At 44.8% G+C, this 65,901-nt stretch overlaps 2 protein-coding genes and 1 long non-coding RNA gene across 9 annotated transcripts; all 3 read left to right on the forward strand.

Moving 5' to 3' along the window:
• Positions 1–3,832: 3,832 nt before the first annotated feature.
• Positions 3,833–16,532, forward strand: KLHL38 (kelch like family member 38). Of its 6 annotated transcripts, none has more exons than XR_002862053.2 (4): positions 3,842–6,154; positions 7,506–7,611; positions 9,120–9,679; positions 15,226–16,532. XR_002862053.2 is itself a non-coding variant. In XM_086880379.1 (4 exons), exons 2-4 carry the CDS (start codon positions 4,805–4,807, stop codon positions 15,309–15,311), a joined length of 1,542 nt encoding a protein of 513 aa, XP_086736505.1. In that variant the 5' UTR covers positions 3,870–4,124; positions 4,674–4,804; the 3' UTR covers positions 15,312–16,532. The 6 variants fall into 6 exon arrangements, 4 of the variants coding, with proteins under 4 accessions (XP_086736287.1, XP_023777246.2, XP_086736505.1 ...); XM_086880379.1 differs by lacking the exon at positions 9,120–9,679 and having other exon boundaries at positions 3,870–4,124; positions 4,674–6,154; XM_023921477.2 differs by lacking the exon at positions 15,226–16,532 and having other exon boundaries at positions 3,870–4,124; positions 4,674–6,154; positions 9,120–11,784.
• A 200-nt stretch (positions 16,533–16,732) lies between these two features.
• On the forward strand, positions 16,733–33,809 carry LOC147655307 (uncharacterized). Its single transcript, XR_015284378.1, has 3 exons — positions 16,733–17,347; positions 31,842–32,062; positions 32,680–33,809. It is a non-coding gene; the product is annotated as an uncharacterized LOC147655307 (long non-coding RNA).
• A 5,566-nt stretch (positions 33,810–39,375) lies between these two features.
• On the forward strand, positions 39,376–64,019 carry FBXO32 (F-box protein 32). 2 transcript variants are annotated; one of them, XM_086880620.1, is made up of 9 exons: positions 39,376–40,273; positions 43,309–43,421; positions 45,130–45,179; positions 45,850–45,942; positions 52,820–52,913; positions 53,654–53,838; positions 56,727–56,909; positions 58,106–58,249; positions 58,928–64,019. In XM_086880620.1, exons 1-9 carry the CDS (start codon positions 40,158–40,160, stop codon positions 59,015–59,017), a joined length of 1,068 nt encoding a protein of 355 aa, XP_086736746.1. In that variant the 5' UTR covers positions 39,376–40,157; the 3' UTR covers positions 59,018–64,019. The 2 variants fall into 2 exon arrangements, with proteins under 2 accessions (XP_086736746.1, XP_086736810.1); XM_086880684.1 differs by having other exon boundaries at positions 39,873–40,273; positions 43,248–43,421.
• Positions 64,020–65,901: the final 1,882 nt, after the last annotated feature.

Raw genomic sequence — 65,901 nt, forward strand, 5'->3', positions numbered from 1 at the left:
ATATTAGTTACAGGGGAATGAGGGAGAAGGACCATAACAATATCTGGACTTAGAACAATAGGAAGAAGATCAGATAGCTGGCAAGTAGCAGCAGCAGAAGAAAATTAATAGATTTTTCTGTGTGCAAGAGACAGCATTCACAAATTGCAACAAAAGAAATTCCTATTGGCCATACATAAGCAGGTTGTCCAGAGAGGTTGTGAAATCTACATCCTTCAAGATTTCTAAAGTTCATCTGTACAAGTCCCTGAGCAAGCTAATGTTCTCCCAGCCTAGGTTGGGCTGTCACCCCAACCAGCCACCACTGCTGCTTGGGGCACCTTCTTCTCCTCTGCATGGCATCTGATTAATTTTGATCCCTGTAACTGTCTCTTTATACAATGAGGAATGTTAATCCTGGGTTTTGTTTTCTCTCCCAGTTTTATAAGACCATAATAAGGAATATTTTTTTCTTGCCCCTGTCAATTTAGACTAAAAATTTGGGTAAAGGGATGATTTGTCTCTTGATTACTGTGGGGGCTGATGGTCATTGAGACAGTGTACATATCACTGAATAAGCTCAGTGAAGTCCATGTCCTGAGCAGTCCTTTTTCTTTATCCATATTTGTTCATTTTCACCCGAATTGTAATAGGATCAGTATATGAGTTTTAGAAGTTGCCTGACATCACCAATCTCTGTGCACCTGTCTGCTGCCTGGTCAGATTACAGCTTTTTTTCCACTCTGCTGCTTAGTGCAAGGCATTTCATCATCCCACTGCATTAAAACATAAGAAGACCTGCTCTGGGTCAGATCAAAGGTTCAGTCACCATAATTCCAAAACTGAATGATGCCAAACACTTAAGGAGAAAGAGCAGAAAGAGCAGGGTGAGTGTTACAACAACATGTTCATTCTTCGGTAGATATTTCCATTTTCTATAAATTGGTCATGGATGGAGTTTGTGCAGCAGCAATTCGAGAGGGTCACAGTTTTTAATAGCCCCCAAGGGCTCCAGCCCATCAAGGGCTATGGGGCACCTGCAGCATCCCATCTCAGGGTGCTGCTGGGTCACATACCCTGTGAATAAGCCCACTTTCCCAATTGTGTTCAGACAAGACCATTATCTTTGCAAGATCTCAATCCTATTGTAATGCACTAATTTTGTCTTCCCAAAAGAAAGACCACTCAGGTCTGGTTCAGTCAATAGCATACCTCCCAAGAAAATTTGCCTCAAGAACTCATTTAGAAACAGATTTTACCTGACAATTTAGACTGTCCCGTAGTAGAAACAGCTCTACCCTCTCAGCAGGGCTCATGCCCCACCTCCCCTCCCTCCCCCATAGAGTGGGGGCCATACAGGACATATTGTCTTTGGCAGGATCAGTGATTTCTAGTCTATTTATAAAGAAAATTCTAACTAAGCAGTGCTGGTGTGCCCACTTGGTTGTAGATGTGTCTGAAGCCACAATCTCTGGGAAAAATATGAAGAGAGTTGTAAGGCAGGCAGCAGGAGCTTCATTGCTCAGAAGCCCTGGCCTTAAATTGGCAGGGACCTGTGTGGGGATTCAGCAAGGAGCAACACCACCCTCCCTGAAGCAATAAGCTATTTAAATGGCACAGTCTGTACTCTGGGCTAGCAGGAATTTGTGTAACTGTGCAAAGCCATCAAGCCTGGGACCTTCTAAATAAATGTCACATTTATCAGTATCTGAAGCACAAAAACATCCCACCTAGCCTTCCCCAACCCCATAAAACAGTGTCATTAATGAAGTCAGATAGCATCATTTTTTTCTTTAAGGGTTAAAAGAATAATCCACAGGGACTGCCAGGAAGAGGCAGAACTAAACAGGGAACAAGGAGTTAGAGCCAGAATAGAGATATAAAGCTAAATCAATCATCAGAATGGACTGCAACAAGAGCATATACATACAGAGCAAGAAAGAAAGTGAGAGGGCGTTTTGTTTGGGTAGCTAATGTTCCTTGGACAAGGACAGAGAAAAATTCTTTTTTGGGTTTTTAATGCCACTCTAAATATTTATAGCAAGATCGTGTCCAGTTGGTGAGGCAGTGGCGGCAGGGAATATGGAGGGAGGGCACATTTTCCCCAGCACCCCAACATCATTCTTGGGTCATTTCTTTATTTGAGAAGAGGGAAAAGGCTGCAGATTGCCATGTTTACCCTCAGAGTGACTCATCTGCAAGAGTAAAGTCCAGTGGCTCCTGCTCTTCCTCTCCCTCACCTCACCTCATACACGTGTGCACACACGCAGATTGTGTGGGCAGCCTCCAAAAAGCTGTGCCAGCCTGACTCCAGCCTATCTTTAACATGGGGCTGGGCCTCCAGGGTTTTGATTGGCCTCCAGGCGTTTTACCACTTTGTTACACTGCACTGAAAAGCCTCTCAGAAAGGCCATGTACAGCATGCCCGTGATGTAAAACTGCCATTTTTAGATGAACAGGCTGCCCACATCCCTGTGAACTGCTGCACCATGGACACAGGGGCAGGAAGGTATGGAGAACTGCAAACAGCAGCATGGCATGCGAGTTGACATGAGGCCACTGTGGCTCCCAACGATTTTTGCTCATTCGTCTGCCTCACTGTGACTAAATGCAGACATGACTCACCCATGAGATTTGGCTTTGAAAATATGAGAAGGCTTTTTGCTTTAACCTTGTGTTTCCCTGTCATAGTGATGCTTAGAAACTACATTTGGGATTCAACCCCACCCTAGAACAAAGGGAGAAATCACAGCAGAGATGAGGAGCCCAATCCAGTTACCCAGGCAAGGGCAGCCAATTCTATTTCTCTTGAAACACCCAGGAATCTGGTATAGAGCTGGGACACATCACGCTTGACCTGCTGAAGACCCCAACAGGGCACAGCTGGGGTTCTGGAGGATACTCCCCTGGCACAAGGTGTTTGAATGATCCCAGCCCTGAGGATGGATTTAGGCTCATATCATAGATGCTTACCATGGGAGTGTTAAATATGGGCACCTACATGTGATTGAGGCAGCTGAGCACCTGTGGACACCAGCAGTGCCTGGAGGACTGTTTGACTGCCCAAATACAGGTTGCACATACTGGTGACCTGAATTACTTGGCAGACTCAGTTGTATTGACTAGACCTCACTGCCTGCAAAAGGAGCTTACACATCTTGTTCATGAGCAGCCATCTGCAGTCAGAGACCCCATCAAGGGGTGTGCCCTGGGGAGCTCTGTGCCACCCTGGGAATTGCAACTCTGGAAACTGGTTTCCAGCTTGCTACTCACTGCAGAAACCTGCTCCAGTCCTCCCACCTGTAACACTGCGTTCCCTCAAGCCATCTGATTGAGAAGTTCTTTGCTAGGGGTTTCAGAGAGCTGAGGTTCTTAGACAAAAGGTCACAACCTGGTCTTTTCTGTATGAAATATCAAGCAGCATCATAAAGATAAATTGCTCCGAGAGTGAACTTCACTTTCTGCTTGGTGAAGGAAGTTGGGCTTTCCCTGCTCACCTTGGAGCAGCGTATGGATGCAGGGGTCCCATTGCATCAGCGTCTCCCCCCACACTGCAACAGGCTGATGCTCCCCAGATCTCTCCATAAGGTGGAGACACGGTCCATCCCACCAGAGTCCCTCGAAGCCCTTTTCTCTCCGCCTTTCTCCGCGAAACGACGGTGGCAGCGTAGTGCGAGGCATTGCAGACTGTTTACAGGCTTCTAGAGTTCCCAGGCACTTTAGGACAGCGTCCTGCCGCTGTTTCCAAATGCACAGCCAGGACTTTTATAAGTGAACTTTCCTCTCCGTGTCTATTTATTATACGTAAACATTTGCCAGAAAAACACCAGCCGGGCATGCTCAGAACCAGCCAGGTCATTGCAAAAGGCGGCGGCGGTGTCCCATGTGATAAGAGCGCGGAGCGCTGCGCTCCTATTCTTAGCGCTGGAATGTACACAATGCCCGCCGCCCCTGCGCGCAGCGCCCGGCAGCGGCAAAACTGACTGCGGCACAAACACGGCCAGAAATCACCCTCTATGAATCACCTACCTACTGAGAGAAACCTCCCGTGCGTTTATAGCTTTTTGTCCAGGCTCTAGCTGTGGAAAAAGCCAGCAGAGAATAAACGACAGAGAGTAAGTGCATGCAGTGAAGGACAACAGAAGGTAAACGTTTCTACCCTTCGGTTCCACTGCAGGTTGAGCAGTTAAGCCATGACCGTAGATACTCATCATATTGTTCTGCCTGGCACTTAATTTAGTCATTGTGTGTCTGATTAACATAAAAAAAACCACAGCTAAGCAGAGTTAATAAATAACTTTTAATGCAGATTCCCAGTCTCTAGGGTTCTGTTCGCCCTGCTGCGGAGTTCAGCTCTGCCAGATTTGCATTCTTTGGGAGTGACTAACTCTAAAGGAAAGAGGCACAAGCTACTAAACTGCTAATACTTTAAAATAGTGAAGAAATGTCTAAGTGCGTTTATTCAACATGATGGAAATAGACAAACCAATTGCTTCAGCCCTCCAACTTTAATCCAAAATCAGTGAGATAACTTCAGTGCTTTTGCTTCTTGCCAACGACACAGGCAGTGCTGACCTCAGAGTTGCAACCTATCTGATAACTTTATGAAAGTTTTAAAGGGTCTTGGCGACCTTTTGGCTTCTTTATTATTTTCCCACTGTGCTTAAACCGTGTTCCATTTTTATGTGTAATAGTGAACGGATATTTACAGCAACATCAAAGTCGTGATTTGTTCCCTTGGAGCTGGATATTTCAATAAAAGCTGCTAAGAATTTGGGGGTTTTTTTCCTGCCAAGCCCAGAATTCATCTCTCTTGTATTTTGCTATGGAAGAGGGATCCACTGAAGAGTTTCTCTTCAAAGACCAGGACTTCTCCTCTGAACTGCTGAGGCAGCTGAATGCTCTGCGGCAGAGCAGGATGCTGACTGATGTTACCCTCTGCTCTGGGGGCTTTGAAATCCCCTGCCACCGAAATGTGCTGGCTTCCAGCAGTCCATACTTCAAGGCAATGTTCTGTAACAACTTCAGGGAGAGTCACCAGCCTAAAGTCATTCTGAAGGGCATTGATGCTGATATTTTGGATCAGATTATCCTTTATGTTTACACTGGGGAGATTATGATATCCACTGAGAATGTCTTGTGCCTCTTGGAGACTGCATCCATGCTGCAGTACACTAAGCTGTTTGAGGCCTGCTCTACCTTCCTCCAAGACAAGCTGACTCCTGACAACTGTCTGAGCATGATCAGACTGGCAAAAGCCTTGAACTGCCAAAGCCTGAATAAGAAAGCCAAGGCTATGGCTTTGAAATGTTTTCCTATGGTGGCCTCTTCTGAGGACCTGAAGGACCTCTGTCCCACGGAGCTCCTCGATTACCTTGGGGATGATGAACTCTGTGGGGAGGAGGAGCAGGTCTTTGAGGCATTGATGGTCTGGATCCGGCATGACCTCCAGGCACGACAAGGCTACATCCAAGAGTTGTTCAAGAAGGTCCGACTTCAGTACGTCCATCCAACTTTCCTCTTCCATTTCATTGCCAATGACTCACTCGTTCAGTCCTCACCCACTTGCAGGAGCATCCTGGAGTCAGCCCGGAGACAGATGTTTTCCTTGTACAGCAGCAACACTCCTGACATCAAACCCATGATGCATGTTCCTCGGAGGTACTCCAACCAAGAGTTCCTCATCATCATTGGTGGCAGGAAGGACAGCCAGCAGACAACGAGGGATGTCCTGCTATATGATGACAAGACAAACCAGTGGCTGAGCCTGGCCAAACTTCCCATGCGCCTGTACAAAGCCTCTGCAGTGAGTTTACACAGCAATATTTTTGTGCTCGGAGGGATGCCTATTAGCAATAAGAAAAGTCTGGTCAGTGGTAATATTTACATTTATTCCCTCAAACTCAATCAGTGGAGGTTGATTGAGCACATGCTCGTTCCACGTTATTCCCACAGAAGCCTGGCATATAAAAATTATATTTTATCATTCGGTGGAATTGGTGAAAACCAGGAAATCCTGAATTCTGTGGAAAGATACGATAGTGTCTACAACACCTGTGAGAGAATGGCAAACATGCCTGTTGCCGTCCTTCACCCTGCTGTTGCTGCCAAAGATCAGAGGGTTTACCTCTTGGGGGGAGAAGATATAATGCAAAACCCTGTTCGGCTCATCCAGGTAATGGTCAGTCCTGCTTATCATAGGCAATTTCTTCTAAGGTATTTAGCAGTCCATCACCTTCATGAGAAAATCAAATCACTCAAGTATTTCATTGTGTGTTGTAGCAAGAGGCAGGATAAGTTGATCCAGCGTTGCAACTCTTCCATCTTCCCCTTCTGAATGTTTTTTCAGGCAGCAGCCCTGAGGCACTGCTTTGGGTGTCAGTCAGCTGTGCCACTGGTGGGCACTGGGGCCAGGGCTGCCGCAGATGATGCCACGGCAAGCGGCAGCAGCTCCCCTGCCTGGCATCATGCCTGTAGCCGATCTGACCAAAATCAGTGCTTTCACTTGGCGCTGAGCTGGGGTCTGAGCCGCGCATCTGCTCGCTCACAGCAAACGCAAACACTCGCGATCATTAGAGCGATTAGATACTCACTCATCAAAGGGCCAGAACTTAAACTGACAGTCATTTTGGATAAATAGTTGTGTTAAAAATGTGGATCCTGCCACATGTTGCTGGCTCTCTTCCTTCTTTCAGCCCTTACATGCTTTTAGGAGGAAAAAATATATTACATCTTTTCTTATCTGATTTGATGCTTTAGCAACATTGTAACGTTTCTTTTCCCATGAGTGTTTTTCACTGTTCGAGATCTTTTAACTAAGGATCATTAAGCTGAGATAGCAACCAGGACATAAGCAATTCTTTATAATGGTACTTCATTTTCAGGGGAAGGAAATGTATTTATCAGTTAGTGGGGAGATGCTCTGGTGATATTTCCTATATTAAGAAGCAGATAACTTGACATACAAGTTTGTGTCACCCAGATGCAGATGACTGAAAGCTCATCATCTGGCAACAGCTCTTTTTCTCACATAAATTGATGACTTAGATACCACTCTAAGTCTCTTTGCCATTCTGAGTGCTTGCCAGTCATCAGCATAAATATAGCAGCTGGGCAAATACAGTGGCTGCCAGCAGAGCTAGGTGAACATGATGTTTGTTTGCCCAGGAAATTGCTAAGGCTAATGAGGAATACACAGAATAACTGGAAAATTAAATTAATCATCTTGCCCTTTGGCAGAACTGGTTGCAGTGATTTAATGGCCATGCAAGAAGCCTTCATATGGCAGATACACTGCTTTAGTGCCTGTGCTAGCATCTCCTGAGCAGACAACCTTGGGGAGCCAGAATGCTTTCCAAGGGGACATATTAGGGAAAAAAATGGGTATATTCTCAGATTTCCAGCAGCTTGAGCCAGAGGATTGTATTTATTAGGGCAAAATAAAACCTAGAAGTTCCTCTGTAATTACAGATGTCAGTTAAAATGAAACATAAACAGCTGTGTGAATATCTTTATTTTTTTGTCAGGTTTACCATGTCTCCAGGAATATGTGGTTTCGTATGGAGACCAGAGTAGTGAAGAATGTCTGTGCACCAGCTGTCGTGATTGGAGACCAGATTATCATCGTAGGTGGTAAGGGCTCTGTTTCACCTTCCCTCTTCCTCCTCCTGCCTAGACCCTGTGGGTTTTTGCAGCCTTCCTGTTGGGGGTGCTCCCTCAAAAAGCACCAGGATCTTGGGAAGGAAAGGAGGATTGTTCCCACCCTCCTTACACTTCTTTTATGGAGTTTCATGGCGATTGAAGTGGAGATAAGTTCTCCATGAGGCACTCTCTTGTCCCAGGTAGCAGTACCTGGGTGGAAGAAACTGAGGAAAAGCCAACTCAAGTTACTGCTCTTGGGAGGAAGCCAGAAGCATGGGGATCCTGAACCTCCCCTGCCTTGCAGCCTGGTCCTCCCTGTCTGCTCCACTTGGAAGAATGGAAAGCACTGCTACCACAAGGCCATGGATGGCTTGTCAGGATGGGTGGGCTATAGGTCTATGAGGTCTTGGTTGGTCTTTTAGCTGCCTGCTGGGGGTAATATCCCAAAAGGAGTGTGAAACACTTAGAAAGAGGAAACTTCTCACTGTCTTTTTCAACCTGAGGACCAACCTCTGTCCATGGCAGTTGGGTGTATCATGTCATTGATAATTTGGCCCTCTACAGTCCTTAATACCTCTTCTCTGACCACAGACTGCCAGGAGGAAGCATGTGTTGAATTATTTAAGGCAAAATGAGACACGGAGTATCTTTAGCAAAGCAGAGGATTGAACCCAAACTGCACAGGAATTCAAGGTGGTGTCACCCCTCCCAGAGAGGCCACTGCTATCCTTTGCAGTGAGAAGAGGGGAGAGCTGAGTCCAAAGGTCCAAGACTATCAGGCTTCTATGTGGCAGATTGCCCTCATCTCAGACCCTACTCATGTTTTTCTACATGGGCAAGGTACTGCTGGGTACCAAGCTTCCACACCTCCAGGTGGGGACATATTGCTCCAGGGCAATGTCCCTCTTACCAGCCCTTTCAGCTGATCCAAGGTTATATCACCCCTCAGAGGAAGAGCTGTCCACTGGGTCACTGGCATAGTGGCCAGCACAGATGTGGTGCTGAGGGCTTTAGGAGTGGAGTGAGTACTGGTGGCACCATGCTGTTGCATACCCAGCTGTCAGCAGACAGCCACAACTCAACCCAGCAAGGCCCATCATATGTGCCACTGGTTTCTGTATTTCCAAGTGAAACTCTAGGAGCCTGTTTGGTAAAAAAAATATTTTCAGATGTTTGAAGGCACTTGCAGATAACTGCAAGTTCCAACTGTGTTTGACACATTGATTGCCTGATCTGATGGGCTTTATGGTGCTCATCAAGCCACAGCTGCCAAGGTGCTACGAGACAGGATGAAGACAGACAGGAAAGGAAGATAGACAGACAGGCATTCCTGGGACACATCATCACTTCTGATTTTAGATATCTTAATTCTGCCAAATTATATACTACTATAATAGGTTTTATTGAAGACCAGCATGAAATATACTATTATTATTCCTTCTGCTGGCCATAAGTGCCTAATTCCCATCTGTCTCTTCCACCTCTGGCTTTGCATTCAGGGTACACCCGGAGAATAATTGCTTATGATACAAAAGGCAACAAGTTTGTAAAATGTGCAGACATGAAGGACAGACGAATGCATCATGGGGCCACTGTCATCAAGAACAAGCTGTATGTCACAGGAGGACGATGTCTCACCTCAGACAATGTCATCAAGGACCTGGATTCCTTGGACTGCTATGATCTGGAGACTGACACATGGACACAAAAGGGAAAACTGCCGCACAAACTCTTTGACCATGGGTGCCTTACACTCCAGTGTGTCCCCTGTTCTAACCTTCTTTAAATGACTTTTGGTACTTCCTTGATATTTTGTGCTTTTCTTCCCAGAAAGGACCCACCTCACTCTGCAGAGAGCACATGGGGAATCTTCACAGTGTCATGCAAAGTCCTGACCTTGAAGGTATCAGCAGTGTTAGTCCTTCCCAGACCCTGTGCCAAGAAACGTCATGAGCTTTGCACTCATACTGTATTCACATGGCTGATATTGCGTGTGGTGCTGCTGAGTCCAGTCTGGAGGCCTTAAGCATCTCAAGAGGAAACAGGAAAAAGATACTGGGTAAGAACCCAGTGTGGGATTTGTCCTTGTACAGACTTAAAAAGTAGAGGGATGCTGGTATCTCCAGGGAAAGTAAGATCTTTGCTGTCATGCAAACTCAACTGCCTGCCACAGCCCTGTGCTGCTCATTGCTGACTGAGCTCTCCATTTCCAGTGGTGGGAGTGTTTAGAATAGGATGCCCTAAGCTCCAGTTTTGTAGCCAGCCCAGGAGCAGCTGCCTGAGTTTGCTGTGGTAGTCAGCTCATAAGAAATAAAATTTTAATGTTCCTAACAGCTAATTAGAAATTGGCAAAAGACTGATGCTTTGATCTGAACTCCCAGTGCAACAAGAAGCAGATCTGGCTTTTCTGAGCTAACACTCTTCCACAGTGCAGGGGAGATTTTTTGTTCCATCTGCCTGCCCTCTGAAGGAACAGGAGAAGACAGGAGGGAAATTAAGATTGTCTGCATCTTCTTTTTCAAGGGATGTTATTTTGCAGGGATCTTCCTTCTCCTTATGCATGAGGAATAGCAGTGGGGTTAGTTAGGATGACTTTGGCCGATGGAGTTCCAGAAATGTAGAATAGCAGAGTGGACACATGGAGGAAAGGGGATGTAAAAGAGAAGAGGTATTGGGAGGAACAATTTCTTTTTCCTTTTCTCCTCTCTCCAAACCACTGGAAAAAAGCCCATGAGACAAAGCCAGTGACAGGAAGCCAGCTTTCCAAGAAGAGCAAGTCTAAATCTGCCACTTGGCAAAACAACTCTGGCTCCACCAATATTTTCATGGGGTTCTGCTGCTAAGTGCATACTTTTAAAGGGAGGGGATTAATCATCAGACACTGAAAAGGCTGTGAACTGCTGTTAGGTCACTGGGCTTGGTAAGATTGCTGAGATAGCAAGGAGCTTTACAGATGACCACTATCCAGAGAAAGGATGGCAGAAACAACACCCCTTTTTCTTCATATTTGAGACAAGGTGGGACTTTTCAAAGGGTGCAGGATGACATGAGAAAACCATGCTCAACCTTCCTCTTAACAAAAGGCTGCACAGCCATATAGTCACCACCACATTGAAGAAAACCAGCTCCAGACACTAAGATCCCTTCCCATAAATTGAGCAGAAGAGTGACAGAAATAGTTAACAAAGTAGAGGGCTGGAAGGAAGCATTTAGTATGAACTGCTGGCTGAACAATGCAAAATAAAAGGGCTATTATTGTTTGTATGAGCTTTGTGTTTAGGAGTCCCCATTGTTCCCTCCCTTTGTTGATAAAGGGAATTGTTTTTGCACCAGTGGGTATTGCCAGGGTTTCCCTCTAAGGACCTGAGTAAACCTGCAAAAAATGAGTGGGAACTCAAACTCCTCTCCCAGCTCAGAAGCCTTTGGCTACATTTCTCTTGTGTCTTTCAGTCTATATCATCATCTCCTCCCTGTGCAAAGCAGAACTAAATCATGGCACTTGCCAAATTGAGCTGGAGCAGTGATTCATCCTTGCTTCCTCACAGACCAACTCCAGCTCTCTGGAGAAAGAAGCCTTGTCATGGCCAATTATGGAAAGTCTGCCCCAGGGAGATGTTTATTCCTAACCCTGCAGTGCTGCCTTCCAAAACTCCATCCTGTTGTGACCCCTCTCAGCTCCAAACTCCAGGAGACACCAGTTGCTGCCATGCATTTTAGCTGACACAGATTCCTGCCAGGCTCATGACTGTACCCAAAACTGAGGGGAAAAAAAGTTGAATTGGGGCCATAATCCCATGTTTGCAAACCATTGTCACAGTCATTGGTTTACACTTAGAAGCAAAATTATTTTTTTTAATTCCCATATCATATACCTAGTGATTTTCTCTGTGTTCATGTGGGACTAAGCAGTAACTTGCACAGCTGGGCAGGAAATGGGGAGTGCAAAAAAGAGGAAGGGATACAGCAGGATGGAGCACAGCATCTTTCCCCCATCTCTTGGGGAGCCCTCACTTCACCCCCAGGTCCTTGGAGATGCCAAGGGCTATGCCAAACTCTGCTCTGGCTGCAACCCTGTGCTCCTTCCCTTCACAAGTTTCACACCTTTTGCCCATAATTCAAGGAATTTGGCATTGCTAGGCATTAAATTCAAAACCTGGTTTCTAATAGGCTTTTGTCTTGTGGTGAGTTTTGATGCAAATTCTGACAAAGCATTTGGGGTCCTTTGAAGAAGAGAGGTTGAAATCAGAAAAGAGTGTTGAGCCTTTCCAAGACAGACAAGGGATAGCAAAGTTGCTCAGTCACGGGTAGGGAGCAGCACACAGCTGCAGGATGGGAAACTTAGCTCTGTGTGGGTGCTGTGGGGAGAAGGGATGTTGCCTTTCTAAACAGGTTCTGACCACCACCTGGCCCACCTAGACCAGTACCTAATACTGTCCTCACTGCTTTACAGGTGTAAAAGCACTCCTAGCAAGGGTTGGCCAAGATGCCTCTTTCTCCATTGTCAGGAGGTGACTTTTCAAGCAGGATCTGCAAGGTTGTCACTACCTGATACACTTTTACATGTTTTTTCAGAGGTCTGATAATTTAAACAGTCCAGCAATTGAGTATTCATCTAGATGGGAATCCCCCATGGGAATGCAGTAAGGTTCTTCACAGATAAAATGATGGCCCCATGAAAAGGTGGGAATTTGTTGCTCTTCATTTAATAACCAAGGAAGCCATGGAAAAGAGGCTTTTTTAAAAGATTTCTTCTTGCACTTTCTTGAAGGGTTGAGCACCTGCCACATTTTTTCAAATCAGGGAGTGCTCTAAAAGTTCATCAAAGCTCCAAGGCCTTGTTCCCAGGTGCCCTGACACAGTCAGTAGATCATGGAAACCATAGGACGACATGGCTGAAACCAGTCTGTTCCATGGGACAGTGAGTTACCCAGTCCCTCATGGTACTAGTCCAAAACACTGAAAATCTGCCATGAAATACTCTGATTCCTCCCCAAGTATCATACTTTAGGTGTTATTGACCTTAGAGCTTTTAACACTATCTTCTTTGCTGTACCTTCTGCCACAGAGATAAAGGGCAATTGATTAGCCTTTTAGATACCATATATTTTTTTTTTGTCTTTAGCGTTTATTAGGACATTTCAAAGTCTGTAGACTAAACAAACCCAGCCCTTTCAATCTTTCCTCATAAGGCATGTTTTCTAGACCTCTGATCATTTTTGTTGCTCTCCTCTGGACAATTTTCAGTTTGTCTGTTGGTTGTTTCTTTATTTATTCAAGTGCAGGGCCATGGCTCAGCCTTGCAGTGCTGAGAAGGGCAATAAACCCTTTCTGCATCTTACCTACAGCATTCCTGGTCTCAGAGCCCAGAAGGATTTTGCTTTTCACAACAGCAGCACAATACTGACTGGAGTTCAGCTGTTGTCGCGGTTAAGGAATGTTTGCAAGTTTGGGCAAGGTCATATGGAAAGACTGCAGGACATCCAGAATCTCCCAGGGTTATTCCCTAACTCCATCTTTGCTTTGGCTCATCAGGATCCCAAGCCAGAACCTGGTGAAAACAATGTCTCTCCATGGCTTCAATAAGGAGCTTTGGACATGGCCCTAATTATTGTGTTCTCAGCTGGGTTCATCACTAATTCTATTAATATTAACAGCAAATATTTAATGTTTCAGTGTATATATATATATATATATATATATATATATATATTACTAGGGGAAAAGTTTCAGGCAAAAAAAAAGAAAAGGAAGGGAGGAAATTGCATTTTCTTTTCAACTTTCTTTCCCTTGCCTTGCTGCAAACCCAGAGCTGAGTCCTGCTGCACAGGCAGCCTGTGGCAGAAACTCTGCTTTGATCTCAGCAAAGACTCGTAGGTTAAGCCTGTGTTTTTTCACTGTAATTGTTTATCAAACAATGCAGTCCTTTCCAAGGGCAGTCTTTTTCTTCTGCAGTAATATGTTTATAATTATAATACATTTCCTGCTTCTTTTTGATTAAACACACCTGACAAAGTAGGAAAGATGTCAATGCATAAATAAATGGGCACACCAAGTTCATTGCTTTGTCAGTCCTCTTTTTCCAAATGCCAAGGAGTTCATTGTGAGGTGAATCCTCTAGCTGAGAAGGAAACAATTGGGTAGAGCATACATGAATAGCGTACAGGGTAATTTATCCCTGGCATTGTTCCTTAGCCTGACCTGAGAGCCATTAATAATTGACAGCAGCAAAAACAATCCCTTTTTAAAAATATAAACACCCATACTTTTTTTCCAGTTGCTTGAAAGCTCCCCCGCAGAAGTTGAAGTCATATTCTCCATGGCACAATGAGCATGAATTCCTGAGTGCAAGGTTGCACCTGTAAAGGAGCTGAGATCTGCTAATTAGTGGACTGCTAATAATATTTTCAGTGGCTAAATCAAATGAGTTTTCCCACAGTCCAAATTAAGCAGACCTCCTATGGACAAACTGGTGTCTCAGGCTGCTGGTGCCACCAGTGTCCACAGGGCTCCCCAGGGTTTGTGTTGGAGCCCTGAGAGATTGATCTGGCCTCTTCTGTTTATTGATGTTTCCAAAATAGTAGCAGAGTAGTGAGGAGCCCAACTGCTCTGTCACTCGGCAAGTCACCCACTGGCTCCAGCTGCTGCCTGTCACTTCTCTCCCCAGAGCTCTTTGTTTGCCTGCACTTCTTTCATGTTGCAAGAACCCTTTCCCAGAAAAGCAAGCAGCAGCACATCTCGAGCAGCCCTGGGCCAATAGGCACATGTCTCGTGGCTGCTTTAAACACAAGGCATCCCCACAGCTGTTGGACACTTTTGCCTTAAGAGTCAGGGGTGAGCCATGAGGTAAAACATTGCTGGAGGTGAGAAAAAGAGGAAGAATCTGGTCCACTTCTTCATCTGGTCAGGAAAATGCTTGTAACCATCCTCCTATATCTAATCTTCCCATGTCTAGTTCTCTGAAGTTTGTTTCTTGACCAGGCTGTGCCTTCTGATGAAGCACATAAGCCATGTCCCACCACCCTTCCCTAAAGCAGGCATGATGGGACAAATACAAAGGCATGTTTGCTTCCTCAGATCCCCCAGTGCCACATCTGTAATGACATCCCCTGAGTTTTGCCCTGGTCTTGGCACATTGTTGAGTTTTCTCTCTGCTCTCAGAGACCTTCCTAGGCTCTGCAGTCACCCTGAACCAAAGTTTGGATATGGCAATGATCACCCAGGGCACCAGGAAGTGACACCGAGGACTATCAAGTCCAAATTTTAAAACTGATGGGATGCTTCTGGTCTGGAAAATCAACCCAAATCAATCTGAGCCTTAGAGCAGAGCCCTGGCAGCTCTCTGTAAGACCTGGGGGACCGTACGGGAATGTGTTCAGCCCCAAGGAGCAGAGAACAAACTTAATGGAGAGTGCTGCAATGTGAAACTTGGCTACAAAGCTTCACTGCTGGGAAAGGGCAGTGTTTTATCCAGATCAGCAGCAAGCCCTGGAATTAATAGTCTTGATTAAACTATTTTGATGTGCATGGTATGTGGAGATAAGGGCCCTGTTCCCTTGGGTTTCCAGTGAAAATTAGATGTTAACAGTACGTGACATTCCCTGACAGGAGTAAGGAACACTGCTGGAAGACAAGAAACAAGTACAGACCAAGGGGCAAAAGAGGCACTTCTTCAGAGAGAAAAGTTACCATGAACTTGCTGGATCTGTTTCAATGCTGGAATGACGTGGACCCTGGCACCAGGCAGATCGAAAGCAAGGGAACTATGCCTGCTTTGTGTTGTTATGACACATATATTTCCCTGAAAATGACATTAAAATGTACCAGAGGCTCAAACACTGTTCTGTTTATCTATTCCCTGGGTAGGATCTTAGAGACAGCCTGAGCACGGCAGAATATGGCCTCTGTGAAGTAAACTTGGCCTCTGGCATGAGGCCCATCAGCAAATGTGAAATGGGAAGCCAGCGCGTCAGGGCATCCATGACTATTGCCCACAGCCGCCTGTCAGGGCTGCCTCCCTTGGAGACGCACAAAGGATGAGCCATGGCAGGACACTCCCCTGCCATGCACTGAGGTTTGCCAGAGATGGACAGAATGGTTCCTCCCCATTGCATTGACCCTGGGTTCATCCTGTGCAGAAACATGGAAAGGCTCCTCATCACCCAGGCTGTCAACAGTGCCTCAATGTGTTTCAGGCCACATTTCAGCCCTGGCACTCCCTTGCAGTGGAACTTGCAGCTGAACTACCATTAATTCACAGTGTGGACTAACCCATGTGTGCACACAGAGCCATGGCATCCAACGGAGAAGACTCCCAGCAACTTGACTGAGTGCCAGCTCGAACCTTGACCGAGGAGGAGAGCAGAGAGGTCCTATGGATGTTCTTCAAGAAGCTGTGATATTTAATGGCTAATTCAGACCTTTTAAAACAAAAGAAGTCTTTGGGCTTGGTAGGTTCTGGCTGAAGGCTTCTGGCTGAGAGATCCTGCTTAGCGCCTGCAAGAGTTGTCTGCTCATTATGACTTGGAACACATCAGTAAATAGTGCCTGTTTCTTCTTCCAGGGGGCTCTGGAAACTTTTTCAGGAGAAAAGTAGCAACACACAATGAAAGAATGGTTGCAGACAAACTGAACTACAAATGGCAGGGAAGCCAAAAGCATGTTCCCCCTTCCTGCCTTGAGCATGTTTTTTATGGCATGAAATGTGACATGCACAGTTGATCGCGGATATCAAGCGGAGTCTGTTATTTGTGATGGCAACGTAAAATACACAGGCCCTCACTCCAAAGAGCTTATGAGAAACTGGGAGCTGAGGACAGAAATGGCCTTCAGGTCACCATCAGCTGGACTTTCAAAGCATCCAGCTCATTTATTAGGCAAGAGCAACACCTTATGCCATAGCCTGGATAACCAAAGTAGAAGTGAAATGAAATGAAATGAAATGAAATGAAATGAAATAAAATAAAATAAAATAAAATAAAATAAAATAAAATAAAATAAAATAAAATAAAATAAAATAAAATAAAATAAAATAAAATAAAATAAAATAAAATAAAATAAAATAAAATAAAATAAAATAAAATAAAATAAAATAAAATAAAATAAAATAAAATAAAATAAAATAAAATAAAATAAAATTCAGCTCTTCCCTGTGGCTCCATTATCCACAGATCAGCATAAAAATATGATCAAACAAGTGCCAAGGCCCAGGAAACTTGGTCAAAAGTAGCTGCACCAACCTTTCTATCTCCAGGTGCCTCATAGCTGGAAGAGAGCCATTACCCTTCACCTAAGAGAAGAGTTTTTTCCCCTGATTTTCCATGTCAAGTTTTTTCCCTTCTCTAGGAACGGTAGTGGAAGGGTTGGGACAACTCTAGGAATGGGCACACACCTGGGAAATTGGATCCCTTCTGCTTTTAAAAACAAGTGATTTATAGAATAAGGACAGAACATTCAGACAGCTCAGGGAACTCTGATTTCCAGGAACAAGCTATAAAAGCCATTTAGATTGTCTCAAAATACTTTGACATTTCCCTTTCATATTTCCAATGCGATTTCAAAGGTGAGGTAGTGCAGACCAATCTTCCTAGGACTGCCACCGATGAAGAGAAATGCAGCTGGGGAAATGATTACATGGATCAGTAGGATTTTTATCATATTTGTTTGACTCTAGAACATATTTTCCTCTACTGACTTGTAGCTGTACTACTGCAAATACATGGATTTTCATGTAAGTACAACACACTGTTTTGTGGCTGCAGTATATTGGTGAGTTCAGCTTGATCAGGAGAAAATCCCAGCCCAGGTTTTAGTAGAAATCTTCAGATACACTGATGCTGCCAGGCTCAGTGGGATATGGCACTTGCAAACAGCATGAGTCATTTGCCCTGGAGCTGTAGGAGCAGAGAAGATTTGAAGATCTAGATCAAATTGGTGAATCTGCAGCATCTGACACAGTTTAAGAGGTTAAGCCTATTTATAGACAAATGAGGGTAATTTTCATAGCTGAAGGGATTGTAATTTTTTTTCAATAAATTCATAATAAACTCTAGGGAGGAGAATACTGAGATCTGTACTCAGATAACTCTTGGAGATGAGAGGAAGTTTGTCCAAGACAAGGATGGAGTTGAAGGAGCCAGTAACTCAAGAGTGGATTATCCTCTCCCTGGATTAAATTTTGCTTTCAGGACAGTACAAAGCATCCCTGTGGAGCCAGATCTTGATCTCCCTGCCTGGTGCCTAGGTGGGACCCTCACAAGTGCATTTGAAGGGGGGAAGCAGGGAGAGACAGAATGGATTTGCATCCGCCTGGAAAAAATAGCTTATTTTCAGAGGAATTTCTGTTATCGCTTCTTGTTTTATTTCTTCTTTAGCAAAATATAATGTTTATTATTCAAAGGGGACAGCATTTTGCTCTTTTAGTGACATGAAATTAAGTAAACATTCTTGAACAGACAAATTGTGAACTATCAGCCTTACAGCCCTGTGGTAGATCACACCCCTTCTCATTCCAGTCATGTCATTTGCCTGTGGATTATGTCTCACAGCAGAATCAGCTCAAAGCCTACTTTGAATTTTGCCTAAAGTCTAACTTGAGGAAACCCTCTTGGTTGTCACTAATGGTGAAAATGAGAGTTAGTTTGCTAGTGAGTATCATCAGTGCAGTTATGTAGCATCACCAGTGAGTGAGAAAGGATGTGACTTGCTGAATGATTATGGGTAAAACATTTTTTCTTTCATGTCTCCAATGCCACATCATTAAAATAACAATGATACCAACCCCATAAGGGCATTTCAAATGAATTTGCTAAAGCCTGAAAAAACACTGCCTTTTGTGAATTGCCAAAGATTGCTTTTGTGCAATCCTACTGCAGCTATTTGCTCTTTAGGAAGTAATCACACCTATAGAAACAGTGCTCTTAATTAATATAATAATAATTTTAAATTAATGGGTATGCATCTGGATAAGCACAAAGACTTATGAAATTAATATGGGACTGATTTTGATGGAGGCTATCACCCCCCTCAGAAAAAGAAGGAAAAAAAAAAAAAGGAAAGATAGTACTAAAGTTAGTCCCCATCTCCTTTTCCTAAGATGTAGGGGGTTTAATGCTGCTTTCCATAGAAATCAAGGATGTATTGACTATGGACTCATAGACCCATTGGAAAAGCAGGACCTTGTCATAAAGGACACAAACACTAGCAGGATTTGCAGGTGCATTGGGCCTATGGACTAGTGATGCTTTCACTTAAGCAAAGGCTCTCTTGCTTGGAGGCAACCTCCCAAGTAAGCTTAAAAACTTGAAAATCATCCCCTTGAGGTCATCCAGAACTTTTTTACAAATTCAGCATAATGATGTAGGGATGTATGGAGCACTCTACTCCCTCAATCAACTCCCAAGTCTGCAATTTCAGATCATGCCAAAATAAAGCATTTCCATAGCATGCATTTCTACATCCCAGGTCTGTAGAACCAGGCCCTTGCTTGTCTTCCTGGAAAAAGCAAATTTTTCTGTTCTTTCAATGTTTTTACACCAGCCTTTCTGAGATACCTTCTTGTAACATCCCCTCCAGCATCTGTTTTATTTTAAAAGGATAAAAATGCATCGAAGTCTCACACATTCTTGCTGCTTTCAAGCTTCTCCAATTACGTGATTTATATGAATTCATTCCCTTTTTTTGTTAGGATTTTTTTTAGTTTAAATTTCATATATTCAGTGGCAAGGACAGAGACCTGCAGGGTGTGTTGTTTTTTAAAACCATTTTATTTTGTCTGCTCTGTGATGAAAACATCTCTGCAAATGTAGGATTGCAAAGATGTTTGGGCACCTGCCATCACTCTATTAACTTTAAGCTGATCCTAGGAACTGGCAGTACTTGACTATCCGGTTCCCAAGTAGCATTTGTGAACTGCAGGAGTCCTTCAATCTTGTCTTCCAAGTATGATTCCTTGGGTGCCTGCACTCACCACCTGTCTTGGTAAGCTCAACTCAGCCTGAAATCTTACAGTTAACATGAGACATCTTCATTCTTTGGCTTTTGCATGTGTGTCTCAGTACAAAAGGGACACAGTGTGAAGATGCCCAAGCTGGCAACCCAGGAGACTCAACAGCATAAAATTCGTCAGCCCCTGTGCAAGTCAGAATTCCTACTTTATGCCCTGGAGCGTGACCTGATAGTAGATAAGTCAAATACTTCTAAGCAGCCTTGTGGCATTGGTTAAGTCTCCCAGGACTAGCAGGGGCTCCCTGGATCTCCCTGTTTTCACACCTTCCCAAAAGCAGCTCCACTCAGCAAGCTTCAAGTGGGGCTAGCAATTCAAGCAACTGCCTTTGAAAACTCTAGCCTAGGTCTTTGTGAACAGATACTCTTGATAACAGCACTGCCTGGAGTGAGCAAAGAGCTTTCCTTGGGTTTTTTTTCAGTCAGAATTCAAGCAAACTTTTGCTGACCTCTTCATTTTGGCCATTTGATTTCAATGGGAAATGGACTGCACAGGGAACTTGGACCTCAAGCCTTGTATATTTTCTCTAATATTCTTTTATCTTCACTAAAAAACAATTACTAATATATTAAGCTAATGTTTCTCTACAGAGGGTCACACACAGTTCAGCATGCATCTTGCATCCAAAGATTTCTCCAGGTCTCTAGTGTTAAGTTTTTCTAAACAGGTCGGCTATTTACTTGCTGTTACTGAAGGGAACAAGCAGAGCCCTTCTAGTTGACATCTAAAATAATGAAAGGAAAACCATATGTAAACCATACTTTCTGGAAATAAACTAACCCTTCTACATTTACAGGGTCAGGGGAGTACGAGTGACCCCACATATCCCCATGTGACTGCCCAAGTTCCTACATAGCAGAAGAAAACAGGTCACACAGATGTAGTTACAGAAGTTGAAATGGGGATGCAAGGAAGATGAGGAAACATTGCCAGATTTAGAGTAACAGGTGGTTCTTCTGTGGCATCCACAAGGAACGAGTGGTGCAGGGTGCTGAGAGCAACCTGTGCCGAGACGCCTGCACAACACAGGGTGGAAAAGTGTCTGCAGGGATGGGGCACCATGGAAAATAAACAGAGGAACCTGCACATGTAGCATCAGCCCTTTCCTATAATTGGTCCTGCAAGGAGCTTCAGAGAAACCTGACCCAGTGATAAAGACTGTAGCTTAGGACTTTGGAAAAATGGGATTTAGGCACCTGCTGCCCAGACTATGTCTTACTATCAACAAACAGCTTGGCCACAATGCATGTATCCCAGCAAGTGCTTAAATACCTTCACAGACGTGGGTGTTGCCGTCTCAGTTCTCCTGTTTCCTTTCCATGCTGAGCAGAAAATAGCTGGTCTCTAGTTTGCATGTTGGAGAAGACAAATGCACTCAGCTGTGTCAAATACTATTTGAAATGAGTTTCATATTTTAGGGGCCCACTCAACTCAGAAGAAAGAAACCATTCCCATTTCCAGCCCAGCAGAGGCACCTCGTGTGACCCTGCAAGTTTCTGCCCAGCAGAGGACAGGTCACACAGAGACAGTGACAGAAATCCAAGCAGAGAACTGTGATCCAGAGATTATCAAGCCCTGGCAGCTATGGGGGTGAATTCAGAGCAGTCAAGAAGAAAACAATTAGCACAAGGTTTGAAACACAGTCTCTGTGGAAGCTCAGAAAGACTTCAGAAATATTTCAGTGTCTCATATGGATATTGAGCTGGGTTCTCCACTATTCTACCCCTCATGTGAGCACTGGCCCATAAAGTAAACACAAAAAAATACTATAGTCATTGTTTACCTCCAATTCATGTTCTAAAGGCTGCCCAAGAGAAGGAAGAGCTGTATTTTAACATACTAAGCTTATAAGACTACACTGCTGCCATGTGCCCAGGGCATTCAAAGGGTGCAGCCAGACCCTCCCTAGGCCCACTGACCTTTTCCCATTGATGACTAACATCAGGCCTGCCTTACGAGCAGAGACCAACTAGTCCAGAGTGGCAGTTCCTTGGCAGGAACTTAGTTCACCTTTTGGTGCCACATTTAATAACCCTGGGTGGTACTTATTGGAATACATTTTCCATCAAGTGACATGCCAAAGCCTTGATGAAATCAGGCCTTCTGTCTGATGTCAATCACCTACCCTTTGCCAGTTCAAAAGTGCTATCCATGCTGGAAAGGCACATCCCAAGGTGTGCTTCAGCCCCGAGCATGCAGCTAAACCTGGTCTAGCAACATGCTGTAATAGAAAGAAGTCATAATCCACAACCTTCAACCTGCTCTTCTACACTTTGTGTTGAACTACAGACTCACCAAATTACTGGAGGTACTTTCAAGTGTCATTCTGTCTGTTTTATGTGAAATCTTTCATGGACACTGGAGCTGGAATATACAGAAGCATGGGTATCTACTGAGGGACATTAAACTGGAAGTGCATCTGCCACCTTATTTTGCAGACTTTACATGGTCTTTACAACAGATTGACCCAAACAGCTGATTACAAAAATATGAAGATGTATTATGGCATGGGCAGTGTTAAGCCTCAGCTCATGGCCCAAGGCTATCCTTGCTAAATATGCAAAAGTAGGCATTGTTCTCACCCTAGATTAGGTTATACTGTCAGTTCTTGTTGTTCCCTGGTGTCAATAGGAAGTATGTTCTCTGGCATCTGCATCAGGCCCGTTTGCACCAGTCCCCGATGGCTGCAGAGCTGCAAATTCTGCTCGTGGGTGGTGACTTTGCCTCCTGATCTTTTGTTTTCAAAATGCAGCTGCAGAGGAGAGGAACATGGCATCATTATTGCTATGAAAGGTCTTTTCATCCCCTGTGGTTTCCGGGTTAGAGCTGTGTTGGCTGAGGATTCCTCCCCCAGGGTGGAGGAGTAATGGAAATGCAGCCTAAAACAGGATCAGGAGGAAGATGTGAAAATGAGCACAAATTTACAGTGTATGAGTCAGTGCCACAAGGAATCTCTATCCCATAAGTCAAGATCACACCTCTGCTTGGTACAGTAGAGCTGTTCCCACACAAAGAGAAGGCACCCTGTGGTGTTCAGCATCTTAAAAAGGACTTATGTCCTGACTGAAGGTTTAATAGTGGGAAAATACTTTCAGGTGAGTAAAATTGCAATTTCAGAGAAGGGTAAGAAAAGCAAGCATGGCATGCTGCATTCATGATCTGCTGTAAAAGAATATAGACCAGGCACTGAGGCCAAACCCTCTGCATCTGCAAATCAACAAAGCCTCACTGATGCTAAACTGATGCTGCACTGTTTAATTCTGCTGATGAGCTAGCCTTTGTCATCAAAACTTTTACTGTAAGGAGTCCCTCATGGGATATTGTATTTTAAAATTTTTATTAACAGCCTCACTTTAGATTGTTCAGAGGAATCAAACTATAGCACAAGTAGTATGCAACATGGGCTGATTAATTCCAAAGACAAGTTCACTGTTGAGTGTCTCCAGAGTTCCTGGCCCTATAAATCTTCAGTCCTCGGCAGACTAGGGCTTCCAGTGGCTGGAGCTCCAGCCTGAGCCTGTGGGTTCTCCAAGGCAGATACCAAGTCCTCAAAGTGGGAAGAATTTGTCCTCCAAGGAAGGAGACAAAACCCAACAGAGAATGACCTTCTCTTTCTAGGTAAGTGTGAACATGGCAAAGCACAGTGAAGCCCAGAGAGCAGGGCCAGGATTGAGCTAGGCAGGATTAGGAGGTTGACACTCAAGGCAGCCACAAGGCAGAACAGACAAGCTGCAGTCTGCTCTGAGCTAACGGTCCAAGGGACTGGCACAATTGTGATAAAGAAGCAATGTAAAAATAGTTATTTTTATTGCTGTATTTGTCTTGAGGACAAAACACTTAACTAAAGCAGAAATCTGATGTAAGAGGGCAGGTCAGAGCAGAACAACAGTGGCTGGGACAGCTGGTGGGACTGCTACAAAGACCTGACCACTGGGCCGTCCATCCGGACATCCTGCTTGACACCAACCCATCGCTTCTCCGATGGGCCCAGCAATGGCCAGAGAGCAGCCTCATGCCACACTGCCTGCTCACCTGTCACATGCAGGCAGAGCAGTGCACTGGCTGTGCAGCAGCCTGCCCACGGGCAACCTGGCAGCCCAGGGAGGCACCTCGCATTCCTCCGCCGTGAGTGCCGCCGCGCCCAGCTGCCTGCCAAGTCACCGTGTGTCCCAGTGCCAACCCTCCCACCAGCGGCTCTCCTGAGGAATGCAGGAGGAGCTCTTCCAGGAGAGAAGGTGCTCACAGAGGTGGTGGACAGGTGGTGTCCCTCCCCATCTGTGGGCAGATGGTTTGGGGTCAACTATTTCCAAGGAATTGCGAGATGAGGATGACTCATGCTCGAACATGTACCAGCCTGGGAAACACCCCAAGAAACCCAGGACAGGGGAAGCCCAGGACAGACTCAGCCCAGGACAACAGCCTGGACCATACCTGTGCTCTTGGCACCCACTTCCCAACCAGTTCCTCATGTGTCCATGCAGATGTGCACCTGCACAGGCAGAGGGGATACTTGTCACCCCCTAGATCACTAGGGCATGGCCAAAGGCAGGCCCTGAGCCACAGAGGGTCCACTCTCCACATCTCCTGTTTAGGTGGGGAGCTGTGGCACTATATTATGAAAGCCTGTGTGTAATTTCTCAAATAGCTGGTCTCTGCTGATCTCAGTTTATAAGTGCAATGCCTTTTTCCCTAATTGCTAGACTGAAAAAATGCTAATGGCATCCGAGGTTCAGGGTGTTCCCAAATAAAAATCATGTTTCCAAGGGCATATGGACATCTTCCTTTCTTCCATGAATTTGCATGGCTAGAACCTGTTGAACTGCTGACAAGGCACTAGGAAGAGCAGGATCAGGTCATCCTCTGGAATCCATTGTGGCTTATTTGAAAGCAGACAGTGTTTCAAATACCAAAAGCTGAATAGAAGATGCCATTTGTTACTTTTGGGAGCAGATTTCCATTGTAGAGGGCCCAGTCTTATTTGTACTAGATTGCCTTATAATGTGCAGGTGATTTATGCCATTCTTCAACTACAAACTATATTTACACCCACTCTATGGTCTCTTTATATTGCTGAAGTGTAGTAATGTGACTGTAGGGTAAGTGAAAGAGATAATTTGTCTACAAGAAGAAATTCATCACAATAAAGGTATACATGAAGAGGAATCTTTTTTATCTTGGAAAATATTCTGTCTGGTTTCCTCATGTGAAAAAAACCATTCACAACATAGATTTGATCTGCAGGCATTGTTTCCAGTGACCTGAACACCACAGATATGTGTGACATCTTCCTCTGAAATGGGGTCAAAAATTATGAATCTCTTCTGTAACTAGCTTAATTTTTATTCACAGTATTTATCCAAAGATACCAAGCAGAGAGTAAAAGGCAATCTAAATTGTGAATGAGGATAAATTTATCGTGCTTGCTTTTTTTTGATTTGCTTTTCCAGCATCCGGAAAACAGATCTCTTCCTATTCTAAGCTATTTTTCCAGGGTGATTTTACTTACAGTCAAAAATGAGCATTGTGAAACCAACTGTTAAATTTAGATCTTCAGGCTGTTTTCATCAGAACAAAAACACAGGGATTTGTAGCTGTCAGCTTCCCTGGAACTGGTTCATACAGAAAGACCAGATCCTGAGCTCAATTAACTTAAGGTGGTTTCCAGTGATACTGGAGACACAGGCATGAATCCAAGGTGCCTTTGGACCTTACAATGAGGGATCTTTTCAGTATTTCAGGCAATGACCGGACTGGGAGACGTAGCTGGGAGAGTGCCACTTTAGTGGTTTCTCACTGCTAGCTTCCTGCTGAAACTTTTGAAAGAGGAAAACAACATTTCTGGTTTCTCATTTTTCTTTCTATTTTAGGATATTATTTTGGCTACAGCTGGAGGTTTCTAGCTTTGAAAGCCAAATTCTACCATTAGATCAGCAGGGCATTTTATCTGGGAGGGAATGAAAAATGTCTGGAACATATAATAGAGGACCAGCAGGATTCTTCTCCAAATACTGGTCTCAGTAGATCCATGCCAATTTTGTATTGGGCATAATGTTATATCTTCTTTGAGAGGGGGCAGTTCTAGTGCTACCTGCACCACTAAAACACACACCTTGTTTGCTTGTAATAGGGCCTAAGTCCTCCCATGAACTGTCTGATGGCTTTTAAGACCAGATTGCTTAATATCCAAAATTACAATTACCTTATTATTCTGGATAGAGTATTTTTGTCCAACATGTCAGAGAGATGAACACTGGTTTTAATACAATGCCTCTGAAGTTCACAGCAGTGTTTTCTGAGAAAAGATGTCTTGATTCACTGGTAAAAGCAATGTCTTTCCAGAAGAACAAATCAGCCCGTTACTGGATAAGCTCTTGCCTTTGGAACTGTACTTTAGTCTTGGAATTTCATCCAAGAAGTACATTCTAGGCCAAAAATCTGGTATCTGCCACTTGAGTTCTTATCACATTCTGTTAGTCCAGCAAGCCAGAACAATGGTCTGACTGCTACAGTTTATTTTCAGGAATCAGTTGTATCCTTTAAAATGTTCATGTGTAGGCTCTTTTGTTGTTGTTGTTGTTTTGAATGTCCTTTGCACCAGATTAGCTTGTCCCAGTCCTGTATGTCATCTTTGTGTGGCTTTTTTTATGGAAAAAACTTACAGCTTTCTACCAGACTCACTGCTGCTGACAACCTGTACAGGATAAAGTAAATTAAACCATGAATGCGGTTGGTCAGAAAATTAGGTTTACATGTGAAGAAGCACAGTTCCAGGGCTGCCTTTTAGTATCCTCATTAAACATTATGGAACCTGTTGTTAATACATTTTATGCTGCCAACTGGATGAGCCAGGTTAGCAACAAAATCCCTAAGAAGCACAGGAGTTGTCCTCCCAGAGAAGAAAAATGGTTTGTTACTAGAGTCATTGATGCTAGTGCACAACAGAAGACTTTCAGTGGCTCATAAGGACAGCCCATAGGAAAGGATAGAAAAGCAGAGAAACAAAAATCCTGCCTCCTGAGGCACACTGAGGTAACATCACAATTTTAGCAACCTCTTAATGTTTCTAACCCGAGTTTCCCTGGAAAGCATGAATTTCATGAAAATGTCGTACCGTTGAATTTAACCTTTTCCTGGTGGAAATAATGCAAGCAGACATTTTGCCTGCTGAGATAATGCCTCTTTTTCCTTTCTGTTGTTAAGGATAGAAATATTTAGGCACATTATATAGAAAACACATAGGCTACAGATGGAGAAAAGAGAAAATCTGGGAGACGATGTCCTCTTCTGCCCTTTGTGATACCCGTGCCTGGGAAACAGGGGGATATTTTTGGAATATTATTTTAAAAAGCTGGGAGGGGCTATCAGGTTTCGTTTCATCTGTTGGTTCTGATCTGTGATGCCAATCATGCTACAATTTTAAATTGTAAAATTAAGTCCTGTGTTGTGAGGAGCAAAAAAAAGGAGACAATGACCTTCTTCAGAGCTGGGGTGTACCTGTGGCGATCTGTGCTTTCACCACTAAGCCCATGTTACTGCAATTACTGTCTGCCTCGGACTCACTGATGTGAAGCCTATTACATTGGCTTAGTCAGACAGGTCAGTGCAGGAATCCTCTGCTCTCCAAACCTCAGCCCCTGCCAGGACAGAAAATGGGCTCCCCTTTCTAGAGGGACTGTGGTTTTAACTAACAGTGTATGTTGGTATGTATGATGGCTCACAAATTCATGGCATAACTGACATCTAAATCCTCAAGTCCTTACCCAAGGCTCCCTCAGGAGGATCCATCTGGACCCCATACACCTTAGTAAAGAAGGATCAACACAGAGCACAAATTACCCCCCCACGCATTCCTGTCCTCTCTGGGAATAGCATCCATCTGTGCTTTGCATTTTGTCCCTTCTTTACAGCCTACAAATCTTTCAGCCATTTTGGTTTTACACTGACTTCTGCTGAAACAGCTGATGATCGTACAGTGTGACCATGTGGGGAAGATGGCCCAGAGATGCACCGAGTATATCTGTTTATATCCAGATAAGGCTGGGTATTGCGATGGAGAATGGCTTTGAAGGTCCATCAAGATAAGGGAGTTGAGTGGTATCCCCAGCTGACTTTTCTTGAGAAATACATTTGACTGTAATCTTGCACAAATCCCAGCACTGGGGAAGGGTGAAAAGGGATCAACTGTTCTCATGGTATCAGTCATTCTTTAAGCTTTCAGCTATAGTGAATCCACACCAGAAGATAAGGTGGCTTCCTACTCTGATGGCACGAAGGCTTTGGAGCTAATCTTGGGTCTGAAGATTTTAAGTTGAATTTACCTTCCCTTTCTTTCTTCAACTTAAATGCCCTGTTTCAAAGACATTGTTAAATCAGTTTTATGGGAAAATCAATAAATTTACATTCTGGCTTGCAGGGTTGTATATTGTTTACACTGCTACCATGATCTAATTTAGCTGGAGGAGTTAGACTCCAATATGATGAAAAATGCTGTTTCTGCACAGACTAAACAGTAGCAGCTTTGTACTAGGTAAGTGGCAGTGCCTGGGAACAGGGGGAAAAAGCTGGTATCAGGCAGCTTAAGGTAGCTGTCTTATGATGTATCTTTGCATATCAAATAGCTCAGAGAGATCTAAAACTTCAGCTGTTTAATCAGCTGTCACCTCTTCAAGGTTTCCTAATTCTCCTGTGCTACACACACTGCCTTTGGATGATACGCATTTTCCACAGACACATGACAGGACCTCCGTCAGGGCCCATGTATCTGTCATTACCCTCCCACACCAGAACTAATGTCCTTCTCATAATGGATATAGATATGTAGATACATGCAATATATCCCCTTCCAGAAACAATTTCCAGGCTTTTTCTCCATTAAGTTAGCCTCAGTTGTATTATCTCAAATAAATTTTGCTGCAGTTCTTGCTGGATATTCAACGAAAAGACAAATGTTGTAAGCACTTACATGAGTTTCATGTTCAGTGGAATTGCAGGTCACTAAACTTTGATCCAGAAGCGTTTCCCTTCCCTGTGCTCCAGCTGGTGAACTTACAGTGGTCGTGCTTTAAAAGTCACCCTACACTGCACAGTGCTCAGCACCCTCCAATACATAGCATAATATCTTCTGGGAAATCTTTTTTTCTTGACCACCAGCTCTGCCTCTAGGCAGCAGGGTTGGAGGAAGGGGACTGCAGCCATCAGCAAAAAGCCTCATTTGAACTACCACAGAATTTCAAGCTAGGGTATTCTTTAGGGACACACACTGCAAATTTAAGATCAAAACCTGCTGCACTGATATCAATGGGAAAGTTGCCAACAGCAGCTGCAGATGCCACATTAGCTGTTCTGGCAGCAGACTGTTTTGAACTCTCAGATGGAAACAGATATTGTGTCCCACCTAGCCTGGGCAAATGCCTGTTGAGTTAGAGCAAGAGAACCTTAAAATTAGATGGAAACATATGAGGACTCAGCTTTTTTTTTTGGTGCAATAAGACTGGGAAATCATATTAGAGAATATAGCTCTGAAAAAAAGCAATTCCTGCTCCCCAGAGCCTGTAACCTAAAGAGCAGGACAGGACAGACTCAGCTGACAAATTTGTTCTTGAAGTAAATTACTGAAATTTAAGAATTTCCTGCCTGTGAGCTGAGCCAGGATATGTGTCCTAAGCAGACTTCTGACTCGAGTGGAACAAAGGTAATCTGAGTGGAAGGCCAATTCCATCCCTGTACAGCTGGTGCACACAAGAAGCATGGAGCCACAGCGTTCCTCCAGCTCTCCTTGTGTCCAGGGACTTGTTAAACCCAGGCCATTTGGCATCTTGGCTATCATAAAATGGAAGAAAAGTGCTCTACCGGGCCAGGTGATGAATTTTGGATCAGAGGAACAAAATTTTCTTCTCAATTGGCCTTTCACTGTAATGTGGCAGCTCACATATCTTACCACGAGCCAACAAAGAATGACAGGTAACTTTTTTTCCCCTTTAGGACTGACTTGCAATGGCTGGTTAGAGTACCTAACTGCTTCTGCAGAGCTCAGAGGCTCTTAGTGTGCAGCAGCTCTTGCCAATAAAAAAGCCCAAAACTGATGTTCCAGCTATGTAGGTGGCCTGTTTGGACATCTGAATTATGAACCCAGTGAGTTTGCTGAGTTATTCATCCTGCAGTCCTGTATCACAATTTTCTTATGGCCCAGATTAATAATTTTTCCATAAACCCCAACCATCTGAACCCCTGCAGAATATAAGGGGGCCTTCATGACCTTGAGGTATTATCACAGCCTGCTCCTCAACCTTTGTGAAAGGAACCTGTGATACTCTCTAAAAAATGCTTCTGCCCATCACTCAAGTGTTGAGATGAGCAACTTGGCATGAGGCTGTATAATTCTAGTAAGAGACAGAACTTGTCTTTTGAATGGGAAGACTCTCAAAACAGTAGGCTTTTTTATTTCCTGCTGTTTTAGTGATATTTTCAAATTTAAAAAACAAGCTACTAGATATGTATTTATAAAGATAGATCTGGTACTACTTAGAGCTTCCTTCTATTTTACAAGGAGAAGACTGCCTCTTTCTCAGCTAAGTCTTGGAATGGTTTTGCAGCCAAAGGAATACTTACTCCAAGTTCATTTCTCCTTTTGCAGGTATCAGTACTGTGCCCTTTCTTTGCAGCTACCAGCTCTGGACTGACGAAAAACATCTTGCAGAGTACCTCTCTTGGGTTATCTCCTTTTCCCAGTATCTTCTAGGAGATGAGTTCCCATTGCATGCAAAAAAACAAAGAGCTCTCAAGAATGCAGTAGCCGTCCATCATCATTTCAGCACAGTGTGTGCTGAAAAATCCATCCTTGTAATAACAGTGATGCTGCTGTGACTACTTGGCACTTTTCTCTGCAAATCCACTTGCTTGCTGGAAAAATCAGGCATGCTCAACCCCATGCCTGGCCAAGAAACTCCAGATGCTTTATTGCTTCATTCTCATGCTGTGTTTAGACTTTTCATGCTTTCATATGAAAACACATGGGAGCCCTAAGTGGGTACTCTATTTATTTCTTCTGTAAAGCCCCTTTACTTTATGAGAGTTAAAGGTTACAAGGAGTGAATGGCTGTTGACTCCAGGGGTTACTCCTAAAAGGCAAACCAACACTGATTTTTATTTCTGTTTATCTGATGCCTGCAGAACACTATACACCATGTAAACATCAAAAGGCACTGAAGGGGAAGTTGAAAGCAGGGGCTGACCACTGTGGTTATGTCTGCACACAGCACAAAGAAGCACAAAATAAGTATTTAAAACTGTTGCTGCTGAGGACACCTAAATCCCTGCAGTCCTGGTTCTCAAAATTATGCATTAGCTGCTCCATAACAAGAAGGCCTGATACACTGGCATCTTTCCATGAGATTGCGAGTGCCAAGTACTCAAGGACCACTATGCAGCCTTAAAAAACATAATATTCCTTCTTTATTTTCTTCTTAACCCAAATAAGGGGTAATTTGCATTTTCTGAGTCATGTGAGCATGCTCGGAAGTTACTTTGTATCTTCTCTGCAATTGTCAGGGCTCCAAATGTTCATTCTGGATTTAAACTGAAAGCTGAGCTTCTCACCCCAAAACTATGCTCCAGATATTGGTGCTGTCAAAAGAAAGCCAGCTATCACAAGGCTTACGATAAAAATCAGAAATCCAGCAACTCTCCTTCCAGCAAAGCATTCTTTGTGGCTACGAATAGCCAGCTGAATCTCAGCTATGTGGCTTCAGAGACGGAAATGAGTACCTCCGGCTGCACAGCAACAACCCTTAACTGCATTAACTCAAGAAGGTGACTCCACCAGTGTCCCTGGTCACTGGCATCCATGCTGCCCCATGGGCAGCCCAAAAGAGGGCAGTGATACAGAAAACAAAGCTAAAATAGTGGTGCTTATAAGTCATAGATGTGAGAAATAAAGAATAGATGGCCTTGGGTAGAAAACAGCATGAAGACCAGTAATTACAATACTGGTCTGAGTTAAAGCACATGGGCCAAGTGGCCCCGTTCAATTAGAGATGTATTTGGGAGAGGTCCCACATGAAGCTGCGGTGCTATTCCTGGACACACTCTGGGTGAGCTACGCTGGCAAGGAATGTGTGCTTCAGGAATGCGGCTGGACAGGCTGTGTTTAGGAAAAGTTGTGTATCCTACCAACAGGGTGGAGGATCGGAACACTCTAATAACCACGCTCCTCTCTCCACAGGGGTTTTTATACAGCACATCACCCTGCTGCCCCTTGCAACCAGCTCCTGTGGCTGCACTGAGCACTGGCCACCCGTGAGACGCAGCTACCCCAGAGCAGCTTTATACAGGGCACCCCTCTCAGGCAGGGATGCTCACTGTGTCCCACTGACACTGCCAGTGTGGTGTTGAGGCAAGAAAAATGTAGAGCAACGCAGGCTGGAACTTTCTGCAGAAATGGAGGTGAGCATCCAGAGAAACTCGTGTGGGGTCTTCACTGAGACTGAGCAGTTAAGCTCTGGCTATCATGGAAAGCACCTGCTGGTGCAGGAGAGGGCTTTCTGAGATGTGGAAAAATGAGCTATTCTGTAAAACAGGTAGTTCTGGGTTAGAAACATCTAACGGACAAGAGGGTCAGCTAAGGGGCACCTTCAAAGCCAGCCAGGAACAACTTCTTAGGCAGCTTCCCCCACACTGTTTTCTGCAGCATGACCATGAATTGCGCACTTGCACAGTGAGAAAACATCTCTTTTCAGAGCTTATGACGGAGGGTAAATGTGCAGTGTGGTCCAACAGCAAGGGGTTACCTTTGGATTTTCTCCCTCATCATGTTGAATGGAGGCCTGGAGCAGGCAGCATGCCTGATGGGCAGGGCTGTAATGCCCTGGCACCTTCCCAGACCTCACCTGGGGCCACCTCTCACCTTCAGAAACTGCCCTGCCCAGGAATGACTCTTCACATGAAGGAAACAGCTGCTTTCTGCAGGCTGCTGGAGGGACAGAAGGGTGGAAATTTTACACTCCGTTCCCTCCATCTGTGTTCCTGCCTTCCCTTCCAGGGACATCTCTCCTCTGTTGCAGGCTTGTCCTTGGATTGCATCATCTTTCCACCTAGGAAGGCTCTGAATCACTTTAAGAGACAGGAAAATGTAGATGCAACAAGGCTGAAAAAGGGAGTACCTGACATTAACCACCTCCCTTCAACAGGCATCCAGAGAATTCAAGCAGCTGGGGGTAAAAAATGGAGAATTTGTTTCACCAAATCCCGCGCCCTGAGGCTGTGGGCAACCAGGCAGCAATGCTTGTTGCACAGGGGACACAAAAGCCACAGATAATGCTGCAGCACCAAGAACAAACTTCAGACTTATTGTAAGAGCCACAGCCATGATCTGCCACAGAGAGGACAGAAGAGATGAAAGGCATGGCCACTGTTTGATGTCCCCAGGAGGTCATTGATTATTCTGGAAAATCAACTCTCACCTGCACTATAAAGGCAGGCCAAGCCAACCCCACTGCTGACTTGATCTTTGCAGGTGTGATACCCTCCAGCTTTCAGTGCCTTTCAGTGCCTTCCAGTGCCTTCTGCTTTCCCCACTACTGGCAGTGCAGCACACACACTGCTGTGGACCTTGGGGAGGCCCTGATGCTGATCCAGCTCTTGGCTTGGTTTGTTGGTGTCCCACAGAGAAACCTGCATCCTGCAGGACTGTTGCCACAGCCTGCTCAGACACCGCTGGCCTCTTGCCCACTGTAGCTGTACTCTGTATCCTCTGCATTGTGGAACTGAATGTCCAGTACTAACAGCTCATGACTGCAAAATCCTGGGCTTAATGCAGTGAGAAGGGGGTGGAGACACTCTTTCACATGGAAAATATATATTTTCTATGCAATCATATCCCAAAGTCTGTTGTCAGCTACATCATGTACAGTTTACCATAAGCAAGGAATAATTCCCAGATATACTTCCAATTTGACAAGATACAAGTCCCTCAGGCTGCTCCTCTTCTCAGTTGGTTTCCTGACATTAATTTGCTGCCAGCCTCCTGCCTCCTTTAGATCCACCTATGGCACGGGGAAGAGGGAGGATGGGCTGGCCCATTGCGTGCAAGGAACACAGAAGTTGGCTCTCAGACAACACCCCACTGTTTGTCTTTTGTGCATGGGGAACTGCCAGTACTATTGTGGCTTCTTCTCTCTGTTCTCTGTCCTAAGCACATCACCTTGCATTTAGGGGTACATTTCTGTGAACCGAGGTTCACAGAAGCATCATTTTATTTCTCCTAAATGCTTTTTATTTTCATGCCAAAACCCCTTGCAGGTATTTGCCCAGGAAACTGTATTCCTTTCCCTCTGGTTCCCAAGGAGCTGCTGCTCAGCACTGATCCCATTTCAGTGTGGAGCAGGTTTCTCCCCCCAAGATCAGGTAACTCACCGAAGATACGGCAGCAGCTGGCTGCCCTAGGGGCCAGTGTCCCGGCTTAAGTTCCCACTAGTGACTAGCACAAATGGCCCTCTCAACCCAATATCAGCAGCCAAGATCCCATCCAGAGGGTTAAAATTTTAAGCTCAGACTTTTAAAGGCAAAAAAGAAAAAGTCTGGCATTCTGACCTTGCCCAGAGCTGCCTCCCTCAGCCTTTCGGCATCCTTTTCGGTGCCCTTGTACTGCCAGACCCTTGGAGTGAGTCAATGGAGGATGTACCCAGTGACTCCTCGACCTCATCTAACACTGGAACCTGCTTTCAAAGGTGAGTCATGGCCCAGCACCTCCCTGCAGGCTGTGTAGCTTGCCTGGAGAGAAGAGGCTGGCTTCTACACATCCTTGCATGCCAGCTACCTCCTTGATGAGTACATAAGGTCTAATGGTCACAGGATGGGCAGGCAGGAACTGCTGTGATTTCATCACAGCTGTGACCTGATTCACCCTTCATCACATCATTTACTCTGCCTTTCTGTGGAGCAAGAGTCATGAGACTTGCCTGCCTGGTATGAGGATTAATTCCCACCAGCTAATGCTTTGAAGATGAGAACAGCAGACATCGCCGGGTGCCGCTGTTGCTGTTAGACCTGTGCTCAGCCCAGGCCTGGGTAATGCTTAGATCAGGATTCCATGGTGAGAGGCATTTATGTCACTGGTGTCTGTGTGACACCCCTCTCCTGAAAGGATCCCAAAGGGATTAATTTTTGTGTACCTCAAGGGACCCAGATCTACTAGATAGTCTCCAGGAGGCTACTGGGCAGGAGCATGAGTATCCCCTCCCATGCCTAAGGACAAAAGAAGGCCTGATCCAGGGTAGAACTACTGAATTTTTTTGGAAGATAAGGCTCCACAGGACACATCTGAGCATCCAGAGAGTCACAGGGTAAAACCAGCTCCCCTAAAGCATCCCTGGAGCACACAGGCCAGTGAGCCAAGCTTATTTCTGGCATTTGCTCTCAGTCAGTGAGTTGCTACTTTCAGGGAACAGAAGTGTAGTAAAATAAAGCTTGGGCATGACTCACTGTCCTCAAGGTGAGATGCCATTCGTCATCATTGCATGGCTTTCCCAGATGGCAAAACCTCTCGCAGCAGCGTAAGCCACAGCACATTAACTCAGCAGCCAGCATGCCTAGCTGGGAATGACAGGGCATGGAGGCTACCAGATCTGCCTCTCTAAGGAAGTATCTGTCAGCTGGATCATTTTTTAGGTAAGTGGAATGTGTTTGTTTTGGAGGTTTGGGAGCACAGGCTACCATAGCCAAACAGTGGTTCCCTACCTCTCTGCATCAGATGGTGGGAACACATTTGGGATGGCCTGCATGGGCAAGATTCTGTAAGATGTGGCAAATGAGGGTTTGCTGCCCAGTTTGCTCTGAAAGAATGTTTCTGTCTTTATTCTCATATGGGAAATGCTTCCTTTAATGCATATATTGATAATGCAATAACCACATCAATAATTATCTCAATGTCCACTTACCTGTGGGAATGCACATGGGTCACAGCATCACCCATGGCCCTTCTGCAAAACAATGCTGCCAGGTTTTGTTTTGCACTGCCCAGTATAGCACCCTTCACCCCCAGCCTCAATGCCCATCTTTGAACCAGAGCTGATTTGCACAGTTGGTTTTGACCTGTGCTATCTGTATATGCTGACAATGAGTTTATAAAGGTTGAAGTTGAGATACTGCTGAAACAAAGTCCTCACCAGCCCCCCATGCAGAGTCGCAGCACCAGGACTGTGTCCATTCCCAGCTGCAACCTGTGGCCACTTTGCAGTGTCACTGTGCACCAGCTTGTCACAAAAATAATGGGGGTTTGGGTTTTGTTTTTTTAATCTGTGGTGCAGTGAATTCTCCCTGGCTCCAACCAGCACTGGGTAATGGAAGAGCCACCTGGAGCCATTCCATGTGCCCTGAGATAAAACTCATTCCTTGGCAAGAGGAGCCCAGCCTTGAAAGGGTTCAAGGTGGGGGAGGCAGGTGGTGTGCTGGACTCCCGGATGGCATGTAAGGGGCTGCTCCTGATGTCTGTACACACACATGCACAGCAGGCAGCTCATGCAGTTGGCTTCCACAGTTGCCTGCTGTGATGGATATGCTGCAGCAAGGGACCCACACTGGTGTAGGGCAGGAGTGTTCTTTCATGGCTCAACATGCTGCTTTTAATCCTTCTGCTCCTGATTCCCAGGTCTGTAAACACAGAGCCATGATGAGATACAGGTGTTTGGGAAAAACTGAGGGCAATGCCTCCACCAGTTCCTTTACAAATCCCTGCACCTTCCCAGGCATGCACATGGGTTTGTCCCTGCTCCTTAACCCCTGCATACCAATGGCCTGTGGAGGGCTGAGGGCAGAGTTAGAGCACCTGTGGTACCTCCTAAGTAAAGCCTGAAGTAAATAAAGGAATCTGCTGCCCTGCAATACACCAGTGTGGAAGCACACTGCTGGAGAAGCTCTCAAGAAAGCTGCCCTTCTGTGACCTGCTCCTTGCAAACCATTGCTACTGTAGCTAGCAGGAGGAGGAGCAGAGCAGCTCAGCCATGAAAGGATCTATTTTGGCCTGCAAGAAAAGGGTCTGTGCTCTGGAGCAGTAGCTCTAATCTCTTTCTGTGCCACCATGTCTACATTGTCAGTACCTGCAGTGTGTCCAGCGTGGCCAGCTCTGGCTCTGCACCTGTATGTCTGCAAAGCGAGCTTCACTCTGGGTTTTTTGTTGGGTTTTCTTCAGTCTTAACATTTTTTACCATTGACTTAGGCTGCACTACAGTGCCAGTGGTGGCAGCTCTCCTGCCACAACGTGTTAAAATCTCCAAAGGTTTTAACACACCACCTGCTCTGTTGAACCTGCAGCTCTCACTGCATCATGGTCTGACACGGTGCTTTCAGTCAGCAGTCAACCACCTGTTGCAGCCCACTGGCTGCTCACAAGGGCTGATGGTGGTTGTGGGTTATCATGACAGATCACAATGGCTTTTAAAAGAGACAGGAGAAATTAAAACCTGCATCTGCCTTCCCTAGCACTCATTTCTTTCTTCATCCCTTCTGCAGACCAGACCCAACTGCACTTCAGAGTTGCCAAGTGATCCACATTTTTAATGATGTGTATTTTCAGTGACAGCGACATGTGACAGTATTTTCAGTGACACGGATCTGCCTGGCTGAACCCACTGCTGTGGTTTCACCCCAGCCAGCAACCAAGGCCCAGGCAGCTGCTCACTCACTACTCCCCCACCGGCAAGATCAGGGAGAGGATTAGAAGGGTAAAAGGCAGAAAACTTGTAGGTTGATAGGGACAATTTAATAAGGAAAGCAAAAGCAAATCACACAAGCAAAGTAAAACCAAGAATTAATTCACTGTTTCCAATAGGCAGCCATGTGTTCAGCAATCTCCAGGAGAGCAGGAAAGTGGTTCCATCATGCAAAACAGTTACATCTCCCCCTTCCTTGTTCTTCACCTCACTTTATTTATTGAGCATGAACATGTGGTTTGAAATATCACTTTGGTCAGTTTGGGTCACTTGTCCTGGCTGTGTCTCCTCCCAACCCCCCATGTACCCACAACTTCCCCACCAGCACGGCCGTATGAAAAGCAGGAACAGCCTAAGCTCTGTGTAAGTCCTGCTCAACAATAACAAAAACATCACTACATTATCAACCCTGTGTTCAGCACAAATCCAGAACACAGCCCCAGATTAGCCGCTGTGAAGCAAATTACCTCTACCCCAGCCAGCACACTCACTCTGCAGGGCAGGACATGGTGACAGGTGACCACAGCCATTCAGGGATACAAGAGGTGGTCTCACCCCAAACATCTCCACTGTTGCAGATCTGGTCCCCTCTGGAGTCTCCTGATGTGTAGAAAGTGGTGTCACCTGCAGTGATGCTGTTGAAAGATGCTTAGGGCATTTCAATTGCAGAAGAAAAAAAGCTAGAGATTATTTTGCAGCTCAAAGCACTCTTGCAACTCAGTATCTCCTGACACTGAAGAAGTAGCTGGCACTGCCTGAAAGAGAAGGTCACACCACTTCTTTATGGGGGTGGATTATCTGGGCAGAAGGAAGAGACCTCAGCCCTAGGGCTCTCATATCTGGATTTTAACTTCTACATGCACTGTGGCTCACCACTGCTGTCAAAATCTCTGTGCCATGGAGCTGCAAGAACCCTTCAGATATGGCTGCTTTTAGCTGCTGGGTTTTCACTCTCCCTCCCACTGACCCTCTTTAACACCTGCACAGGTGAGCCACAGCAGGATGGGGAGATGGGGGTGGCCAGGGCAGCCAACACTCCTGGGGTGAAGCTTCCAGCATCAGTAGATGCCCCAGGGAGCTCTCCGGCTCACAGAGCTCCCACTTGCTGCTTTCAGCCCCAGCAGCACTGCATCTGCACCTCACACCTCCAGGGCTTGTTTTTATTAGGGTTTTTCTGGTTTTTTGAGGGTAAATACATATAGCACTGTCACTTGCGAGCAGATGTTGCCGAAGGCCTCGCTGCGGCGGCAGCACAGACAGAACGGCTGCAACACGACGGGATTAGGACAGTTTATCCCCCCAGCCCCGCTCACCACGTCCCTTCAGCCCCCAGCCCCGAGCACAGGCCAGGCCAAACAGCCAGCCACCCCTTCCCGGGGGACTGGAGCTGCTCCCAGACACCCAGAACACCCCACACACAGTGTCCCCAAGTGACACGGACTTGGGAAAACCAAAGTATATGCATTGAGATACATATACCATAGCACAGGGCAAATATGTCCTATATTTACGGAATGTGCCATAGCACATCCTTAGCTGAGAAGGTACTCCCTCAGCCTGGGCTTGCATGCAAGAAACCCCTGTGTTTTTAATATTCAATAAATAACAGTTTTACTAAAAAGTGCTGGTACGTGCACCAAATAAACTATGTGTAAACAGCACGTATATTTCATGTAAAATACTGTCATATATACTTATATATGTATATATGACTTTCAGTCATACATACTTATCTATAAAATATGAAAATAAATAGCACTGAATGCAAAGCCATAGCACATATAAGCCACATGAATACATAAAACTGATACATAAAATATTATATGTACATGAACCATTACAAGTATAATATAAATACATCTAAAGCATACATTTAGAAAAAATCCATAATATACTATTTTTATACAGTGTTCTCTATATAGAACCAATATGTAACATTCTATTTATTCTGTTTGTTTTCACAAGATTCTGAATTAATGGCTTTTAAAAGAGACAGGAGAAATCCTGTGTCTGCCTTCCCTAGCACTTCTTTCTCTTCATCTGCTTCTGCAGATCGAACCCAACTGTGCTGCAGAGTGATCCTCATTAAAAGGATGACGGTATTTTCAGCAACATGGATCTGCCTGGCTTAACCCACTTTGCAGGGCAGGATTTCAATTCCGTGTGTTTCTATAGAGATAATTTTGCAATACATATATTACATATTACACTATTAGATACCATGTAACATGATATGTTACGATATTGCAACACGTAAATACCCAAAGCATATTATAATAATATATATATGCCTATGAAAACACGCCTGCATAAACAGTTACATCTTTTGTACCGATGTCTCGAATATGGGAGCTATACGTGCCAGTGAGATGCGCATAAAACATGATTTTCACGTTTGTTTATACTCCACACTCAACGCTTTGCACACCCAAGGCGCGTGTGCGAGGCCGTCACGCACAGCCCCGAGCTCCGCACAGGCAGCGCCGCTGGCCCCGCCCCCTCCGCCCCGCGGGCGGGGCCTGCCCCGATAAACACGGCCACGTGCGGGGGGGCGGGGCCGGCCCGCGCTTCCGGCAACACGCGCGCGCCGCCGCCGCATAAATAGCGCGGAGCGCGCCCGCAGCCACCGCACCGCTCCAGCCACCGCTCCGGGTACTGCCCCGTACCGCTCTCCGCGTGCTGCCCCGGTCTGCCCCGCACTGCTCCGGGTACTGCTCCGAGTACTGCTCCGAGTACTGCTCCGATCTGCCCCGAGTACTGCTCCGATCTGCCCCGCACCGCTCCAGTCGCTGCCGCTCCCAGTCCCGCTGCTGGTCCCGCTCCGCGTCATCGCCATGCCGTTCCTGGGGCAGGACTGGCGCTCCCCCGGGCAGAGCTGGGTGAAGACGGCAGACGGCTGGACGCGCTTCCTGGATGAGAAGAGCGGAGGCTTCGTGGGCGACATCAGCAGGTACCGGCGGCGGCACGTCCGGCCCCGCTGCCGGGCGGTGCCGCCAGGGGGCGCGGGGCCAGGGGGGAGCTGTGGGGGGCGGACGGGCCCCCCGAGCCCCGGGCCGCCTCAGGGGACGCCCCGGTGTCGGTGGAGCGGGGTCGTTGTCTGGGTGACCCCGACCCTGCCGGTGGAAGGGCTCGGCAGCCTCTCCGGGTCTAAAGGAAGCTCCGAACGGGGGTCACTTATGCCCTGGTGGGGTCCCCACGTTCCTATTGAGGCTGTTCCTGCCCAGGTGGCCGGGCCGTCCTTAGGGCTATGGAGGTTGCCGAAAAATCGAGGAAAAGATGAAACATTCAGCTGCCCTCGGCCAGAGGGCTGTGCCCCCGGGGAGCATCGCCGGACGCCTCCTGGAGACCCTGGTGGCTGGGCACCCTCCCCCGCAAAAAACAACCTTTCCTGGGGCTTCCCGGTCTCGGGCTGGGACGAATGATGTGTCTGAAGCAATAAATCCTCCCTAGGCCATGAGTAATGTACCTTACGTGCCGCTTGACTAATCTGGCTGCAAAACATCAACAAACCCCCAAGATGGTGCGGGCAGGAAGCTTTGCAGTGCGTGGGTGTAGTGGGCTCGGGCCAGATCGCTCCTGTCAAAACCAAACTTTTCTCACAGAGCTGCATATTCCCCTCAGCTGTGTGCTGCTAGGGTTGGGGTTGCTGCCACCGGGCCTGGGGATGGGTCAGGAATGCCCATGACAAAGGGACTTGGAGTAAGAAGGGATTTGCTGTGAGACACTGCTTAGATGTTATTGTGCAGGGAGGCTTATGTAGCAGGTATCTCCTGCTCTCTTCGTGTAAGCTGCAAGTAAGAAATCAAGTCTGGGCTTGTAGTTTGTAAATAGGTAGAAAAACGTTGGGCTGATGTGTGTTGGGAATACTGAGTTTATACATCCCTTTTTCCATTTAAAAGCAAGGAGGTGACATATTGGCCCTGGACTGAGGTCCTTGCAGTGCCAGGTCCAGGTGCCCAACTGTTCAACCTGTCAAGATGCCCTGGAGAAGTGTGTGGAAACCTGGCAATACATAAACAGGGAAATAATCTGCCTCCCATGCTGGAGTTCATCCACTGCTGCTGTTATGGTGGTTTCAGGTTACAGAGTCATTCAGTAGGAAGTCAACAGGCAAGGGTGTGCTGTTGACATGTGAGATTTAAAGCAGATCCATCTTGGGCTCAGATTCTGTCACTGCATAGGGCATGTTAACCTGACCCCCTGTTGATTTTATGCAGCCATGATAAAACCTGGGCTTGGATATTCCAAAACAGCTTCTTCCTTGCTGCCATATTCTGTTCTCAGGTTTTGGTCCCCCTGGCAGGAAGCAGCATGGGTGTTCATGAGCAGCTGAGATGTTCTGCTTTCAGGTTTAGGTGGTTCTGAGCAAGCACTCTGCAGCTGGCAGAAATATCTGGTTCCCCAAACTGTTGTTTCTGTGAATATTGTTCACCTTCAATGCTGCTGCTCTTCCCCTTCTGCGGTGTTGTGGTGGAGCCCACAGAAGTGGTACATTCTCCACAGCTCGGATGCCTTCCAAGGGGGATGTGGAGTAGGAAGGGGGAGCCAAGGGTCATGGTGTTCTGAAACTGGGAGAGGTTTCTTCCACCTCTGGGGTCATGTACAGTTGCCAAACCAGAACACCCATCTGGATCATCCCAGAGGGGATCTGGGTCCCTCCTGGGGCTGAAACTCTGACTTGGTTGCTTGACTTTTGCACATGCTGGTGGTGGGGCCACTCAGACAGCCAGTGAACAGGGGAAACAAGAAGTCTTGTCCCACAGGTCTCATTCCTTTGCAGGAGACTGTGCTGAATTGCTACCAGAAGTGTGTTTGGTGTGGTGCTCGTGTTTGGGTTTTGTTTGAGACTAAGCAGTGTAAACACATGGCCTGTACAGGAAGCCTTCTGGCTGCGTAAGGCTCCTTGTGGCTGTTTCAGAGGAAGCTTGCCCAGGGCTGTAAGCAGCACCAACATGTTTTGGCACCTGTCAGAGCTCCAGGGCTGTCTGAGCCACAGCAGCTGTGAGGTGCCTGGGACCCTTCTTCAAATTTAGGGTTGCAGACAGCCATGCTACGTCCCTTGCAAGCTGCTAAAACACTGGGGACAGCTCTGTTTTGTTCTCCTGGATGCATGGCCTGTCTTCTCCCTGGCACCTGTGAGGCACCCTGCAGCTCTGGGCAGCAATCTGTCTGCTGGGCTTCTGCTGAGAGCCCCTGGTGCTGCTGCCTTCCCCTGCCACCCCAGGGACCTTCACAGCAGTACTGTGGCTGCCCAGGGGCTTCTCAGTTTCGAGTTGTGGCTTGGATCTGCTGATTTGCAGGTCTGCAGAATGTGGGGATGTTGACAGACAGCCTTTCATTACCCTCGAAGGAAATAAGGGGTTATAGCTCCCTTCACTAATAATACAGTTACAGTGGAGCTCCAGCAGAAGCAGGCGATGGACAGTCTTGGACAAGAGATCCTAGCTGTTAACTTGTGTAGTCACTACTACGTGGGGTCTGGAAAACCATCAGATGAGTCTGAACCTCAGCTGAGCTTTTCCTGTAAGCTTGAGATTAGTATTTTGTGGGAACTCTGTTGTTAATAAATATTTTGAGTACATATATGTCGTCACAGATGTCTAAATATGTCCTTCCGTAGCAGTCTGACGGGCTCAGAGCAGTCTGCTATGTACACTAGGAGGATATGGTGTTACTTAAGGGTAGAAATAGGTTAAAGAGGGGAAAAGAACATTGCTCAGCAGTGTCCCAGCACTAACCGTGTAATCTGTGTGACCTGCTCCTGTCATGGGTATCTTGGCTAGTCCAGGATTAAGGCACCAGAGGTTCCTTTAAAAATACCATTACTGGATGCTGAAACTGTCCAGAATACTTCTTGGGGGCAGCCTGCAAGGAGGCAGCTTTGGCGGCCACAATAAAAACCTGTGTATTTTCTCTCCTTGCAGAAAACATAGTGTGCCACAGAATGGAGAAATAAACAGAATCCTTGCTTTTTATCATTCACAGCTTTTGTAAAAAAGATGATCACAACAAAGAGAATCTCTTCAATAGCATAAACTATGATGTTGCTGCCAAGAAGAGAAAAAAAGATCTGCTGAATAACAAAGCCAAGACTCAATGTAAGACATCTTTTGGACTTATTTTTAAACAAAAGTTGCTGCAGAAGAATGGAAAATGCTTCATATCTATGTGTTTTGCACAGTGCTTGAAGAGCCTTCTAGAGTCTTGAAGGGCTTTGCGCCCACGTTTGACCTAAGTAGAGAGCTTGGATACAGTTTAACACAAAGATTTATGCCCCTCTTAGTAATCCCTGTTCTGAGGAGTTGTGCTTGTTGTGTTCAGATTTTTGTCATTTATTTGTCAGGAGGGTAATTTTTTCCTATGGTACATTCAAATGAACCAGTTCCAGTATTTTCTCCCTGTTAGACTTCCTTGTGCACAACAGGCTAAATTTATTCTTCCTTCCATATGCATGTTGAGCAGTAATCTACATTACTGGAGGCTACAAGCCTGAATGTAAGCTTTGATCCTATATCTCTGTGTGCAGAGTGCATGAAAAATGAAATAAGATTTTAGCTCACTCAAAACAATAGAAGGCTCAAAATCTTTGTGTGCACAGCGAGCAGCCGGGGTCTGAGATGGGGCCCTGGGGGAGGAGCCGGGGGAGCCTGCAGGAACAGCAAGGTCTGCATTGGGCTGACTGCGAGATAGGTACTGTAGTTACATGTGAAGGCTTCAAATGTAAACATATACAGAGGAAATGGGTTGCAATTCCCACACTGCTATTAACTCATTGTGCATCCCCCAGGATTTTGGAAACTGTTGCCAAAAGTTGGCCCCTCAGTGTATTCAGTTCTCTGAAAAAACAAATGTTACCATGACAGTTTTTGGCTGGATTCTGTTGTGACCTACCATTAAAAAGTGCTTGATGCAGGGTCAGCATGCCTGTAACTGAGGCTGGGTCTGTCCTTGGACTTGCAGTACCAGGAATACATTCCATAGCTTCAGTTCATTAATTTACCGGTTGCTCTAGGAGCTCAATATTTTCTTTATGGAAAGGAGTCCAGCAGGGTGGGGAAGAGAATTTATTTTATACTAGCAGTTAAATTGCCAGTCTGTGGTACAAGTAAGGTCAAAAGCCCATGTGAAAATGGAGTGGCAGAAGGACTGAGCAGCATAACTTGCTTATAGTACAGGCTCTTCTGCAAACAGAGTTAGCAGTGTGTGCTGAGTATTGGGAAGTTATTTTGGGGAATGGGTGGGACAACTCCCATTCTGAGGGAAGGGAGGGGCAATTAGAAATAGGAAAATTTTGGTCCCATGTAGTTTTTTTCTTTTTTAGCAAGTTAGCTGCAAGTATAAGCATGTTCCTCTAAGCCTGACCTCACCGCTAAAAGCTCTCTTACATGCCTGGTGTCTCATGACATTTTTGCTCAACTTCAAATTTGACATACAATCCCAAGCCTGTAACCAAGGTAATAAATAGTTAATAAAATCAATAACAACAAAACCTGGCTGTCAGCCACACTTACTGTCTGGGACCAAAGAAGAGGAGGTGCTATAGTATGTCTGTGGCTGGCAGATTAAACATTTACAGGCTTGAGCTGTGTCAATGAAACAGAAGCCTTTTCTGAGGCCTAGAGCTACAGTCTCAAATGAAGCTGTATAGAAACAAAGCAGCTCAGCAAGTTGCTAGATTTGGCTTCAAATATGGCGGTGTCAACAAAATAATTTACTAAAAGACAGTGAATGAATGTCATGAGCAGAACAGAGATACAACTCTTTGAGATGGAAGCTTAACTGAGTGAAATGTCTTTGTCCAAACAGATTTCCACCAGGAAAAGTGGATCTATGTTCACAAGGGAAGCACAAAAGAGGTGAGTGTCTCTATAGGTCCTTTGTTCTCTTTTCTACTGATTTTTACAAGCAGTGGAAGATCCTGTGCTGATATAAATCAGCAGAAGCTCTGAAGAGATAAGTGAAAGATCTGGCTTGTGGTTGGAATTTCAGTAATGATTTTAAGCCCCTATCAGGGATCCAGGGCTTGATGTACAAGGCTTTGTACATGTGTTTAAAATATGACTTGTTTGCTTCCCTCATTTAAAAAAAACCAGCCATTTGCAGGCCAAGCCATAATACTGTTCTTGGCTTTCACCCAGTACAGTCCTAACATGGAAAATCATTGGAGTTTATCACAACAGCTCGCTTGCACTCAGGGAGAGAAGTGGCTCTGTGAGACTGCTCTGAACTCACACTATATGTTGAGCCCCAAGAATGTGTGGCTCATTCTCACACGTATATTCATGGGTCATGAGCAGAGCATGGGTCTCTCTTGGGAAGTTGCCATGATCTACATTGGGCTGTGCCCACTCTTGCTGTCAGTAAGCATGGCTCAGTGGGAGCCAGGCCTGCCTCCTTTGGCTGTGACCTGCTCCCATGGTTTGTACCCATCAGCTTGCTAAATCAAGTTGCTCTGGGTCAGGTCTGTGTGGTGCTGTCTGGACTCAAGTCTGCCAAACCATGACCCAGAGTGTGTTTTATTCTCAGCGCCATGGTTACTGCACCTTGGGAGAAGCCTTCAACCGGCTTGACTTCTCCAGTGCTATCCTGGATTCCAGGCGATTCAACTATGTTGTGAGGGTGAGTACAAGTCCAGGGTTTATTTTTATGTGATGGTGGTGGAGGCTCTGTACTGAGCACCAGTTGAATAATGGGAACCACTGGCAAAGAAGAGATGTCTGAGCATGCAAGTGGATGTGTTGGGCTTTTCTGCATGAAGTAATTCGTGGAAGTTTTGTGTGTGGATAGATGCCCAAATTTTGTCTTTAGGTTATTAAAATGGAAAGGGAGGAAAGTGTTGATAAGGTGGAAGATGAGCTGTCCTTAGCCTAGCCTTCCTACCACTTTTCAATTGTGTCATTCACTTTTGAAACCCAGAAAGCTTGGCTTCTAACTCCTGAGTTTTCAGTTCAGCTTCTGAAGAAGAACATGGGCTCTTCTGCAGATGCTACAGGGCAGTGGAGACCTCTTTGCTCTGGAAGCTTTAGCCTGAGGTCTGTGGAGCTTTGTCTGCATCGAGGTGATACAGGAGATACTCAGGGGAGCTGAGCATTTTGAGAATGAGGGGATGGGCTGAACCTCTTGGTGGTGCTGATATTAACTTCTCTCTTAAGGACTATGATTGCTCTTAATCCTTTGTGACTGGCAGTGGTTTCAGTGGGTGAAATGTTTGTTTAGTCCTGACAACATTATTTAATAAAAGAGTCATCAGCTTCAAGTTTCCCATGCTCTGGCTTTGCGTAATAGGTCAGGGTTTTTCTTTTGGCTCAGAGTGGCCAAGGAGGTGGTAGTGGTTGGGGGACCTACTGTCCCGAGGGCTGTGGATACTTGTATGTTTATCTGCATGTGATCTGCCAATTGATCTTGAATTTCAGAATGCTTAGCAAGATTTGGAAATTTAAAAAAAAAAAATTGGAAGCTTAAAAAAAGTTATTAACTTGAGGCTGTTTATGAATGGCTCCTTTTCATTTCTTGTGAGCAGCTGATCACTGGTGAGGCAACAGCTGTTCAGGTGTTAGGTTCTGGAGCAAGCAGCAGTGGTATTGCTTTCTCTTTGAGTCAAGTGTCATGAAAAGTATCTAAGGAAGAAATTATCTGAGCAGGATAACCTTGATTTGTGCACTTAGGTTGTCTAGGTGACAAATCACCTGTGGAAACCTGTCACCCTGGGAAGGGTACAGGCATCAGGTGTGATGAGCCACTGGCTGTATAGGAAGGACAACCACTTGGATGTCCCACTGCAGGAGTGGTGGCAGGGAGTGGGGATTCTGGGGGAGGCAAAACAGTCATGTGAACTCAGGCTGTCCCAGCTCTGCTGATCTTGGGACTACTTGTTTTCCTGCTTGTGCAGAAGTGATCACCAGTGTTGAGGTAGTCAGTGTTTCCTGACATTGGAGAGATATATATACACACACAGCCGTGTCATCTTCAGGGGGATTACTGGAGAAGGAACAGTTCATGCCAAGGCCATAACCCTTTAGTCAAATATAAAGAAGGAATGTAAAATAAAACTTGTTTAGTGCTGCAGATATCCCTTTGGCAGACTTTCTTATGACAGTGAAGAACTCCAAAGACCTTTGCTAAGCATGGCCTCAGGTCCTGCTGTGCCACATGATGGGCTTCTGCTGCTCAGTCCAATGTGATAGTCTCATATGGGACTGCAATGGTTGAACACAAGTCCCACTAAATTTTTTGAAGCGCAAACTTAAATTTCAATTAAGTCAGTGTGGTCTGGTGAGGGAGCTCAGGCTGACCCTTTTTCTCATGAGTACTTCATACACAGCACACTTGGGATACTTTCATCAAAAACAATAGTTTTGAAAACTATGGAAGTGGACATATGTCCTTGTTTGTACAAATTACCTCTCTTCTGAGGTTTTAAGAGTAGCTTTTCCCCAGTAATTTTACAGATACAATACTACTGAGAAGTATGAAGCTTTCTAATTGAGGTTGACTTGTGGTTTGGCAGTTTAAAGAAGATATTAAACCTGGTACCATGGATCAAATCATAAAATTGACTTCTTGAAATTAAAGGCTTGTATCAGCCAAGTCTCCAGTGGTTCATAAAATGCCTTGTATAGCAGATTTATTCATTAAAAGCTCTGCCTAGATGTGGATCATGTTTATGGTCCTTTGCAAGTTGCAGGCCTCCTAGAGCATGCAGACGGGCAATCTGTCACATGGGAAATGCCTTGAATATTGGCAGGCAAAACCACTTGTTCTCTCTAGGTCTACTCCTTGCTCAGGGTATCTGATATTAATGTCATGCTACTTAATTCATCAAGCAAATGCTTTTCAAGGAGTGGACTTTGGAATTGGAGGCTGGAAAATAATATGACAATGTCTGTAGGGGAGGAAAGGAGAGAAACAGCTGCAGGTTTGAGGTTCTGCTGGCTACACCCAAGCTTGCTCTACAGAAATATAAGCTGCATCACTTGTTGGTTGCAAAATGGGCTTTCAGGCTTAACATGACCTTACCTTTCTGAATTTCTCTAAACTTAAGTGAACAGTGCTTAAGCATCTTTGGTGCTTTATTGTCACAGAGGTTTCTGTGTTAGATAACACCCAAACTAAGTTCTTGGAGTTTCTAATGGTGCACAGATAACATGGAGGTATGAACTGGAAGAAGCTTGGGAGGTAATTTTCATGGGTAAATACCGCAGCTGGAACCAGTGAGTCCATATAAATGAAGCAGAAGAAATTTTCCTCTAACATCAATCTTACCTTGATGGTCTGCTGGTAGAGCTCTGGAAGTGCCAAGTTACAGGTATTGTGCCATGACTTGGTCCTTGCTGATCCTTCAGATTAGTGCATCTGCTTACATGTTACAGAACAATCAGTGTTCCTTTTTTAGGGCTAATGAGGATATGTGTGCTTGACCCAGAGGACCCAAAATGTTGTTGGTCTGAAACAGCCCTGGTTTCTCTGGTATTAGAGATGTAATGAAAAGACTGGAAGCATTCTGTAAGCATAATTAATGGAAGCAGAGACAAAGGCGCCTGCAGCCCAGAAGCTGGTTTTCCTTCAGGAACACTGGGTTCAGATGACAGGTTTTGCTGGCTGCTGCTTCAGAAAGAGGTTTCTCATATGATGGTAGTCTCAAGGGAAGGTGGTGTTTCTGATCATAAAATCTTAGGTCAGGTTAAGCTGCCTGGGCACAACTCTAAAATGACATGATCTAGGTTGTGTGCAGCCTTCTAAAATAAACTCTTAAATTTGCTTCTTAAATTTTAATAGAGGTTAGTTCCAGGAGTCCTGGATTTATGCTGTCCTGAAAGAATATCAGTTGGATGCTGTCTCATGGAGATCTGTCAGCAGCTGCACTGTAAATCATTATAACTTGCCTTGCTCTTGCTCCACCTGTCAGCTGATGGCCAGTGTGACATTTCAGCCATTGCAAGTGAAGGGCTGTGAGAGCAAGGTGGGGCTGGAGGAGGAATTTTTCATTTTTTCTAAACAGTCCAGGTGTGAGGAGTCACATCCTCAACCATCAGGAACTTATGGATCCCACACAGTGCAGTCTAACTTTGATATAGCTGGCTTGAGGTATTCAGCAGGGAGTTTACACTTCAGTAGTTTAAATATTGTGATTTTAATCAGTACAGAGCATTTCCCTTTTTGAGGGAATACAAGGTTGTACTCCCCTGCTCAGCACAACAGGATTGCTGAGGATTTTTTGGCTGTGTGTGCTGTAAGCCCCAGCAGTGGTTATTTGGGGTATGGATTGCCTGCACGCCCCTGGGTTGAACCAAGACTGTGGCCAAAGTGCCATCTGGCTGTAGCAGGTCTACGCAGTGCTGCACACGGTAGTCATGGGCACACAGCAGTGTGTTCATGGCCCTGAAACAGGGACCCTATTCCCTGCCACCTGCACTGTTCTGTTTTCTATTTTTTATCTTGTGCTTATGGAAGGAGAAGGATCTGCTCTGCTGCTGAAGCTGAGAGGCTTTGTTGCACTGCCTGCTCCAGACCAATGGCTGGTGGATTGAGCAGGAGCCCCACTGCACTCAGGGGAAGTGAGCAGGTTACTGCCCTACTGTAGAAGATGCTGCCTCCTGACAGCTTTGCAGAGGCCCTGGAAAATTCCCACGCGTCTCTTACCTTTTCTCTGTAATTCTGGCAAACCTCTGATAGAAAACAAAATAGGGAAGGATTTTTTTTAGTGGAGCTACCAGGTCACCTTTCTCAACTTCTGAGGAGTTGGAAGAGTGAATTTGGATCTAATGCCCTGTTTTCCAGAGGTGTTGCAGACTTCCCAGCTCCAGTTAAAATTGGCTAGAATGCAATTACTTAGTGTATTTGAAAAGCAGACCTTTTAAAATTGCTCTTAACCTTTCCCTGTGTACTCTCTCCTACCATCTGTCCCTCTCAGCTGAGCGTGGGCTGGACTTCATGCAGCCGCATCATAATACACGCTTGCAGCTCTCCAGTCTTTTTACCCTACTCAGCATTAATCTGAATTCATCGGTCTGCTTTAGTCTGTATTATGCAAGTGGCAACATTGATTTATTTTTTATACTGCTGTAGACCACAGTTTGGCAGTCCATTAACGGAGATCATACTTGGGGCCTGTGCCAACACTGAAAGACCCCCAATGCACTGGAGCATGTGGGGCACAGATGAACTGTACTGCTTACCTGATTTTTGTGTATTATATGAGCACAGAGAATAAAATATGTCTTTTGATTTGGAGGACTAGCTAGTTGCTTCAGTCAGCAGTCCCTGGGGAGTGGAGTAGCCCTAGAAATATTCACAACATGGTTTTCATATGGAATTTCATCCTGTGTTTATTGCTGTAGGAGAAGGGAAGGTGGCACATGATATCTGAGCTGGTTCACTGAACATAAATTGAACCTTGATAAACACAGACAGGGCAAATTTGAATCTGTTCCTTTGGCTAAACTAATTTTGTACCAATTTAGCGTTCTTCAAGGAACTGAGATTTTTATCCTCATTTGTCTAAAAGAATGGCCCTGGAGTCCAACTCCGCTGGTATTACATTACATGATGCTTATCACTGCATGCATTTTGGCATTTTTAGTAATGGGCACAATATTGCTGACACCCAGCCTGGAGGAAGCTGCCTCTGTGCCAGTTCCAGAACAGTGCAGTCTGGAGACAGCAGTTGTTTGTGCACAGACAAGCTGATCTGGGTGCATGTGTGGCCAGTTTACAGATGGAGTCTGGCAAATTGATCACTATAATCAAAAGTCTGAAGGCTAAATAGTTTAGGGTAAGCAGAGTATTAGACTACTGTGGTACACTGGTTGGGGTTTTTTTCCTACTTACTCACCAAGTATTTCAAAAGAGACTTTTTATAAGCTTTTCAGACATCTTGCAAGCTGCCTTGTTTTTAGGAGTATTTCATTATTGTGGTCTCATTTGGGTGATATAGCCAGGAAATCTACTGATGCTTGTGCACCAGATATTACCCAACTCTCTCACATCTCCTGTTTCCTCCAAACAAGCCAAGAAAAAAAGCAGCCTGCCCTTGACAGGAGTTAGTGCAGGTCCTTTTTCATCTTGGGTTTGTTTTTTTTTTTTTTGGTCATATGAGGTGCAAGATATTAATAGAATGTAAACTCAAAGCCATCTGATGGTGGTGTTGGCTTGGATATTAAACAGAAGAAGAGATTGGTCACTTGAGGCGACTTCACTGTTCCTAAGTGGCAGTCACATGCCAGTGCCCCAGATGAGCAGAACAGGCTGCAGTAATACCTCTCCCTCAGCCCCCTCATTGCCAGCTTCATGGCAAGCTGCCGGTGACTTTTTGGATACATTCCTGTCATTCTTATAGCAGGGCAAACAGTTCAGCTCATGTCTTATCAAGTCTAGTCAAAAGCCATCTTAGTTACTTGACACAAGTAGTTACACCTTCTCTGGACTCTCTGTGGTGCCAGCAATGGGATACTGGAACTGCTGATGATAAAGGATTAATAAGCTCATCATGTGGCAATGTGTTGATTGATTTGTAGCATAAAAGGTTTTTCCTTTCCTTTCTAAATTAAAACAGAAGGCTATGTACATCCAAAACAAATGGACTGACACGTGGGCAGTCTGTGCATTTATATAATGTTGGGGGAAGGGAGAAAGGCTTGTAAGATCACAGGCCACATGTTCTGCAGAGCATGTTTCATAGGAAACTTCCTCAGCTGCTCTTGTGGCACAGATATGGGGAAGAGAGAATGTCCTTCCCTGTGGGAAATGCTTCCTTTAACAACTGCAGCTCAAATTCACTGTTCAGCTTGCTCAAGAGTCAGGAGGTTGGTGATGGGAAGTAAATTCTAATCAAAAGTAAAAGCAAGATCTTCATTAGCAGAGGTTAACAAGTAAACAGGGCAGACAAGGAAAGGTGGTTTGTTACTGCAGTTGTTAGAGCTGAAGAGGGGAGGAAATTGTGGGAGAGAAGGGGCTTGTTGTGGGGAGGATTTTTGTTCTTCCTACAGTATTTTTTGTTGTGGCGACAGCGCTCTGACAAAACCCATGCAACCCAGGAGTTGACGTAAATTGTGGCATCTGATTCTCATTGATGGTCTGTCAATAATATCCCCATCCCAACAGGCATTGGCCTGTGTTCCCTTATGATACTGCTTGTTTATGCCCCAGTGAAGGATGGTGACGTTGGCCGTTTGCTGTTCCCTTGGTGTGAATAGTGGCTGTCAGTCCAAGCACCACTGTGGTTTCTCTGCATCTCTGAACCATGAAATCAAGTTCCCTCTCCCCCCACACTGAAGAAAATTAAAATGCCTCTTCCCCCCACCTCTTTTGATGCGTGTTTAATTATTTGGCCTCTGCTCTCCTTCCCCTTTGCGTTACTTTGCTCTGTTGTTCTCTCTCCTTTTTATTTTCAAGCAGCAAACAAGTCTCTGGACTGTTTTGCTGTGTCATGTGACTAGGAGTCAAGATTAGAAAGGTATCTCTGTGCTCTAAGGCTTGAAACTTCTATTTTTATCCACAGCTGTTGGAGCTGATAGCAAAGTCTCAGCTGACGTCACTGAGTGGCATTGCCCAGAAAAACTACATGAACATTTTGGAAAAAGTGGTTCAGAAAGGTAAGAAATGGAAATGGTGAGGGGGAGTCTGATTTAATCTGATGTACTTTGGTGAACCACATCCTTGAGAATAGTCAGGCAATGCAGAATGGGTGAGGAGGAGGACCACTGCTTATTTCTGTAGTGCAGTTCTGCTTTCTTTTCCCTCAATGAAGGACTTGGGAGGAGGGGAAGAAATGTCTGTAGTCTGGTAAGAGAGGTGACTCCTCCTTTCCAGCTTTCCTCACTACCACCCCTTCTGCATCCTGCTGAGTCCTGTTTTTGACTGCAGAAGATCTGGCTGCTCCTGCCCTCAGCAGGAATTTTGGAATTGTGGTTGAGATGTGGCACTTCTGTCATGGATGTTTAGCTGTCCCTGAAGCCTGGGTATTGACAGCAGCCTGATATTATACATAACGAGAAATGCACATTAGCTGGGGTAGATGGGGAAGAGGTGCACATAGATCACGTCTTGCACAGTATCAGAGGGGAAAATTGGCTGGTTGCCAGTGGCTGGAAATGGGAAGTGCTGCAGAAATGGCAGATCTCATCTGCTTATCCTGGGAGGCTCTCTTTCCATCTGCTGTCTAACCTGCTGTGACTGGCTAATGTTTAAGTGCTTTCCTCTAAAAGGAAAAGCATGGACTGGCTCTCTTTGCCTGTGAAATTACAGAAAATAACTTGACTTGCCTGGGAAACATGTAGATTCAGAGAAGAATTTTGACAATTCCTACTTTTTAACCTTTCCGGTTCTTCCAAAGTCCTTGAAGATCAGCAGAACATCAGACTAATACGGGAATTGCTGCAGACCCTCTACACATCCCTCTGCACGTTAGTTCAACGGGTCGGCAAGTCTGTCCTGGTCGGAAACATCAACATGTGGGTGCACAGGATGGAGAGCATTCTCCACTGGCAGCAGCAACTGAACAACATTCAGATCACCAGGGTAAAATACTGTCTCCATCATGAAAGCTTTTTGTGTTAACAGCTCTTATTTGGGTAATTGCTTCCCACTCTCCTCCCAGTGCAAGCACAAACTGGAAGGACCTGGAATTGCCAAAATAACTGTATGCATTCCTAGCATTACTTCACTTCCTTAATTCAAACTCAGTGTACATAGTCCAGGATCATGCTTGAGGTTACTGGTCCCAGACTGTGGCTTGACTCCATAATGGCTGTGAAGTGTGGTGTGAACAGAGCTGGACAGAAAACAATCTTCCCCTCCTCAGTCCTCAGAGCTTAGGCCTCAGTGTGAAAAGTCAACTTGGACTTTCTCAGAGGCAGTTTGCCTTCTCTGAAGGCAATTGCTTTCAAAACCCATTTATCAGACAATTGAGGTTTTTAGATTTGTTTAATCTGTAAATTAAATGCAAATTTTTAAATAGCTGCATATCTTCATGCCTCCTGGCTGAAAATACCAATGATTCTTCCAATAGTCTGGAACTACCTTTTCCATCTGAATGAGTCCTGCTTTCACAACATCTGTTTTTTTTCAACAGCATCTGTGGGGATGGGAAGGATGTGTTAGATGATAAATTTCTAAACTGATTTTACATGGGACTCAAATCTGAACTTGTTCCATTTTGCACAACCACAGCAGGGCTGATGTTGGACTAGACCTCTGGAGGTAATCTGGCCAAACCACTCTGCTCATACCAACAATAAGTTGCCCAGGACTGTATATACACTTTTTTTTCCCTACTTCAAATGGATGCTTACTCCACTGGAATGCTAAAGCTTTTCCCTCATGCTGGTGTCTGTGTTGGTGTTCCTGTTGTAGTCTTGAAGAACTCTGCCTTTTCAGACAAAAGTGCATTGAAACATTGCTTGTGAAAAGAACTGTCTTTTGTACATACTCGTGTAGGTTTGTAGGCACTTTTTCAAAAGTAAATAAAATAGATGTAGAGCTTGCAAAAAAAATCATACCACTGGAGATAACTTCAGTTCAAGCTGGAACAAAACCAGATGAATTCAGAGAAAGGAAGAAGCTCAGCTCCATGCAGCCAGTTATTTATGGTGCAGTGAGGTTGTGGTGTTTCTAAAGGGGGAAATGTCTTCCAACACCAAAGACCTAAATCAGTAAAAAAAAAACAAAAACCAACCTTGCTGTATGTGCCACAGCTGCTTTAAAAAAAGACAAAGTTCTGTCCAGAAAATGACAGCATACTGATCTGTTCTGGTCTAATCTGTGTTCTTTCTCCAGAAAAAGTCATGCTTGAAACATTCTGGAAAAGTGTACTGAGGGAAAAGTAGTAGCAGATAAGTTTTTGGCCTGATGCAGAAAACCTGTAAAGATTTGAGTCACACAAGTTTTTTCAGAAAGACATAAAAGTATGAGCTTTGGGTTTGGTTTTTTTGACCCAAGAGTCTCTGAGCCTGCTCTTGCTTGTTGTGCCCTAGTAAAGCTTATAAGTACACCTAGTTCAGAAGAATGCAAAATGCAGCCTGGCACGGAAGAGTGGTGGGACACGATCCAGGGATCCAGTGCATTTGTCCTGCCCTACTCCAAAAAGTGTCCCAGACTGTCATGGAAAGGAGTGTCCTTCTGGAGTGATTGTCAGGTCTGCCTGGCAGGTTGCAATGCAGAAATGGATGTTTTGGTTGAGAAGCTCTGGTCCTTGCAGGTACCAGGCAGTGCTGCTGGTCTGGGCAGGCTAACACTGAGGTGCTGGAGTGAAGGCAGGAGCTGCTGCTGTGCAGATGTACTTACTGTTCCTCTGGAGTCTCCCATCCTGTGGGATGGCTGGAGATGGGACCACATGATTAAAAGCAGCCTCATGCAGTGTTCCCCTGCTGCTGGTGGGCTGTGTGCTGCTTATTTGAAACAGTTAATAGCTGTGCTGAAGATGAGGCGGGTGCTGTGACTCTGCAACTTAAAATAGCAGCATCTCTTTGCAGGGTAAAGGATGAACTTGGCACATCCGTCTAACATTGTTTCTTTGTTGGAGCCCAATCCTAGAAGCTGCTGTTTGCCTTAATAAGGCTGGGGCTGGTTTTGAAGCTGCAGCTGGAGCTCAGGTTGTGGTCCTTGCTGATGCCTTGCTCTTGTGTACACCTTGGATTTCCCCTGAGTGCAGGACATGGAGATCTACTGTGGTCAGTTTGTCCTGGAGCTGTACACCCCATGCAGACTTGCAAAACAATCCTGGACCCTGTAGAAGCTAAGCAAAAGTTTTGTCTCTTTAGGCTAGGATCTGCTTTTGTGTGGCTGAGAAGCCTGGAAAACCAGGGCTGCAGCCTGTGTGAAAGGGGGAAGGTCCTTCAAGTGTTCCCAGAGGAAAAGCTAACCCTGCCAGCAGTGACCTGGGAGCACATGTTGTGGATACTCACCAGCTACTGCTATGGTTGCAGCAAGATCCTGTGATGACATAAGCTAGAACACATGTCAGAAAAGCATGAGATTCCCATCAGTCTGTGTAACCAGAGCTGAACTTGAGAAGTAACGCACATCTGCCTGCCTCATGGTGGAGACCTGGATGGACAATACCATGATGCAGCCAATGTCCTGCTGTAGTGCAAGCTGATGGTGGTGCTTCAGGGAGCAGAGTCGGAGTATGGATGTGGGGTGGACAAAAAGGAGAGAAGGAGCCTTGGACTGCAACTCTCCTAATCCTTGTACTACGGATACATGTCCTCTTCCTTGAGGTTATCTCAAACTGTTCTGGGATAGAAGGTCAAATATTTCTATGTAGGATGTCTCCTTTATTTAGAAGAGGGAACTGCTGCCTTGTTCTCTGTGGGACGAAGTTTTTAAAAAGCAGTAGCTGTGCTGCAAGCTGGGATTTCTTAGGTTTTTCAGCTTCCTGGGAGCTCAGTTCTGTCTGTTTCTTCCAGCCTGCCTTTAAAGGAACCACTTTCACCGATCTGCCTCTGTGTTTACAATTGAACATCATGCAGCGACTGAGTGATGGGAGGGACCTGGTTAGCCTGGGTCAGGTGGCTCCTGACCTCCAAGTGCTCAGTGAAGACCGGCTGCTGTGGAAGAAACTGTGCCAGTACCACTTCACAGACAGACAGGTATGAGGAGAGGTGCAAAAACTGCCATCAGTTCTTGGTGTACCCCCTGCCACCCCCCAGAAAGTGTCTGCCCTGCACGTTCTCTTGGCTGTCTCTTGGATCTGAGAACTGTGCAGAAAGCTGATAATATAGGCTGGCATGAGAATGGCTGTGAAGATGATTTATATAGAGAGTTTTACATGCCACAGCAATGATTCCTGAAATAGGCGTCTGAAGAATTAATCATACACTGAACTTCAGTCCTAATCCAGGTGGGAACAACTGCATGACTTGCACTTGCTCCTTGCCCCACGTGTGCAGGGAAAACGTGCAGGCAAGCTCCAGCGATCATCCTGATATCCCAGGGACTGACACCCTTGCAGAGAATCTTTGGATGTGGTCCATGAGCTGTACTCCCTTGCCCTTTAGAGCAAGAAATCCCCTCTGAGCTGTTCCATGAGTGATGGGATGGTATGTGGAAAGCAGTGGAAACCCTGCTGCTGCCCACTTTGTACCTGTGTAAACATCTCTGGCAGGCTGGTAATCATCTGGGATCATCTAAACTTAAAAGCAAACAAACAAAAATCCCTCTCTGTTTATGGGTTAATGTCTGGGGTGTTTATTCTAGACCCCTGCACTTCAGGAACCATGTGCCAGATTTCTCTGCTGACTTGGCTTTATTTACTCACTCCGAATCTGACTTTGGAAGTGACTCTGAAGGAGCTATTTCTATTATTAAGTAAATTCACATCCAACCTCTGCAACTAATGAACCCTAAAAGAGAGATGGGTGTCTCCCAAGCTAATAAAATAAATCATTGACTCTTAGAGAAAAATACCTCAACTTTTACAACTGTTTAATGCAACTCTACTTGCTGTGCTGCCAGCCAGAAACAGTGGTCAAAGTAGTATGAAATGGCTGCCAGGGTTTCAGGCTTCCTACAGTGGAGTTGATGAAGTGGAATAGACCCTCATAATTGTATTGAGTGAGGTGTTCCTATCAGGGAAATGCTTATAGCTTTTTCAGCTGTAAGTAGACAGTAAGAGCTTCTTAGCTCAAAGAAGCTCAGAAATCTTCAAAGTAAGAGCCTTCTTGGTGTTGCAAAAGAACTATTATGGCATTGGCAAGGTTGACATGCGAGGGAGAGACTGTCATGAGCTGAACAGAACAAATGAGTTTTTTTGAGCTGCTATAATTGTGAGTATCTTTTCTTTAAGATTCGCAAACGTCTGATCTTATCTGACAAAGGACAGCTGGATTGGAAAAAGATGTACTTCAAGCTCATAAGGTGTTACCCACGGAAGGAGCAATATGGTGACACACTGCAACTGTGCAGGCACTGCCACATCCTTTCCTGGAAGGTATGAAGTGCTGGTGGGACAGACTTGATTGGGGCAGGAGTTATGGGGCATCTAGTACTTCCTCTGATTGCAGGTGGGTTAGGGTGTTGCAGTTCATTTGCCTGCATAGCCTAGTGAATTCTTACATCTTAATTCTCCCTCAGCTATTAAGATCCTTTCTTCTCTGTTTCAGAGATTCCATCTTTGTCTTGAATACAAGTAGTGTCCATTGGGGCCAGAGAGTTGGAAGTTGGGCATGTTTTAGGGCTGCCTGCAGGAAATCATTTTAGCACTGCTAGCAGCTTCCTCTACTCATTATGTGAAAGTGGAGGTCTTGGCAATGGGTTTAGCTGGAATAAAAGCTGATGGCTGCAAGACAGCTCAGGACAAAAATCTGCTGACCACTGTGGAGATGTGCAAGGCATGTCTCTGGAGTTATACTCCAGTACAGTAGCTGATGGTAGGCACTAGCCTCTCTCCCCTCAGAAGAGGGGAAAAGAATTAATTGGATCTCTTCTGCTTCTTTTTTCAATGACTTGTCCCTAAGATATTAAGTCCAGTTCTGAGTGAGCTATTATTCTGGGCTCTGCTCTACCTATTTGTACATGGGATATCTGGCAGGGGGCAATGCTAAGTTTGCTGATTCTTTGACACCCTCTCTGCAGCCTCTCTAAATGAAATTGTTTTCTTCTTTCCCAGGGTACTGATCATCCCTGCACAGCCAACAACCCAGAGACTTGCTCCACCTCTCTTTCACCCCAAGATTTTATCAACTTGTTCAGGTTCTGAACTTGGGTCAGTGCAGCTTATGCAATTCCTACAGGACACTTTGTCACAGAGCTTGGACACTCCATTTGTAAATAGTGTAAATATTCATGTTTGAAGCTCTTGAGTCAAGGAACAAAAGGATCTTGGAGAAGAAAGGTGAAGTTGCTCACTGACATGCAACACTTAAGGAATACAGACTTCCATAGGACTGGTGTATAAATACAGCATGTTGTACAGAGTCCCTTTTTTATCATCAGAGTACAAGATACAGGGCAAAAAAAACCTTTCTTTTTTGTTTTTAGAAGTTAAAAATGAATTTGCCCCGCGTCCATTTTAGAACTCTTTTGGTTTGTTTCTAATAGAGAGAAAGCAATATGAGGCTAGGACTGTTGAACTGTTCCTCCATCTGGTTTTATTTAGCATACATATTTATAAGTATGACATTTTAGAAATATTTATGAAAAATATCCCTGTGACAAGTTTAATAATACTTTCATGCTTTTAAAATGACACATTCTGAAATACTTAGGATAGAACTCTAGCCTGCTTGCGAGACAGAATCGCAACATACCACTTTCTACCTCTAATAGATTGAGTACCTTTCAAACAAAAATCCAGCATACAATGTGAACTTTTGTATTTTGTACAATGATTTAAAGGGAAATGTTTGTGATAGTAAGCTTCTTTTCTTGTATTAATGCTTACCTCTTTACATTAGTTTTCTTGCTCTACTCAGTGCTTGAATGCCTAGATGATAGGCACCTTATGAATACCTAAGACTTTACTCCATCCTCTTTTAATTTGTTGGTTTTATGAAAGACTAAGCAAATGTGTAAAGAGAAGACAAAAGGATGAGCATTATCTACAAGGGAGGAAGTTCTATGATAGGGAAACAAAGGATTAGGACTGGACTTAATCTCACAAGATAAATTCTTATCTGCTTCATTAGGTTAATTGCACTAGTTGAAATCCTAAGTGAGGTTAGAATCTGTTTTTTCAAGCCCATGTTTTCCAACATACACACTGCTCTGTGTTCTGGCTGCTGTCAAGTGAATTCAGTCATGTTGGAGCAGGTAAAATATAAGGAGAACTGGGCCATTGAATCTCATTAAATGATGCGGTTTTCAGTCACTGGAAGACTGGCAGCAAATGTTTCATTTCAGAGCCCTGGAGCTTAGGGGAGTGATTAGTATTTAGCAGTCAGGACTTGGGTAAGCAAGGGATTTCCAACATAATTGATATCTTTGGTTCTTTTCCCATGCTGGGGCAAAGACCCAAGGACCCTACTAGCCCTTTCTGCTTCTATCTCTGAGCTGCTTTATGGGATCTTCTGACCCTAACCCAGAGCTAAATTTTCAGTCCTACAGAGTAAGTGGCCACTTCACTATGGCTGTGATCTGGCTCACTGTCTCCTTCACTTTTCTCTACAGTGCTTCACTTTTCTCTACAGTGGAGCTTGAAGAATTTAGCTCATACATAGCAATCTGAAACCTGCAGTGGAAAGTTTTTGCTATTTACCAGTAGATTTCCTGTATAGCACTTTCTCTGTGTATGATGTAAGCAGGATACCTCGTAAGGGTAAATATTTAGTGGGTTGTGTGTGACTATGTACAAAAATTTTGAGGAAAAGGAGTACTCAGGACAATTCAGGAAGAACTACTTGAGTTAATTATTGTTAAATATGCTGTTCCTTTTTTTACATTTTTATAACTGACTTTGAACACTTTTCTGCAGCTATTTGTATTTTAAAATGACAGTATTTGCATTTTTGCAAACTAAATCACTTTACATATTCTTGGAAGAGATGCGAAAAGGGAGAAAAGCTGTCTCTAGATGGAGCAGTGGGAAGAGGGGAGGAAAACAAGGAAAATGCTGACAAGAACTACCCTTCTCCAGCCACCTAACAGCAAATCCTGAGTTTTTGCTCTTCCATAGTTCTGTGAGCCTATACCACCCTTAGCCATGGCCCAGAGCTTGTCACTCTCCAGAGATGGGGGGAAGTCACATGTAGAATAACAAGCTTTATCTTGGTGATGCCTCATTTATCAGTTCAACTGCTGGTGGAAAGCATAAGCCTCCTGATCATACTCATGTCAACAGAAAGTGATTTTAAAACTGCTACCTTGGAAAAATACACTTGTGCTTGTTTGGGGGATGTTTGTTAGTAAAGGAGGCCAGTTTCTGATTTCCTTCCCATGTTGATGGCAGAGGGTAGACAAGGCTGAAATCCAGCTTTGTGAGTGAGGACGTTAAAGAGTGAAACTTGCAAGTGAAGCGAATGAAGCACTGCCACTGAATTTGGAGAGTCCTGTAGCTCCTTTTTTCAGCAGTGAGAAGACCTGTCCCCCTTGGCATCTTTTGCTTCTAGTTCTGACTTGGGGTTGGTTTGTTTTGTAGTTTTGCCTCTGCCACCCAGTGAGCCAGCCTGTTGCAATGGGGAGGCAACAGTATTTTTGTATGAAATGCTGCAGTGTTCTGCCTACTCTGCATCTGTGCTTAGCACTTACCTCTGTGAGATTGTGACACTGAGTGAATTTTAAGCTCAGGTTTGAATCTGGCCTACTGCATTCCTTGCATAAGAAGATGGAAATTCTCAACATTGAGCTGTGATTTGGGATTGTCTTGGCTCCAGCCATCGCCTCTATCAACCTCTTCACTGGCCTCTTCTACCCAGAGACCATGGGTCACACTGACAACAGATGTGCAACTGAGGCTCCTATTTATAAAACTTACTTCAATTACTGTGTATTTTATTTTTTAGCACTGTAAGGGTCAAAGAGCTAAAAATGATTTGTTTATACATAGACACTTGTCTGTTGCTTGTGTGAGGTCTTGGGCTATTGCTGTCAGTGTCCAAGCTAGCAGCGATCCGAGCAACTACTGTACAGAAAAAACCAGACTAAACAAAAAGAAATAGAATAAGCCTTATTCAGTTACTGCCTCAGTCATTACCCTCCTGCTGCAGCAATTGTCAAAGATGGCCTTGGTCTCTTTGGGGACCCATTGTTTCTTGAGTGGCTGGTACAGGGAGATGTTGCAGTGAATTCAATACTCTTGGTTTGTATTTAAAACAAAATGCTGTTGCATCCAAATACCTTACTCTAACCATTTACAAACAAAGCACTCAGTATTTTAGTGGTGCAAAGGCATCTGCTTAGCTGAGGATGGCAGAGTAACAAAACTGACAGTGACATCAGGGGCTTCCAGGTGGGATGGTTTAAGGCTGCTCTCAGGCAAAAAGGACCTCTATTTTAAGACAATGTGGCAAAGCTGTTGTGAAGGGGAAAACAGACTTTTGCTTGTGTTTTGGAAATAGAATGTTCTTTTCAAATGACATTTCACCTTCCAGTTAGATCATGCATTTCCATTAGATATGCATCAGTTCTTATTCTAGGAAAGGAGAGTTTTTCCTCTCTTTAGTGCTTTCTCTTGTCAACATATCGAGGGAAGTCTCATTGTCTTTAGAGGATGTATTAAGTGTAGTGCAACAGCATAGAACATGGTGCTGTGAAAAGGAAAAATAGATCCATGCAAGGGAGGAGGCTTAGGAAGGGAGAAATCCCAGAGATCTGTTTCAGCTTTCTAGAAGAGGCCAGTTTTTGATATGGTGGCTATTTCAAGAGGCACGATTTCAGCTGTACATACCTTATGCCATTTATACTAACTATGGTATGCTGAAGTTTGATCATAAAGCATGTGTACCTCCTCTTATGTTTTTTGGGTTTCTTTTTTTAAACTGTGGGACTTTCTAGATCCTTTGATCCTTTATTATGTAAAGTGATTAGGAAAATGTGTATTGCTCTGAAGACATTGCTTTGTATGTAAACATTTAATTGCACCCTGCCACTTTCTGTATATGGGAATATATTTTATATTGTTTTTCTTTGCCCCAGGTTTTAAACTGTTTGTATTCCCATTTCTGTTTGACTTCAATTATTTTTGTGAGGTTGTCACCTTCTAGAACATACACAGGTACCAAACCAGCTTTTCCTGCCTAGAAAATTCCTTGGCCTTTAGTTGCTAGAATTTCATTTAGAGCAGGAACATTTCAAATCCTATTGTGTAGCAAATAAATCAGATGTGCTTTTCACACTGATCTGCTTGGTACAGCAAACCAGCACTGTCCTCTGCGGTTGTCCTTACAAACATGTTGCACATCTTCTGTGTAGATCAGCACCTTGCCAAAAAGACATAGCTTTAAATTAAAATGCCCCTCTTTGTAGCTGGCCTGTTTGCACAAGCACAAGCCCTGTGGAACTGATGGCTGATCAGGCTGCTGTAGACTCGCTTCCTCCTTCAAGGTTTGGGACTCTGGTGTTTTGTTTGTGCTGCTTTCTCAGTTCATTGCTTGTAGTGATGCTGGTTCCAATCTCTGAAGCTGTGGTCAGCCATTCACACAGGTGTCAGAGTGTGGCTGCTGGGCTCTGAGTCTTTATCAGCACCTAATTTCTATCCAGTGTCTTCCTCCAGTGATTTTTGTTTGTTGCAAATTAGCTTTGCAGGATCTAGCCCTAGTAGAAGAAATCCATCTTGTGCTTGACACATGCAGTGTCAAGTATGTAGATACTCTTGACACCAGAGAAATTCCCTCCCTTATTGCTGCTTCTCCTACTGGGAGGGCAACTGAGGGTGGAATTTGCCTTTCTTTAGCCATTCTCTGCTGCACAGAATGCTAACATGTCAGCTACCAAGAGAACATTTTAATTTGAAATAGAAAATATGCTCATCTTTAGGAACTAATCTACAGTAATTAGAAATACCTACTTATATATGGAAGAGAGCGTGTGTTCTGTTTTATTTTTCCTTGAAGTTGTAACTAGAGATGATATGAAGTGAAAGGCATCCCTTATATAAGACTTCTGTTTAGTATTATTGTGTGGTTAAAATCCTTCCATTATAAATTTGCACACTTTTTTCCTCTTGCATGTTCAACTGATTTTTACAGCTGTTCTGTGCAGACAGTATTTTTGTAAAACATTTTTGACACTGAATTGCAATAAATGTTCAAACAATGTGAACCACAGAGATGGTTGTCTCATTGCTTCCAAGGTGGTGACCTTATCAGCCTTGAGCTTCTGATGACTGGAAGCAGACTTTTCTGCAGGAACATCCAGAACTTGGCTTGTTGTTGCAGCAGAACATCCCAGAGCTATTGTTTCATCATGTCTCAAAAGGAAATGAGCCCTCACTTCTAACAGAAATGGTGCTCACAGAGAGCTTGTGCTCATGAATCTGTACTTGCCTACAGCACAGGAGAGATTGCTGCCCTAAAAGAGATCAGTGCTCACACTGATCTCAGATTAGACCTTCAACTCCAGTTTATGACTTAAAAATATTGGGGTTTTCCTAGTCATATTACCTGAGTGATCATTTTTTAATCTTTTTTTGGGGGTGGGGAATGATTGCATCTTGTTAGTATCAGGACTGCAAACAGTCTGACCCAGGTTCCTGCTCAGAGGGTATGTGAGTAGGAGCCCACTGCAGTAACTCCTAATAAATTGGGGAAAAGCAGTTGAGAAGGCAAATGAAACATGCCTCTGGTTGGCAGTAGTATCATGGTAAAAGAGGACTACTTGCCTCATGAAAGCTATGCTAGCTATGGAAAAAAAGTACAAAATGCATATGTTTTGTTTTCAATCTTATTTGCACTGTCATGTAAGGTATGTTTGAGTGGTTTCCTAAGTCTCTGTAGCTATGCTGTGACTCAGATCTGCAGCTAGAGAGGGTTGCACCCCCCCAGACACAGGTCTCTGGAAATGTAGGATGGGACAAGATCACAAAGCCTTTTAAACAAGACAAAGCTGTTGTTAAGACCCATTCCTTATTCAAACTTTTTTTGAATATAACAAGCTTTACTTATTTTAATAGATTAAATGTGCAAAGACCAAATCCTTTAAGGGGAATACTGGATCTTTTTAGGAGTATGTTTGGCCCCATTTTCATGTTATTTCTGCTACCACCTCCACCCTTTTAAGTGCAGTCAGGGATAGAGGGAGAGACATCCTGAAACATGGGAGGGGGGTCTGCCTTGATCGATGATAACAAGTCACCCTGTATACCTCCTTGGAGTGCCCTCACTGTCTGTCTTAGAGCCTAATAAAAGAAGCACAATTCAGCCAAAAAGCATTTTGAAAACCTCTGACACAATGAATATTAAAATTATGACTCTGCTTCACTCCATCTTTCCCTAATCCTCATCTCTGTTTTGCTGCTTTACAGGGGTAAACCCCAGTGAACCATGTAGGGGATTGCTTTATTTTTGACAAAACCTGAGCTGTTCCTGTGATCAAAATTGCAGAAATTGGAAAGAGCTGTTTTCCAAAAGGCTCTATGAATAACTCATGTGGGTTCAAAGGCCTTCTCTAATATGGAAGGACACCAGTTCACTCCTCACTGTTCTTGATGCATAATATACTGCACTTTTTAGTTGAAAACAAACAAATTTCTTTTTGATATGTTTTCCTTGGATAATTTCAGTCCTGGTCAGAACAGACCTTGAATACGGACAGCAGCACCCACAGGTTTGCAGCTGAGGTGCCAGGTCCATCCAGAGCTCCCGAAGGCGCTGCTGCTTTAATGCAGTGGCTGGAAGTGGGTGGTGGGACAGGAAAGACACCCACTCCGAGCTTCACGGGATAAATAAACAAACCACCCCATGGGATTTGTGTTCGAAGACACAGAAACACAGCGCAGGAAATGCGAGTTCCTCCTTGTCACAGCACACCAGGAATTTTGATTCATTTTAGCAGGGCAAAAGCGTTGGGTTAAGCTAATCCTTACCAGCATTTATTTTTATTCTTGAAGCACATAACATATGATGTCTCTGTGGGTAATCTTTGATGTGAAAGGTGTGTGTAATAAACTGTCAGCCAAGAAGCTGTCTCACCCCTTGTCTGCACCCTGGG

Source organism: Cyanistes caeruleus, chromosome 1 (genome assembly GCF_971803275.1).
Source record: "Cyanistes caeruleus chromosome 1, bCyaCae1.hap1.1, whole genome shotgun sequence".
NCBI classification, from domain to species: domain Eukaryota; kingdom Metazoa; phylum Chordata; class Aves; order Passeriformes; family Paridae; genus Cyanistes; species Cyanistes caeruleus.

What these genes read in the sequence shown, in the direction of transcription:
- KLHL38 (XM_086880161.1), top strand. Translation starts at nt 4,805, where the DNA reads ATGGAAGAGGGATCCACTGAAGAGTTTCTCTTCAAAGACCAGGACTTC. An exon ending in ACCCTGTTCGGCTCATCCAG is followed by an intron (nt 6,155 to 7,505) that starts GTAATGGTCAGT and finishes TTTTTTTGTCAG; the next exon opens with GTTTACCATGTCTCCAGGAA. An exon ending in CCAGATTATCATCGTAGGTG is followed by an intron (nt 7,612 to 9,119) that starts GTAAGGGCTCTG and finishes CTTTGCATTCAG; the next exon opens with GGTACACCCGGAGAATAATT.
- FBXO32 (XM_086880620.1), top strand. Translation starts at nt 40,158, where the DNA reads ATGCCGTTCCTGGGGCAGGACTGGCGCTCCCCCGGGCAGAGCTGGGTG. An exon ending in GGAAAAAGTGGTTCAGAAAG is followed by an intron (nt 52,914 to 53,653) that starts GTAAGAAATGGA and finishes GTTCTTCCAAAG; the next exon opens with TCCTTGAAGATCAGCAGAAC. An exon ending in GCCACATCCTTTCCTGGAAG is followed by an intron (nt 58,250 to 58,927) that starts GTATGAAGTGCT and finishes CTTCTTTCCCAG; the next exon opens with GGTACTGATCATCCCTGCAC.